Here is a 72,089-nt window from a genome sequence, read left to right as displayed (position 1 = left end):
GCGTCAGTATGCATGTGTGTTTGGGCATATGTAGTGTGTGTGTAGCTGTGTGTTGGGATGTCAGTGTAAGTATGTGTAAAGCAACACCTCACGGCACAACGCCTCTCCCCTGTTTGACCTAGATAGTTTGTGTGTATCTATTGATATGTAGCTATGTGTGCCATTTTTAAATGTATGTAATTCTGTCCTTTAGTTGGTCTTGTCTATTAATGTTCTGTATTATGTCATGTTTCATGTTTTGTGTGGACGCCAGGAAGAGTAGCTGCTGCTTTCGCAACAGCTAATGGGGATCCTAATAAAGTACTAAATGCCAAACTCGACAGAACATCTTCGTTTTGGCGACAACACCGCCACTTAAATGCCTAGCAGAGGTGAAAGACACACCTTCCAGCACTGATTGCTGATTTGCCTAGCAACAAGACCACAAATTAACAAGAGTGCTACACAAATATGTCTGAAACGAATCTACGTGTACAACTAAGAGTCACAAGTACTGAGCAATCAGACAGTTCAAACAGCAGTGATTAAGTAGGCTACTAGGTAAAAGACAGCACTAAAATTAAATTACCCTAGCAAGAAAATACCAACAGCTACTTGCTGAATAAAGAAAGAGACTTGCTACTCTTGTAGGAGCTGATGTTCTTCCAAACTATAGATGACACATTACAACTACTGTAATTCCTGTAAACCCATTCATATCTGACCTAAGTGGAAACCCCGACTGACTGGAAACACTGAAACCGGCCCTCTCAGTCTGTGTCCTGGCCTCAGTGGTCTGGGGGAGATAGAGAACCAGGCATGTGACATATAGGACCTGGCGGGGCCAGAGAACTGGCAGGCAAGCTGAAAGAGAGGGAAGAGAGAGAGAGAGAGGGACGAGAGAGAGAGAGGGGGGGGGGTGAGAGAAGAGAGAGAGGGGATCCAAGGGAGCCAGACAGACGAGAGGAAAAGATGACTAGCTCTCTGGGAAAGCCATCTGAGCAGTGAAAGGAGAGATAGAGAAACAAAACAGAGGAGAAAGAATGGGATATCATTCATTTAAATAGCATTGAGGGTTATTACCTAAAGATGTCGTTAAACTGTATATATTAACTTGTGCCATGACGTTACCATCAATTGAGTCTATTAACCATTTTAATATTGCTGCTTTGTGAAATGGATGTTGTCGTTTTTTGGATTCCTTTTGGAACCACTTAATTTGATAAATTAGATTAGAGTTGAATTAAAGTTGAATTAAAGGTTTTACGGTGGAAAAACAGTTCAGTTCAGATTTCAATAAGGTTTTAGAAAAGGAGAGCCACCTACTGGCCAGTCAGTCAACTGAACTACTTTGGGTTACTTTATGTGAAGACAATCAGATTCTGGACATTACATTTACATTTTAGTCATTTAGCAGATGCTCTAATCCAGAGCGATTTACAGTTAGTGAATGCATCTTAAGATAGCTAGGTGGGACAACCACATATCACAGCCATAGTAAGTCAAATATTCCTCAATAAAGTAGCTATCAGCAAAGTCAGAGCTAGTAAGGGGGGGTGGGGGGGGAGTCAAGTGCGAGTGTTAGTTTTTATTACTTTTGGCAAAAAAACATAGCCTACCTCATGTTTTCACTTTATAAAGTAACTTTTAGAAAAAACAGATGATGATACCTAACTTGACCATTCTGGGTGTAGTGTCTTTTTAGCTTCCAATACATATCACCATTTAAGCATTGAGACAATGTTATGGAAAATGCACAAGAATGCAGAATAAACTCACATTTATATTTACATTCCAAACAGATGACACACAATGTCTCCATTGTGCTTGCTGCCTCACAGTGAGTATGTTCTATTATCTCCACTGAATTCCACTGTGGAGACAAAAACAGAACTCTTGGGCTCAATTCAATCAAACCCACATTGCAGTGTTTACATAGTAACGAGTAAACATGTTTTTTCTCCCTTGTTAAATCAAATTTCTAAATTGGTTTGTTTGCAGAAATAGCAGGTACACAACACTTCCCTAGCAGGTAGCTGCTTCAGGTTTCTGAATACGATGAGTGTATGTGTGTGTGGGCACTGCAGTACATAAACAAGTTGCCTAGCCTGAATTCACCCCTACTGTAATCAAGAAGTCATAAATCCAGAGGTCAGTCAGAGCAACACTACACCCATACCCTTATAAACCGACAAGATGATCTGATCACCTACAGCGGCTTACAAAAGTATTTGAAGATGCAAAATATGTTTTATTGTTAAACAAACAAGAAATAAGACAAAAAAACCAGATCTTTGCATCTCCTTCAGGGTTATCTTTGGTCTCTTTGTTGCCTCTCTGATTAATGCCCTCCTTGCCTGGTCCATGAGTTTTGGTGGGCGGCCCTCTCTTGGTTTGCTGTGGTGACATATTCTTTCCATTTTTTAATAATGGACTTAATGATGCTCCGTGGGATGTTCAAAGTTTCAGATATTTTTTTATTACCCAACCCTAATCTGTACTTCTCCACAACTTTATCCCTGACCTGTTTGGAGAGCTCCTTGGTTTTCATATTGCCGCTTGCTTGGTGGTGCCCCTTGCTTAGTGGTGTTGCAGACTCTGGGGCCTTTCAGAACAGGTGTTTATATACTGAGATCATGTGACAAATCATGTGACACTTAGATTGCACACAGGTGGACTTTATTTAACTAATTATGTGACTTCTGAAGGTAATTGGTTACACCAGATCTTATTTAGGGGCTTCATAACAAAGGGGGTGAATACATATGCACGTGCCACTTTTCCGTTTTAAAAAAAAATACAATATTTTGAAACAAGTAATTTCTTTCATTTCACTTCACCAATTTTGACTATTTTGTGTATGTCCATTACATGAAATCCAAATTAAAATCAATTTAAATTACAGGTTGTAATGCAACAAAATAGGAAAAACGCCAAGGGGTGAATACTTTTGCAGGGCACTGTAAGCTCAAAGTAGCAGCCAGACAGACAGAGGTTGATAAAGAACTGCTGAGAGGCAGGGAACACAGCCATCTCTTCTGCCTCGAACCCACCCACTCCTCTAATGAAACCGATAAGGATAAGCAGAAGAAAGCTTCTGCATTGTTTCAGATGGAGGAAACATGAAACCAGGGCAGAAGTCAATGGAAGTAGATTATTTTAGAGGACAGATAGGTCATTCATTGCATGAGGGGAACTGTTTTGGCATTCGTCCAAGTAGGGTTCATGACAGTAATACAGCAGTATCAACACCAGCTCAGCTTTTCTACTTATACACTATATATACAATAGTATGTGGACCGCCATTGAACTCTGGAGCAGTGGAAACGCGTTCACTGGAGTGATGAATCACGCTTCACCATCTGGCAGGACGAAGGACGAATCTGGGTTTGCCAGGAGAACGCTACCTGACCCAATGCATGGTGCCAACTGTAAAGTTTGGTGGAGGAGGAATAATGCTCTGGGGCTGTTTTTTATGCTTTGGGCTAGGCCCCTTAGTTCCAGTGAAGGGAAACCTTGACGCTAAAGTGTACAATGACATTGTAGAGGATTCTGTGCTTCCAACTTTGTGGGAACAGTTTGGGGAAGGCCCTTTCCTGTTTCAGCATGGCAATGCCCCGTGCACAAAGCGAGGTCCATACAGAAATGGTTTGTCGAGATCGGTATGGAAAAACTTGAATGGCCTGTACAGAGCCCTGACCTCAACCCCATCGAATACCTTCGGGATGAATTAGAACGCCGACTACGAGCCAGGCCTAATCGCCCAACATCAGTGCCCGGTCTCACTAATGCTCTTATGGCTGAATGGAAGCAAGTTCCCTCAGCAATGTTGCAACATCTATTGGAAATCCTTCCCAGAAGAGTGGAGGCTGTTATAGCAGCAAAGGGGGAACCAACTCCATATTAATACCCGTGATTTTGGAATGAGATGTTCGACCAGCAGGTATCCATTTACTTTTGGTCATGTAATGTACCAGACATTCCTTAGAATACAAAACAACGGCATGCAGAGCCAAGTTGATAAACATTTTCTGACAAATACTGTGTGGCAGTAAAGGATATATTTGGACGCATTAAATAATTTTGATTCCACTTATTGTATTCTAAATCTGAAACAGCTATTACAACAAAGTCCATTCACAAAGTCATACATAGAAAAGCCAAATGGGTTCCTTCCTATGTAACACAATAAAACAATGATACATTTCAGCAGCCAAGGGGTTTTAAATAATGTGTTCATTTGTTTTTGTCGAAGAACCATTTTCCATGTCATTAATCTCAAAGAGCTGTCGGAGATACACAATGCATCACCCCAAGGCTCATACTCATGTGCGCTCTCTGCTGGACGATGGAGGTATAGCAAAACCGTAATGTTATTCACAATGGAATGAGGTCAGTTTCTGAGCTCTGTCCGTGAGTGCGATTTTCAATTAGCTGGCCCCAGAGCAGCATTCATGTCTCCCAAGTTGTTGTGTTATTCTTTGCCTTAGAGTGTGTGTCTTAAGGGTTAGTGCTGGTTTTCTTTTAGCTCGGTATTAGAGCGCTTCCTCTGGGGGCCACAGAGGGTCCACGCCAAAAACAACAGGATGAAAATCAACACTGGGTGGAAGGGTTGAGCAAGGAAGGAGGGCGGTCAGGGACAGTGGGGGTTAGAACTTAGGAGATTTTTCTCTCTAAGTGAGAAAAGTACCCAGCAATGTTTTATATGCAGTTTGAAACAGTGGTCCTGTTGTGTAGGAAACCAGGGAGCAGTCCAGACACCTGGCACACACAGACAGAGACATTGCTCAGCTTGCCTCTGCCTTGTTGGGGGCAGGACTGTGATACTTAGGGTGGACAGTCATAGGAGCATGGGGACTGGCACTGAGGAAAGATGGAACCAGGCCTGAAGGGTTTGTGTGTGTTAGCTTGCATACATGCTTGCCTGCGTGTGTGTGAACCTGGGTCAAAAGGATCCTGTGGGAAAGCAGTGTGTTTCCTGGAGGACCTCTCTCTCGGTGCAGAATGTGACTCCATTAGGGCCAGGTCTTCAGCAGCTCAGCGGCGATGTGAAATATTGGTTTCCTGTCCACATTCCCTACCTCCCCAGCTGTGTTATCGTTGGCCCTAAGAGAGGTACCAGGCTGGGAGGCTGCAGCCTAGCGGGGCCTCCCCAACCTCCCCACGGCCCCTCAGGACTGCCTGCCTGTGGTATTGCTTAACCCACAGACTCTTGGCAGCCAGTTAGGTCCATTTTATTTTATCTGACCTCTTTCGACTTGTTTCACACCCTCTCTGTCTGTTTAATTGTTGTTTCCTCTGAGGGTGAGGCTGGGCTGTCTGAGTCTAAGCTGGATCCATGTGAAGTCCAGCCAGAGCAGAACAGCTTGCATCACTGGCAGACTAGAGATGTCTCCTCCATTTACAAAGGCTATGAGAGGACAAGAACTATGGTCAGTTTTACCTTCCACCACACATCACACCGTCATTTGTAATAGTCAAAAAACTTTATTCAGAAAGGTCTCATCACTGTCTACAAGACAACACACTGAAGATGTGGAAAACAGTGAACTATGTTGAAATGTTCCCGATTGTTTCTGTACTGTATTTCAGCTCAGCTTTGTAATGGCTGGTATTGATGCCTTTGACTTTGAACGTAAAAGCATTAATAATTCATGTAAATGCATTTCTGTGCATATTGGGTGACTGTTTTCTTTTCCATACTAAAGATCAGACAGACGGTCTGAAACAGGTTCACTTTGTACACAGACATTAGTCATCGCTGCAATTTTGTAAATTTGACCACTTTGGTTCATTTTAGAACCCCAACTGTATTTTTATATCTATTTTGTGATTGGCTGTGTAACAGGACATGAGCTCATGAGCTCAGGGCTCATATGCTTGGACACTGGTCCCTGTCGGTAGTAAAAACCATCTAACAGGCATACACCCACGCCCACCCACACACACACAGATACACACACAACCCCTCCGAATGACACACTGTTTTCACAAAGGTTATTGGCCATGTTGATCATGAGAAAGCCACACTATAAAAAGCTCTCTGGCTTCATGTCAAGACCAACACCAAGCAGAATTGTTTCCCCCTCCTCTCCCTACAATGTTTCAAGAAGTTACAACGTCCAGGCTCGACAGGGGGAAATGTCCATCTGTCCTTCTCAGGTTGTTTATTTTCCCCCTCTGCCTCTGTCTGTGTGTGCAATGACTCAGGCCTTCAAAGGGCGCTTTGATAATTTTTTCCCTGATGCTGTCTGCAGGCCGGCTGGTTGGCTGGCTGGCGATGGAGGCTGCCCGAACACCCCAGTCCAAGTCAGACTACATTCCAGTGTGGGTCTAATAACACCATTACGTCTCACAGATTTGCTGATTGCTTTGAGGGTATAAATCACATCGCTGCAGCCGGGGCTCTATGGCAAACATGCCCTGTGACAGCTTAACCATCAGACTGATGGCCCAGAGCGATAGCAGTGTGAAAAATTAAACACAGAGGATGTGTGTGTGTGTGTGTGTGTGTGTGTGTGTGTGTGTGTGTGTGTGTGTGTGTGTGTGTGTGTGTGTGTGTGTGTGTGTGTGTGTGTGTGTGTGTGTGTGTGTGTGCGTGCGTGCGTGCGTGCGTGCGTGCTGGTGTGCATATGTGGGCATGAAAAGCATTATACGAATGTACTAGGCAATTTCCCTCCCGGTGGAGATGCTATCGAGGTCTCAGCCCTACAGTTCATACTAACGTAAACCTGTCAACAAGAACAAGCAGCAGTATCATGTTTGCTGTGGTCACAGTGCCCCCACGGTGACCTGTGTAGCTGATGACTTTGGGGACACTAGTAAAGGAAACTTAAATCGTACTGTTGCAAACAAATCACTGTAAATCACATTTAAAGCGGTTGTGATAACAAAGGCATTCAATGTTTGGTTAAATTACATGTGTGTCATGTTAAATAAACACTAGGATTTGATGTACATCTAGTCTAATAGCTTGGTCCATGAGCTTGTGTTTATTTAGTGGTGATTCCATTTGAACTGATAGTTTCTCCAAAAAGATCTCCCCAAAAATATAGCTATTATACTTAATCACTATGCAGCATCAACCTGGACTCAGGGGTAAACGTAACATAGTGAACGGGACACTTCAATTAGTATGATATGTTACATTTTGTATGGTATGTATTAATTTTTGGATGTACATCATCCATTTCGTATGATATGTTATGCATTACAATTTGTAAGATATGTTACGAAACGCAATTCATACAATAGGTTAGGAATTTGCAAAACGTATGATAAGTTACGAATTCCAATTTGTTGTTGCTTACGTTAGCTAGGAGGTGGCTAACGCTAATGTAAGCTAGGTGGCTTACGTTAGCTAGGCTAGGGGTTAGCGGTTAGGGTTTTTATTTTATTAAAAAATGTTATTTAACCTTTATTTAACCAGGTAGGCTAGTTGAGAACAAGTTCTCATTTGCAACTGCGACCTGGTCAAGATAAAGCGTAGCAATTCGACGCATACAACAACACAGAGTTACACATGGAATAAACAAAACATACGGTCAATAATACAGTAGAAAAAAAGAAAACAAAAAGTCTATATACAGTGAGTGCAAATGAGGTAAGATAAGGGAGTTAAGGCAATAAATAGGCCATGGTGGCGAAGTAATTACAATATAGCAATTAAACACTGGAATGGTAGATGTGCAGAAGATTAATGTGCAAGTAGAGATACTGGGGTGCAAAGGAGCAAGATAAATAAATAAATACAGTATGGGGATGAGGTAGATAGATGGGCTGTTTACAGATGGGCTATGTACAGGTGCAGTGATCTGTGAGCTGCTCTGACAGCTGGTGCTTAAAGCTAGTGAGGGAGATATGAGTCTCCAGCTTCAGTGATTTTTGCAGTTCGTTCCAGTCATTGGCAGCAGAGAACTGGAAGGAAAGGCGACCAAAGGAGGAATTGGCTTTGGGGGTGACCAGTGAGATATACCTGCTGGAGCGTGTGCTAAGAGTGGGTACTACTATGGTAACCAGTGAGCTGAGATAAGGCGGGGCTTTACCTAGCAGAGACTTGTAGATAACCTGTAGCCAGTGGGTTTGGCGACGAGTATGAAGCGAGGACCAGCCAACGAGAGTGTACAGGTCGCAGTGGTGGGTAGTGTATGGGGCTTTGGTGACAAAACGGATGGCACTGTGATAGACTGCATCCAATTTGTTGAGTAGAGTGTTGGAGGCTATTTTGTAAATGACATAGCCGAAGTCGAGGATCGGTAGGATGGTCAGTTTTACGAGGGTATGTTTGGCAGCATGAGTGAAGGATGCTTTGTTGCGATATAGGAAGCCGATTATAGATTTAATTTTGGATTGGAGATGCTTAATGTGAGTCTGGAAGGAGAGTTTACAGTCTAACCAGACACCTAGGTATTTGTAGTTGTCCACGTATTCTAAGTCTGAGCCGTCCAGAGTAGTGATGCTGGATGGGCGGGCAGGTGCGGCAGTGATCGATTGAATAGCATGCATTTAGTTTTACTTGCATTTAAGAGCAGTTGGAGGCCATGGAAGGAGAGTTGAATGGCATTGAAGCTCGTCTGGAGGTTAGTTAACACAGTGTCCAAAGAGGGGCCAGAAGTATACAGAATGGTGTCGTCTGCGTTGAGGTGGATCAGAGAATCACCAGCAGCAAGAGTGACATCATTGATGTATACAGAGAAGAGAGTCGGCCCGAGAATTGAACCCTGTGGCACCCCCATAGAGACTGCCAGAGGTCCGGACAACAGGCCCTCCGATTTGACACACTGAACTCTATCAGAGAAGTAGTTGGTAAACCAGGCGAGGCAATCATTTGAGAAACCAAGGCTGTCGAGTCTGCCAATAAGAATGTGGTGATTGACAGAGTCGAAAGCTTTGGCCAGGTCGATGAATACGGCTGCACAGTAATGTCTCTATGGGTTAGGGTTAGCTTAAATGGTTAAGGTTACGGTCAGGGTTAGGGGAAGGGTTAGCTAACATGCTAAGTAGTTGCAAAGTAGCTAAAAATGGTAAGTATTTGCAAAGTTGCTAAAGTTGTCCACGATGAGATTCAAACGTGCAACCTTTGGGTTACTAGACTTTATATTATTTTCCTATCCATCCACCCCAACCAACCAACTACCCTACTTTCATTTTTGTTTTAAGCAACCTTCTGTCTTATGTAATCATACCAAACGTAACATATCATACTCATTTGAGTTTAATTTTAATGTCTATGACACCAGGCGGGCGACATATTAAGAATATACAAATCCAAATACTAATAAAATCTAATCTAGTCTCCAGGATATTATTTGGAATCTGATAGGAGTATAAATATTCCCTAGACAGTCAGGTATTCAGAGAGTAGACAGTACACACATGCTGTATCCCCATCTCAGGTGCCTCGACTCACAGTATACATACTCTGAACGGGGGGGGGGGCTATCTTTAACAGTGGATTATGAACAGACAAAGCCATGCATTGTAGAGCCATGGTGGTCCTCTAAGGAATCTCTGGAGAATCCCCTCCCGTCAGAAGACTGTTGGTTTTGGCCTGAAGCCACCTATAGTCTAGCAGCATGGGAAAAAAAGATGGTTGTCAGATTGGCTAGGTTATGTACTGTACATAATGCTGGACTGATGTCGTTAGAGTGGGTAGTAGTAGATAATATGAAGGCAGGGCGTAACTGAAGGTTTATTCTAGGACAGAAAAACAATTATTCACTATTAGCAAAGGGAAGCTCCTTATACAGTACATATACAGTTCAGTATATGTATAAAGTGTTTCTATATAGTATATATGTAAAGTGTTTCTAAATCCCTTTTTCGTCCTGCCTGATAGTTTCATCTGTATGACTAAACCTATCTAGCTCTGCAACCTTTCACTGGGAATTGTGTAATATTACTGACTCTTTCCTGGGTGAGTATGACTTGAGGCATCTTTTTCATTGATTCCTGTGGTTGTCCTTGGAGTTCCCATGGTTTGCTGTTGTGCAAGCGGCAATTTATTTCATGCGGTCATCAGATGAAATGATAGATGCACGATAGTTACACAACCATGTGCTTATTCATTCGTGCGCATGCTCAAGCAAGGCTACAGAAGGTCTCAGTTCATTAGGTAAGTAATGGGTATGGCATGGGCACTCTGAAGGTATAACAAAGTGAAAAACGAATCAATTCCAAAGAAACTATTCACATCTGCATGCCACATCTGTATGCCCATATGTTTCTTCAGATTGGGAAATTACACTGAGTATACAAAACATTAAGAACACCTGCTCTTTCTATGACATAGACTGACCAGGTGAATCCAGGTGAAAGCTATAATCCCTTTGATCCCACTTGTTAAATTCACTTCAATCAATGTAGATTAGTTATATAAAGGTTTAAAAGTGGAGGAGACAGGTTAAAGAAAGGTTTTTAAACCTTGAAACAACCGAGACATGGATTGTGTATGTGTGTCATTCAGAGGGAGAATGGACAAGACAAAATATTTAAGTGCCTTTGAAAGTAGTTGCCAGGTACACCGGTTTGTGTCAAGAACTGCAACACTGCTGGGTTTTCCTAATGTTTGTTATACTCAGTTTATATGCCTACCAGTAAAAATAGTTGCCTAGGATTACAATTTAAAAAAATGCTATTCGAACCCAAAAGAAATCCTATCAGATTTTGGAACCTATCCTATTTAATCCTATAGGAGTCCAGTAGGACTGGTTCCAAAATCGGATAGGATTTTCTTTTGGATTATAATAGGATTTTTTATTATTGGAATCCTGTAGGATTTTTTGACTAGGTTCGAATGTTATTATTATTTCATTTTTTTGGAGAGCTGAGTTATTTTATTGTTTTTCTGACAGGACAGATGTAAGTACAGATAGGAAGACAGATACAGAAAGTGATTAAGGGCACAGACGCCACACCAGACTCCAACACAGTGTTTTTGATAAGATTATTGTATATAAAATCATTTAGGATAGAATCTTATGGGAATCCAAAAGAACTGGTTCCAAAATCTGATATGATTTTTCTATTGGATTCTAATTGGATCCTTGTATTGGAATGATATAGGATTCTATAGGATTTCAATGTTTTTTTTCTCCTATAGGATTCCTATCAATTTTGTCAATGGGAATTGTATAGATATTTACATCAAATTCTAAAGGATTTATCCTCAAAACTTGGCTATACACTATAGTTAAATTGGCTGCTTAACATATGGAGCACCCGCCCTCCAAACCTCTTAGACAATAACCTATGAAGGTGGACAGTGAACATGTGGACTATAATAACATCATAGGCAACCAATATTGAACTGTCACTTGAGATGGTAAAACTATCTCATAAGGGACACAGTGTGAGTAAACATTTGCATTTGGTGCATGTGTCACACATTGAAATGATTGTGCCAACTGCAACACCAATAGCTGTGAAACGTACTGAGATTGTCTGCAAGGTTATTTACATTTGTGTCAAAAAGGATTCTATTGGCAAAATCACTAATCCTATAGGATTTTTTGACTAGGGTTCTATAGAGCTCGCCAGCTTGTAGTCCTAAAAAACAGAAATTATTTACCTCTGGTTCGTTCAGCCATTCCTATGGGGAAAATTAATGGGGAAAGAATACGATTTTGGAATAAACGCCGAAAATAAGGTTAACACAGGCTTATGAGATCTTATACATTTTTTCTATAAGATAATATCAGTCAGTTAACATGACCTTTATGAATTATGATGCCTTTTTTTGTTATCACATAATTACTTCAGAATTCACAAAAAGTGACGTTAGCTGATGAAGATTATCTCATAGAACACAACATGGGTGCTCTTCTATTTTCGACGTTTATCCAAAAACCCTATAACGAACCATGGCGGAGTTAGTGCCTACAAAAAGACGCCATTACTATTGCTCTCTATTGCCTAGATGGGAAAAAACGGGGAAAGCGCTATATTTAGCGCCTTATGTTCAGCGTGTTGATGTGAGCGGTGCTTTTTCCCGTGTTCGATTTGAAGGATACGTGGCGCGCGCCCGCCCGCCACGAACAGAGGCAGGTTGCGTCAATCGGCTCCTGCTTGCCGGATAACCGCTGTGACAACACTGTGCTCCCCATCCCATTATTCGAGTGTGGACAGGTAATCTCAATGTTGTTGTTCATTTAAATCAATTTCAGTAACACTGAACGTTTTCCATAATGCCTTTTTGCGAATTGATGTTGTAGGCTACCCAATAGATTGCTTTTGTTGATCTATTATCTATTTGTTGTTGTAGGTTATTGAGACAGGTTTGTTGAAGATTGCGGGGCTAAACCTATAGGCTATACATCGTAATATTATGTAATCGATTTAAGGCGTATCTTTCCGTATCTTGCGCTTACTTTCCATTTGACTGAAACCGTTGCTTTCTTTGACTGGGCCTTGTTTTGGTCTCTATCTCAGACAGTAGGCTACATTAGAAGCGATTTATCAATTAATCAAAGGGACACTCCAAATGTTTAATTTAGTAATTGAGTCGTTATGGTAGGAGAATGCATTGGTATTTATCACCACGCTGATAAATGCAGAGAAATTAGCTGAATAAGGCATATTAAGGCAAGTGATCTCCAATCGCGCAAGATTGATGGATGGAGGGAGATGCGCACTCATGAATACGGGGACTGTTTGCTTTGCTGTTCAGTGAGGGGAGGTCCATACCCACACAACAACAATTATATCAATTTGATAAATCAAAATCAAATCAGTTTATCGGTCAGCTAAATGCTTATTTTACTAGCTCCTAACAATGCAGTAAAACAATTAAAATGGGGGGTACAAGAAATCAAGAACAGTGGGACGAAAATGATTAACAAATAGCACTGTAGCAGGAATCAAATGCAATCTTTAAGTATGTGTAATATGCGGGATATTAATCAGGGTCTCCCATGGGGAGCAAGTTCCAATATGACCAAGAGGAAATTCTCAGATCAGGCAGACACTGGTTTTGAAGTTTGCCTCATCACTTGACCAGACTCATGTCCTCTACATAGAGCCCCACAGTGGAGGTATCATAATACCCATAAAACCTAGTGGTCAAACCGGGAAATGGTTCCAATCGTTTTTCCACCATTCATTTTTCCCATAGGGGATTTTAGAAACACTTAAAATAAGGCTATGTTTCGTTTAGGCTTATCCTGGCATGATGTTTTAATAACCATGTAAATATTTCTCGGAAAAGGTGATGTCTAATATTAAGGTACATTTTACATTTTAGCAGACGCTCTTATCCAGAGCGACTTACAGTAGTGAATGATTACATTTCATTTCATAATTTAATTTTTCTGTGCTGGCCCCCCGTGGGAATTGAACCCACAACCCTGGTGTTGCAAACACCATGCTCTACCAACTGAGCTACAGGGAAGGCTAGTATTGAGGTATTGCTCACCTGAGGTAGAGTACCTCATGATAATCTGTAGACCACACTATCTACCAAGAGAGTTCTCATCTATATTTTTGTAGCCGTCTATTTACTACTACAAACCGATGCTAGCACTAAGACCACACTCAATGAACTGTATAAGTCCATGAGCAAACAAGAAAATGCTCATCCAGAAGTGCCGCTCCTAGTGGCCGCGGACTTTAATGCAGGCAAACTTAAATCTGTTGTACCTCATTTCTACCATCATGTCACATGTGCAACCAGAGGAAAAACAATTCTAGACCACCTTTACTCCACACACAGAGACGTGTACAAAGCTCTCCCTCACCCTCCATTTGGAAAATCTGATCATAATTATATCCTCCTGATCCTGCTTACAAGCAAAAACTAAAGCAGAAAGTACCAGTGACTTGCTCAATACGGAAGTGGTCAGATGATGTGGATGCTACGCGACTGTTTTGCTAGCACAGACTGGAATATGTTCCAGGATTCATCCAATGGCATTGAGGAGTATACCACCTCAGTCACCGGCTTCATCAATACGTACATATCCTAACCAGAAGCCATGGACTACAGGCAACATCCGCACCGAGATAAAGGCTATAGCTGCTGCTTTCAAGGAGCGGGACACTAATCTGGACACTTAAAAGAAATCCCATTATACCCTGAGACAAACCATCAAACAGGCAAAGCGTCAATACAGGACTAAGATTGAATCCTACTACACTGATGCTCGTCGGATGTGGCATGGCTTGCAAACTATTACGGACTACAAAGGGAAACCCAGCCGCGAGCTGCCCAGTGACATGAGCCTACCAGACGAGCTAAATGCTTTTTATGCTCGCTTCGAGGCAAGCAACGTTGAAGCATGCATGAGAGCTGTTCTGGACAACTGTGTGATCACGCTCTCCATAGCAGATGTGAGCAAGACCTTTAAACTGGTCAACATTCACAAGGCCGTGGGGCCAGATCGATTACCAGGACGTGTACTCAGAGCATGCGCGGACCAACTGGCAAGTGTCTTCACTGACATTTTCCACCTCTTGAGTCTTCACTGACATTTTCAACCTCTCGAGTCTCTAATATCTACATGTTTCAAGCAGACCACCATAGTCCCTGTGCCCAAGAAAGTGACGGTAACCTGCCTAAATGACTACGTCGGTAGCTATGAAGTGCTTGAAAGGCTGGTCATGGCTCACATCAACACCATCATTCCGGAAACCCAATTCGCATACCCCTCCAGCAGATCCACAGATGATGCAATCTCAATTGCACTCCACACTACCCTTTCCCATCTGGACAAAAGGAACACCTATGTGAGAATGCTGTTCATTGACTACTGCTCAGCATTCAACACCATAGTGCCCACAAAGCTCATCACTAAGCTAAGGACCCTGGGACTAAACACCTCCCTCTGCAACTGGATCCTGGACTTCCTGAAGGGCCGTCCCAGGTGGTAAGGGTAGGCTACAATACATCTGCCACGCTGATCCTCAACATGGGGCCACTCAGGGGTATGTGCATAGTCCCCTCCTGTACTCCCTGTTCACCCATGACTGCATGGTGAAGCACGACTCCAAGACCATCATTAAGTTTGCTGACGACACAACGGTGGTAGGTCTCAACACCGACAACGACGAGACAGCCGATAGGGAGGAGATCAGAGACCTGGCAGTGTGGTGTCAGGACAACAACCTCTCCCTCAATGTGAGCAAGACAATGGAGATGATCGTGGACTACAGGAAAAGGAAGGCTGAACACGCCCTCATTCACATCGATGGGGCTGTAGTGGAGTGGGTCGAGCGTTTCAAGTACCTTGGTGTCCACATCACCAACAAACTATCACCGTCCAAACACACCAATAAAGTCATGATGAACGCACGACAATGCCTTTTCCCCCTCAGGAGACTGATAAGATTTGGCATGGGTCCCCAGATCCTCAAAAAGTTCTACAGCTGCACCATCGAGAGTATCCTGACCGGTTGCATTACCGCCTGGTATGACAACTGCTCGGCATCCGACGTAAGGCGCTACAGAGTGTAATGCGTACAGCCCAGTACATCACTGGGGCCAAGCTTCCTGCCATCCAGGACCTATATACTAGACGGTGTCAGAGGAAGGCCCAAAAAATTGTCAGACGCCAGTCACCCAAGTCATAAACTGTACTCTCTGCTATCGCACGGCAAGCCCAAGTCTAGGCCCAAAAGGCTCCTTAACTGCTTCTACCCCCAAGCCATAAGACTACTGAACAATTAATCAAATGGCCACCCGGACTATTTTCATTGACCCCACCCCCATCTATTGTTTTTACACTGCTGCTACTCGCTGTTTATTTTCTATGCATTGTCACTTTACCCCTAGCTACATGTACAAATTACCTCGACTGACTTGTACCCCTGCACATTGACTTGGTACCACTGGGCAGAGCTAAATGTACTTGGTGGTGCAGTAACCAAAAAAGGTTGGGATCCACTGGCCTACTGCACAAACCTCAATGTTTATTCAGCCTTTATGTTTGAAGCCTGAATAATTTTGCACGCCCAATTTTTCAGTTTTTTATTTGTTAAAAAAGTTTGAAATATCCAATAAATTTCGTTCCACTTCATGATTGTGTCCCACTTGTTGTTGATTCTTCACAAAAAAATTACAGTTTTATATCTTTATGTTTGAAGCCTGAAATGTGGCAAAAGGTCGAAAAGTTCAAGGGGGCCGAATACTTTCGCAAGGCACTGTATATATATATACATTTCTACTACTATAGACTGTTATATATACCAGACATTTATTTATACACTGGATTCTTGACATAGTTCAATCTAATATACTGTATCTACTGCTGTACATATCATTCTTAGCTGATCTTGTATAAATTCTCCCGTTGTACATATGTAGCGAACATGAGTCAGTCATGGTCAAGTGATGAGGTAGCCCACCATGACCTACGAGGGAATTTCCTCTTGGTCTAACGGTCTAAGACAGAGATCAAATCAAATGTTATTTGTCATATGCTCCGAATACAACAGGTGTAGACCTTACTGTGAAATGCTTACTTACAAGCCCTTAAGCAACAATGAAGTTTTAAGAAAATAGAGTTAAGAAAATATCTCCTAAATAAACTAAACTAAAAATAAGTAACACAATAAAATAACAATAATGAGGCTATATACAGGGGGTACTTCTGCCCAGAGTACCCTTGAAGTATCCCCCCATGTGCATTTTACCATTAAGCCCAGTGGTGCAACTTTCACTGGGGACGAGGGGCATGTCCCCCCCCCCCACATTCTGAAATTGCATTTCTGTCCCCCCCAGTTTTATCATTGGAATGTGATACAAGACAAGGCAACAGTGTGCTTTAGGACCATCCGGACGCCTTCGAGCAGTCGGGTAGGCTGTTTTGAGTGTTTATCCGACTGGATAAAAAATGTGGTCCCCCCCACTTCAGAAAACAAAGTTGCACCCCTATGGTTTCATGAGTCTTCTCAAGTACCCCTGGTTGCAAAATAGTGCAGTAGGCTATAAGCCCAATACATTAACACTGCAAATTGGCTACGCTTGAATTGCCCTGTCAATGTTGTTCTTAGACCCTTTTGAAATAATATTTTTTTACTGGACTGATGGCCTTCATCTGGTCAGTCTGAGGGGAAGGAGGGAGCAGCGGTGAGGCTGCCTCTCACCCGACTCACTGTCCCTCCTCTCCCCTCCCTACATTGAAAAAAGGGGACACAGTCTTCCAGCTGATGGCGAAACTATGACCAGAGAAGTGAAATATTCCTCAATATTAAAAAAGGTTAGCAAGTAATAACAACGCAAGCTCATTTAAAACTGTTGAACAAAGTGTTGACAGTGCTGAATAGCAACTTAAACATGAACTTACTCATAAAAACAGCAGCTCTTTGCTGTATTCGTTGAGTTTCTCTCTAGTCATGTTTTTAATCGTTTTGAAATCTCGCATTATCAACTTTGCTGTGTGTTCGAGGCGTCTTTTTATAGTCTATGGTGCAAGGAAACTATGCAGACACAGTAATCTGAGTTATCTGATTGGCCAACGGTAAGCCTATAGGTGCACTTGATTTGATCTCTGGGCCTGCCAGGTGGGCAGAGTTTTACCTTCAAATCAAATCAAATTTTATTGGTCACATACACATGGTTAGCAGATGTTATTGCGAGTGTAGCGAAATGCTTGTGCTTCTAGTTCCACCAGTGCAGTAATATCTAACAAGTAATCTAACAATTCCACAACTACCTAATACACAAATCTAAGTGAAGGAATGGAATAAGAATATATAAATATAAATATATGTATGAGCAATGACAGAGCGGTGTAGGCAAGATGCAATAGATGGTATAAAATACAGTATATGTATATATATATATGAGATGAGTAATGCAAGATATGTAAACATTATATAAAGTGGCATTATTAAAGTGACTAGTGATCCATTTATTAAAGTGGCCAATGATTTCAAGTCTGAATGTAGGCAGCAGCCTCCCTGTGTTAGTGAATGCTGTTTAACAGTCTGATGGCCTTGAGATAGAATCTGTTTTTCAGTCTCTCGGTCCCAGCTTTGATGCACCTGTACCGACCTCGCCTTCTGGATGGTAACGGGGTGAACAGGCAGTGGCTTGGGTGGTTGTTGTCCTTGATGATCATTTTGGCCTTCCTGTGACATCGGGTGCTGTAGGTGTCCTGGAGGGCAAGTAATTTGCCCCCGGTGATGTGTTGTGCAGACCGCACCACCCTCTGGAGAGCCCTGCGGTTGTGGGCGGTGCAGTTGTCGTACAGGATGCTCTCAATTGTGTATCTGTAAAAGTTTGTGAGGGTTTTAGGTGACAAGCCACATTTTTTTCAGCCTCCTCACACACACACATCCAATGCTGCTGTCCCATGCTATAGAGCAGTGATCACCAACCGGTCGATCAGCCAATCCTAGTCCATCACTAAACATTTCTGTAAAAAAACAACAACGATAAAGCCTTGCATTCCAATTTTTTTAATTCATTTCACTCTGTTGATGGTAGGTGTACACTGTCTGTGTGGGTGGACCATTTCAGTTTGTCCGTGATGTGTACGCTGAGGAACTTAAAACTTTCCACCTTGTCCACTGCTGTCCCGTCGATGTGGATAGGGGGGTGCTTCCTCTGCTGTTTCCTGAAGTCCACGATCATCTCCTTTGTTTTGTTGACGATGAGTGAGACGATGAAATGGTTCAAAATGAGAACACTTTGCCTTCCTAGCTGTAGGGCTTGTATCAAGTGCAACTCTTCCTTGCTTTCGCCCCTTGTGAATGGGAGTGGGACCGGCGAGGATATCATGTTACCAAAAGGTGTCCGCTACTCCAAAAATCCCACTCCACTCACGCACGTAGATCAACGGAGTTAATCTTGTAAATAGTAACCTTTAGCTTGGGTGTGTTTTTTTTGCGAGTTAGTGTGCATCACCTTGTAGACAGCTAGTGATGGCTGTTCAACAGTCTAATGGCCTAGTAATAGAAGCAGTTTTTCTGTCGCCGGTAGGACGATAGCCGAGTGAACAGTCCATGGCTTGGGTGGCTGAGATCCTTAATGATCTTCTTGGCCACCCTTTGACTCTGGGTTCTGTAGATGTCCTGGAGGGCAGGCAGCAGTGATGCGTTGTGAAGTGTGACTAAAGTCCATTACTAGGCAACCAGACCTTCAATCAAATAATGTTATGGTCTCTAATGGTCTTCGATAGTGAAAGTCCCAAACAAACACTGTATAGTGATTTGCAATGGTAATGGTATTGGGTTCTATTAGGATCGGCACAACATTTTAGTCCCTTGCCCATTTCTCCATTAACATTTTGGGTTTGTAGGAAAAGGTCTTCATATGAGAATTGTACCATAGGGATAACCCTCTCAGAGAGCTGCCACTTGTTGGACTATTCAAGACGAGTTGGGTTGAAGCATTAGAGACAACCTGAATTTCTTTCATAGAGGTCTGGCTTGAATTGTGAGGATGACCACACAATGAATTTTCATAATGAGCCAAATCTATTGGTTTTCTACCCAAAGTTGCAAAGGAAATTATGTGATCTATTTAATAAACACAAGAGACCAGCAAAATGATAAAAGAGTGTGGCGGTATAGCAGGAACAGTGGCATCTAGTGGTCAAAACCTGGTACTTCCACAATACTTTATGTTAAATAATGCAAGCGACTTCAATGGCTAATTTCTCTGAATAGGGGAAAAAAACGATCTCCAGATTCACAGGGAATACATTACATAGTATGGAGAAGCAATACTTACAAGCCACAGCGTCATACTACTTGTCAAACATAGAGATCGGATACTGTATACTGGTTGTTGGGGTGGGATGGCATGGGGTGTGGGGGACCCGTGGGTGGCTTTTGAATTTCTTTTGGGAATTCCTTCATGTCTTACTCATGGGTAGAAAGAAGTTTGGTCAAAATCGGATGTTGGGTACTATATTTATTGAATATTATCTGAATTCTATAAATTAAAATGGCCATTTTGGGTGCAATCAATTAGCTTAATTTCTCAGAGATCAAATTATATTTCAACAAAATACATTTTCAGGAATGCTAATTGTAACTGTTACTTACTACAAATCTGAAATAAGTGTCGAATTCCCCTTTCCTGTACTTTTTTAAGTGAAACGAACCTTAAGCAAACTTTCTTGTTTACTTTTTGTTAATAAAATACTTTTTCAATTATAGTTTTTAATCCCGGTCCTGAGTTAATGTGTAGCGGCTAATTATATAGCTAATAGGCTAAGGGGAATGAAGCTTCAGTAATGAATGTGATAATGGCTAGGGTCATTTAAAAAAAAGTTTTCCAGTAAATGTGCTTCAATTTTCTTAAAATGTATTGGATGGGGGGAGACCACACTAAAACTCAGACCCTGACTATGGCCCTGGTCATACAGGGTAATGAAACCTTTGTGTAATTTTGTAATTTTGATGAATTATCCCTTTAAGCCTCACACACAGACTTCATGTTGGCTCTAACTATGATTATGTCTATGAAGTGTGAATCAAGGACACATACCGTCTTGTTCACTCTCTTTAGCTTGTCATATTTAATTTGGAGGTTCCCAGCCGCTGTCTTCTCCATAAATATGAATAATAGCAGCATCAATGTTTCAGCAGTCACAGACACTTCTGAGGATCGAGCTCTCAAACATTATCTACTCCTTTCACCCTCCCCTCTCCTCTTCTCTCTGTAGGATGGAAGGACTGCTGGACCAATGGCTATGGAAGGAGGAGTACTGGCTGCCTCCGGGGGTCACCTGGAAGGACATAGAGATCGAGGGGGACCGCTACCCTCTACCCCGGGACCTCTTCTACACCCTGCCGCTGGCTCTGGGCTTCATCGTCCTGCGCTACGTCTTTGAGAGGTGAGGGGGCGCGGGGGTCCTCCCCCCTTTTTTAAAGGAACTCAGTCCGGCTTTCAACTTATTGTTAAAATATTTAATAGAAGAATGCACAATGTGTCATTTCTAAATTGGATAGTGCATCATCAGTTTTCCTCTTGTCATGTTAGTCATTTCATACCTTAGAGCTATTTATAACTTGTCAGAAATGTGTTCATTCAAATATCACATGAATACACATTAGAAATGTCTACATTTATAGAATTGCAAGAAAATGAGCATCAACTGCAAAAGTTTGGGAACCCCTGTCTTATTGGATAGTACATCCCCGTTTTGTCCCGTTAACTTTGTGTTTAGTGACTAGGACTCTGTCTGCTGTCGGCTTTTGCCCTTTGGAAGTATTCCAAGTAGACTACATGCCTGATGAGTAGTCAGTTTTTGCTGGGGCTGTAAAATGTCTCTCTGTTAGGTTCACATTGACTCAGGCTGTGGCAGAAGGCTGATGGTGTGTCTGTCTGTCAGGCTGATGGACAGCAGATAGACATGGGTTGGGTTACAGCAGACGCTGAGGATGATATGCACTCAAGGGTTTCCCAGAAGCCGCTGGATATCAAAAATACCATTCTTCCTCATCTGAACTTTTATTTATTCAGGGGAGCCAAATTATTCAGGGGATCCAAAATGGTGCCCTGAAAACAAACAGTTCCCAAATCAACATATTCATTCAATAAAACAGCAAAACAAAGAAACTACAAGATACAAGAGATACACTACATTTCAACAACACAAATACATTATTACAATCAACCAAAACACTTGCAAACTTCAGTGAATTCATTCATCATCAGCGTTCTAAACTGGTCTATTGCCACCGGGGATTCAAGATGTAATGAGAATGGTAAATTATTCCAAACTCAAGGCTGGTTTACCTACTGTAGGTTGGTAGAGACACGAGGGACCTCAAGAGTTAACCAACCCTTTGAGCGGGTTTGGTGCCTACATTAATTATACTTTAACAGAGAAGTGAGATATTTTGGAAGCTTGTACAGTAGAGCTTTGTAAACAAAAAGGAAGAAATTAAGGAATTTAGAGCGGTCTAGCCGACCTTCTGATAAAGGATGTGGTGATGAGTATTAAACCTCTCACCTCTGATAAAGCGAATCCACAGTACTTAAGACAGAATTCTGTAGTAAACTGTAGTATACTGTAGAATACCATACTACACACTGTAGTAATCCTCAATCATGTGTTGTACTTAGTATATAATGTTGCAGTATACTATAGAATACTATAATAAATACTACAGTATTATCCACCGAAAAAACACTATTGTAAATACTACAGATGTCACGTCCTGACCAGTATAAGGGTTATTTGTTACTGTAGTTTGGTCAGGACGTGGCAGAGTGTATTTGTTTTATGTGGTTCGGGGTGGTGGTTTATTTAGTAGGGCGTTTGATTTATTATTTCCAGGTTTTGGTTTATGTTCTATGTTTTGTACTTCTATGTTCCTTCTGGGTTGGTGTATTTCTATGTGTAGGTTAATGGGAGGTTGGACTCTCAATTGGAGGCAGGTGCTTTCTCGTTGCCTCTGATTGAGAGTCCTATATATGGGTAATTGTTTGGTGTAGTGTTGTGGGAGATTGTTTCTTGTTTTGCCTGTGTGAGTGTGATAAGACTGTTTTATTGATCGGTCGTTCTTCATTTTTGTTATTTTGGTGTTTTCTTTGTTTAAAATAAAATACAAGATGAGCATCCACATTCCTGCTGAGTTTTGGTCCTCCGTTCCCGACGACAACCTTTACAACAGAAATGTTCACACAAACACTACAGTCTGAAAAAACACATTTTTTCAACTATAGTAAATAATACAGTATTTTATTTGCATATACCCTGCCTAACCCCCAACACACACACACACACACACACACACACACACACACACACACACACACACACACACACACACACACACACACACACACACACACACACACACACACACACACACACACACTTCTATGTCAAAGATAATAAAACAGAAACACTTTAGCAAATACTACAGTAAATGCTTCAGTATACTACAGTCTGCAAAAACACTACAGTAAATACTATAATATATCGCACTACAGTCATCAAAAACAATACAGTAAATACTACAGTAAACTACAGTCCGCAAAAACACTACAGTAATTACTATAGTATACACTACATTTTTTTTTACTACATTATTATACTATAGTATACTGTAAATAGTACAGTATACTACAGTAAATACTACAGGACCTACTACAGGAGAAAATACAGGTCCTGTAGAGAAATAGGATACTGGTTTCAATGGCATATGGAATGGCATATGGAAGTCTTTATAAAATAATTGCCTGCATGTTTGCCTGCATGTTTGGTTGGATTTTGGCTAGGTTTTGAAGCAAGGTAAGACATGCCTCATAATATGTAGTAAAAGGTTCAGGTTTCAAACAATTAAGTAAATAGTTCCAAAATGCATACTGCATCCAGCTCATTGCAAAGTGGTGGGTGATGCACTGAAGCCTACCTTGTTGCCTGCACTTGAATGGCGAATGGGAAGCGCGTTTCAATTACCAGTTGAGAAATAAAAATCGTAGTTCTTTTTAATCGTGGCCATTGTTTTTCTTTTTTCTTTTTACACGCGATCGCCTTTATAATTGTTGCACAATGATTGGGCTTATTAAACCACATGTTTTACTCCAGCAGCAACAAACAGCGTTTGAGCTGTATCAGCAGCTCTCGTGCTATATCAACAGTTATTTCAGTCAATGAATAGGCTAAAATGTATTATTTAACAATGGGATTCTTTTTCTCTCCCGGACAATTGGCCGGCACCAATTTTATTTATCAGCTTTAAATTTTTTCTATCTGCAAAAAGCTGGCTATTACCGGCTAACGGAAACCTTGAACCCAAGGTCATACATGAAGTGTTGCACATTGAAGTTCTAAAATGTCACTTTGTAATAAAGCCCGGATACAATTTAGGTAGTTTATTATCTCTAATGCAGGCAATGAGACAATGGTCACTGAGCTCGTTAGCAAAGATTCCATTGGTTGTATACTTATGAGGGGGCGTTTGTCAGAATGATACCCACCCCCCCAAAATGTCTGTGTGTTTTAAATTGGGGCGGGTTTAGTTATCAGTTAATTTAAATGTAGCGCAGTACAAATATCTTTCAGTTTATCTGATACTGGCATCAACCAATCCAGGTTAAGATCAGCCAACATTAATAATTCAGATTTAGCATAGTTAGACTGCAAGTCAGACAATTTGCTAAGAGCAATTGGGAGCAAAACAGGAAAACACTGCACACAGGGATCTGTTCCCAGGTGTGTAATAACAACATCATTATAACAACGATTCAACGATTTAGAAAACAGTTTCTAAAACCTGATGACGATCATAGGGTCGAAACATAGTTATAAGTAAATGTACTTGGGAGCGTTTATCCAGCTTTTTTAAATGGGAAATTAAAAACAGGGCCAGGAGTTTCTCCTGACCCAGAAAAGCTCTATAATCCTGACACAGATCTGTTGCAGTCAAATTTGCTAATAAACCCATGGGAGCATTCTAACAATGCGCAGGTGTTTTTCTTCTTGTCCTCATGGCATTTATTGTACATTGCACCTGTGGACATTAGCTGTAGATGTTTGTACTGTACACTACATTAGAGCTGGAAGCCTTGCGGAGGCAGAGGCCAGACATGTAAAGTGGAGGGCTCAGGCATGGAGACAGGAAGAACAGAAGTCTGATGGAGCGATTGATAGGGCACTCATTTTTTGCATGTTTTTCACTGCATCTCCTCACGGTTTATTGGTGTACTGTATTGTACCTGGGCAGGGCTGAGCTGCAGGCGTACGTGTTTCACGAGGTGAGGTGAGATACGCAGGGCCAGGGCAGGGAGGGGTTTGTTTACATGCGAGTAGTAGTCAGTGGGGACTTCATTAGCAGCAGGTGTTTCCTTTGGGGTTCCTGTAACCGGAAAGCCCTGGAGTCTCCGAGCTAAATTACTCTGAACTTCCATCACTTCTGATCTCCCTGCCTGCCCACTTACCTATGATTATCTCTCAGGTAGAGGTACGCACACACACAGAGACACGCGCGCGCGCACACACACACACACACACACACACACACACACACACACACACACACACACACACACACACACACACACACACACACACACACACACACACACACACACACACACACACACACAAACATAGATCAAGTGTCCCTGGAGGTGTAGTATCAATTAAGCACACAGGTTGTCTGGCCCAATGTGACACTAAGTGTATGGGAATGGGACAGGCTCCAGTGGTTGTCAGTTCATTTGTTATGTTATGTTGAAGACTGACATGGAGTGACATGAGGAGCTCTCGTGTTCTTGCTCTTTGTTGTTGAGGAGATAATGGTTATGCCTTAATTGATATTCTATTCCAGGAATTTTTCCTAACCACCTGACTGTTTTTCACCCCACCTGACGTACCCAATGAAAACTCCGGGGCCTGTTATAGGCTATAATATAACTAGGGCCTGGAGTTTATTGTAGAATGTAAAACACCCAGTCTGAAGCTATTCACCAATAGTGCCCAGTGCACTTCCTTTGACCAAAATACTGCAGCTTTGGTCAAAAGCAGTGTGACATATGGAAAATAGGGGGTAACTGACATTTGCCTTTGCATTGAACTACTGCAGAACTCCATTTTCTGTCTGTCTTCCCTACAGGTTCATAGCCATGCCACTAAGCAGACAGCTGGGGGTGAGAGACAGGGTGCGGGTTCGAGCCCAGCCTGTCCCAAAGCTGGAGACATTTTACAAACAGAACAAACAGCAACCCTCACAGGTCAGTTATAAATCTCCTTCATCCATCTGTCACTCTGGGATATGGAATACCTTTATAGAATTGTAGAAACATGTATGATTGATTCTGAAATTCATAAGGAGTATGTTTTAGCAAAGATCTTATACAAGCATCTACACATAGCTTTACAGATATTGCAGCTAGTACTCATGAGATAAGATGCGAGATGAGATGAGATACAATTTCTCCCCTGGAGAATCTCTATTGCTTCATGAGTATAGCCCTCAAGTACAATTATAAACTGGGTGGTTCGAGCCCTGAATGCTGATTGGCTGAAAGCCGTGGTATATCAGACTGTATACCATGTGTATGACAAAACATGTATTTTTACTGCTCTAATTACATTGCTAACCAGTTTAGAAAATAGAAACTCTATTGCTTCATGAGTATAGCCCTCAAGTAGAATTAGAGCATTGGTGCATAAAGGTTGAGTTGTAATTATATGGTTCACTGGGTGAATGGGGATCAGGTTGAAGTTAAAGTAGTTTTTGCTATAATAGGGAACCGTTATATGGAACTCGTTTAGGGGTATCAGGTTAGGGTTGGGTTTAGGGTCTACTATTGTGGGTTGTAGTACACCAGGAAATGATAAAATAGTTGTTTATTAGCCAGGTATATTTGGTGGAATAGGATAAATAATAGAGTACTTCCTTGGGTAAAACCCTTAAATGCTTTGGCAGGCATTGTTCTAATGGCCTATCCCTTCCTTGTCAATCAGTTAGGTACAGGTGCAGGTCATATTTTATGGCTTGGCTCTGTTCACATGGAAATGTTCCACCCTTTTTACTCATTAGGAGTAACAAGGCAGAATTTGCAAGTGTTGACATGTTGGACTGTACATCTGCTGAGGCATGTGTCTCCTCGTTTACATGTACAAATCTCTGATAGTAGAAATACCATAGTATATGGATATACACAAATCCTATTCTCTCTGTGCATTTAGACATTGTCTTTGGTCTATTGTTGAACCAGGTTATGTTGTTGGTGCAGTATTACCTGGCTGTCAGTCTCTGTGTTAGAACTTCTTCCTGCCTCATTTGTAAACCTCACATTTTCATGAAGCGCAGACGCGCCCTGGATTGTCCGTGAAGGTTAATGCTCTCAACATATACAATCACCAGGACTGCACTAGCCACACCCATATTGTGTAACCATCTCATCGGTATGTCACGATGATAAAATCAAATCACATCAGTTCCGAACAAGGTTTAGGTGAGCAGTTTGTCTGTCTCTGTGTTCTGCTGTTACTCAGGAGTGACATACTCCTACTAATACTAGGAGCCCTCTAGAGTAATTAGGTATCTCCCCACACAAGAGCCATTCTACAGTACAGTAGAAGCATGAGCCTAAGGTAGTGTAAAGTGCCACCCACATGAACAAATGCTATATTATAAATACTGTAATATTCACTAGGGTTTTTGCTGACTTTACAGTAGTATTCACTGTAGTATTTTTGCAGACTAAAGTGTGTTTACTGTTGTATATGGTAGTATTTACTGTTAACTATAGGGTTTTTGCAGACATTACTGTAGTATTTACTAGACTGTTTTTTTATCTGTATTATCTTCGACATAGAAATGGAGGCGTTCTCTTTCAGGAAACCTACTGGAGAAATACTAAAGACCACATTTTGCATAACCTGTAGGACTGGGATCTGAACCAATAGTTCAGCGCTTCTGTGCTTTTCTATGACCTGTAGGGAACACAGTATGGTCTATACTTGGCATGTAGATTTCTCACTTATGGGTGGCACAAAATGTGGTATGGGGAATGGGCAGGGTATATGCAAATGAAATACTGTAGTATTTACTATAGTAAAAAAAAGAGTAGTGTTTTTGCAGACTAGTGTTTTTGCGTACATTACTGACAGTGCGGTGTTTTTTTTTAATACTGTAGTATTTACTGTTGTATTCTACAGTATACTACAACATTCTATAGTAAGCACTACACATGATTGAGGGATACTAGCGAAAGAGGAAAGGCGATACCTAGTCAGTTGCACAACTGAATGCATTCAACCGAAATGCGTCTTCCTCATTTAACCCCAATCAGAGAGGTGCGGGGTGCTACCTTAATCAACATCCACGCCATTGGCGCCCAGGGATCAGTTGTTGTTAGGGGTTAACTGCCTTGCTCAACTGCAAAACGGCAGATTTTTACATCTTGCCATCTCAGGGATTTGAACCAGGGACTTTTCGGTTACTGGCCCAATGTTCTTAACTGCTAAGCTACCTGCTGCCCCCACAGTGTGTAGTATAGTATTCTACAGTATACTACAGTTTACTATAGAACTTCATAGTAAGTACTGTAGTATTCTATATTAAACTGTAGTATTTTTTTTATGTGAGCAGGGAGGAGCGGAGGGTAGAGGGTATAGCTTGCACTGAGCAGGGATCGGCGGAAGGCAAATGGAGGGATTTAACATATTTGTCATTTTAACAATCGTCCTTTTTTTACATACAAAAAAATATTGCAATTCTGCTCTAATGAAGCTGTGATAAAACACCTATTGAGATCATTTAATGTGCTGAAGAAGGTAATGGATTATCTCCCTGACAAATCTGTATATGAAAGATATGCTGAGGGTCTTCTTAGGAAAGGAGCAGCAGAGCTTCTCTCTCTGAGGTGATTTGGTCCTGTCTGTGTTCAGAGTGAGGTCCTGGGCCTGGGGAAGCATTGTGGTCTCAGTCAGCGCCAGATAGAAACGTGGTTCCGCCAACGCCGCAACCAAGACAGGCCGAGCAACACCAAGAAGTTTTGTGAAGCCTCGTGAGTCAGCTCTCATGTATTCAGTTCTATGTATTCATGTAATCTATTTCATTTCAATGTATAGTTTATAGAAAGCATATTAGCTTATCTTATGACAAATATTTTGTTTTGTTTTTGCAGTTGGAGGTTCGTTTTCTACCTCATTGCATTTGTAGCAGCGCTTGCCTCCCTGATTGATGTGAGTATATTAAGCACATTCACTTTGGCTACCTTTACCCTAAACAGTGCTACTGCTTCTTGTACTACTACTAAGAGGCCCTCACTGTGACTATTTGTTCTGTCCCTCTATCCCTCAGACCCCCTGGTTCTGGGACCACAGAGAGTGCTGGCAGGGCTACCCCAAACAAGTGAGTAGAACAGTTCACTTTAACTTTCAGTTGACCAGTGGTTTCCAAACATGTTTGTCCTGTCACTCATCAAAAGCCTGTGGAATTGTCCTGTCACCCACTAAATAAATACATCCAATGTTTCTAGTGACAACCCAATCTACTGTATAGCCACAATAAGCCGCATCCCACACCATTGAGTCTCGAGTCCCAAAACACGATTTAGGAATCTGGAAAACACTGCTTTGGACAATCTCAGGAAACGTTCTCTTTCTGCTGTGCTGCACCGCTATTGACAGCTATGTCTGGAGGAATTGAACAACGCCCCTCCAGATAACAGTTATGACATTCCTACAGGGGATTTAACCTCTCGTCCTCCTTCCCTAGAAGGGGATGACCTGAAACAGAAAACACTACAAGTACAAATGACACAGCATCTCTTTCTACACTTAAACCTATTATGGCACTGTAACTCCCTAATGCTGTTGACCTTCCCCTGTTATGTGCCTTGCAGGGAGGGAGGGTGGGATTTCTAGGGGTTAAATGGCTCAGTAAACTTCCCTCTATTGTCTATGGAGCGTTGGAGAGTACTGTTTGGTGGTGGGTGTTTGGGTCACTTCACGACCATTTTGGTTTATCACCTCTTTCTATATATGTACACATCCGCTCTGATTTGAATGTTAAACTTTGACTGTGGAAGCGTGGGGGAACACTTGCTAAAGGAAGGGGGCTTCAAAGCTTCCACTTTAAAGCTTTGGTTGGGAATATGAGGGGGTTTAAACAAAGCAGCAATCAGCAATCTACATTTTTGTCATTTAGCAGACATTCTTATCCAGAGTGACTTACAGGAACAATTAGGGTTAAGTGCCTTGCTCAAAGGCACATAGACAGATCTTTTGCCTAGTCGGTTCTGGGATTCAAACCAGCGACCTTTGGTTACTGGCCCGCCCCAGGGGTGCGTTGCTTCAAAGCTTGTGCTTCACGGTGTGTGGAATCCTGAGTTTCTCTATTTCAGTCGAGGGTTACCCCCCAAACATAGAGCCCCCTGTTGTAAATGCTCAGCTGTGTGAACTCTCAGGCCTGGCAGTGGGCTGGGTGTCTAACTGCTGCTGCGGGGTAAAGGCCTCCTTGGTAAACTCCCCTGACTGACTGATCTCTCCCAGTGCACAGGTGGGGGATGGAGTCACAGTCAGTCCACACATTAACTCCTTCCTACCTGGGCTGTGTCTCACTCGTCTCAAAAGGCCTCCTTCCTCTCCCTGGTTTATTTTTTTTTTGTCATCTACCAGTGGAGGCTGCTGAGGGGAGGAAGGCTCATAATAATGCCTGGAACGGAGCAAATGGAATGGCATCAAACACCTGGAAACCATGGAAACCATGTGTTGGATGTTTTTGCTACCATTCCAGTCATTCCATTCCAGCCATTACCACTTAGCCAATTAAGATGCCACCAACCTCCTGTGTCATCTATGCTTTTGTGTGAGAACCAGACAGGTGAAAGCAAATCCCCCCATGTAGACTTCCGTTCCCAAAAAGCCTACAACTTTACTTTTATGTCAGATCGGTGCAGATAAAGGTGAGGAGGCAATTAAAGGAAGCCACTTTAGACTATTGGGATGCACCCCCCGGAGTCATGCTCAGTCACCTTCAACCCCCCTGGTGTTTGTTTTGTTTCTGTCTGTCCCTGCAGCCTGTCGCTGAGGCTCACTACTGGTATTACATCACAGAGCTGGGTTTCTATTGGTCCCTGCTGCTCTGTGTCACTGTGGATGTGAAGCGGAAGGTATGTGTCAGTCCTGTCTCCGCACGCACGCACGCACGCACGCACACACACACACAAACGCACACACACGTCTCCATTCACAGTGACTCAGTCCAATCCACAGAACAGCATCAGCTTTCACTGAAAAAAATCACTACTTTCTCTTCCAGATTACAGTTAGTGTTCACAGCAGATTCCCAGCTTGTTTTACTGAAACGTTCATGTCATTTTTATAGTCATGTTTCCCTAAAGGAACTGCCCACAGAGGTGGTTGATGCTTTCAAGGATAACTATGTATCTGGACGATGTCCAATGAGGTTTAGTAATTAGAAACAAGTCCAGCCCCTCAGGACCCAGATTACCTGCCCCCTCCTCTCCTCATCCTCTCCTGCTATTCCCTCCCCTCATGGAGACCAACCCCCCCCCCTGGCCTGCTTTGGTCGGACTCAGCTCTCTGTCCATGATCTGAAAAACAGTCAACCTCTCCACTCTGAAACTCATCAGGAACACCCTGTAAAGATAAACTGCTATTTCAGACAACCAGCAGACGCAAGCAGGAGAGGTTCACAGATGTTGTCACATATATCTGATTTGTACGGTTTTTAAGCAACCTTTTCTGTATTCTCTGCCATTGATAAATCACTCCATACAGGAGAAAGATGACTGATTTACGGCACCAGAAGCGCAGAACTGCTGAAGCCCAGGTTATAGTATATCCTCTATAGCTGTGTGGTTTGTGTGTGTTTTCAGGATTTCAAGGAACAGATCATCCACCACATCGCTACCATTTTGCTCATCGGTTTCTCGTACTGTGCCAATTATGTGCGCGTTGGCACACTGGTGATACTAGTCCATGATTCTTCAGACTTCCTCCTGGAGGTAGGAGCTCAGTCTCAGTTTACAAGTCACACACAAATCATACAGACACAGGGAACTAAAGGGGGAATGATATCGCTTATCATAAATGCATGTGGTCAAGCTAATTTGGCACTACCATTTTCCCACAGACTGTTTTGATGGGTTGTGTGGTTATTTAAGCAAGGTTCTTTGTTTACATGTAGGACACTGTAAGCTTGATTTGAATACAGGGATTGTTTATTAACATAACTTAATCTTATTTTGACTGCGAATCACATTATTTTGTTCATACAGATGTAGGATCTTAATTTGAGCCAGTTTGCTACAGCAGGAAAATGATCCTGCAGCAACAGGAAATGTGGATTATGATGTGGATTATAATTAAGTGTTGATACATTTTTCCATAGGGCTAATCAAGTCTGAAATTTCAAAGTAGAAATTACAAACTTTAGAAGCCTTTTTAAAACTCAAATACACTACAAGTTTTCATTTCCAAATGAAGACCCTGCATCTGTAGGCTCATAGCGATCAAAGACATATGATTATATTTAGCAATTTTATGTGGTAAAAGGAAAACATGTCTTGGGGGTGAACTTCTCTTAACTCTCCCAAGAGACTTTCAGCTCTGAAATAGAACTCCTACTTTCACATGTATTCCTAAAGAAATGTTTAAATGACCTCAGTAAAGCAGTGTAGTATTGCCCTGATGTTATCTCACAATGATCATTGTCTCCATCATCTTGGGCCTGATGAAATATGTATGGCTTGTCATGTCAGGATCCAGGCGTGACATAATGCTTCCTTTAGAAGCAGTCAATGGGAGACATTGGGTCAGAAGGGGACATTGGTTGTCAGTGTGTGCTAGAGAGAACCCCTCCATCAGAGAGTATGGACTGGGAGGTCATACAATATGTTGGAGAACATTACTGTGTGCTATCATTTGTGCAGCCACTGTGCGATATTGGTCAACCCAGCTGGTAACACATAATGACTGTATCAGTACTAGTGCCTCATGAGGGTGGTGAATAAGGCCAACTCTGATAGGAGTATTATTATATTTCACTTACAGTCTGCCAAGATGTTCAACTACGCTGGCTGGAGGAAGACATGTGACACACTGTTTGTCATCTTCGCCCTGGTCTTCCTACTAACACGACTAGTGGTCTTCCCTGGCAGGTGAGACTGGATGCTTTCTCACACAGTCATTTGACAATTTATTAGGAGTGTATTACAAAGGTCAGTCATAATGAAAGAAGTAATAAGATTACTCAGGGTCTATCCTTTTCTGACAGTTTACACTTGTAACTCAAATGTAGGCCTACATGCAAATATTCCAATACATCTGATGTACGCACATCTCAAGTCAGAACATAGCACATAGTGTGCACTATAAATCAGTTAAGGGAATGTGTTCAGAAGTATCACTTAGGGAATGTTAAAAACGCAAGGCTTGAGGTTGGATTCATTTCCAGTTTTCTATGCCCCTTCTTGCCCCTTCAGAATAGTCCACTCCACCCTGGTTGTGTCCTTGGATTTCTTCCAGCCTTTCTTTGGCTACTACTTCTTCAATGCCCTGCTGTTGGTGCTGCAAGCTCTGCACATCTTCTGGGCCTGGCTGATCCTTCGCATGGTCTACAAGTTTGTCTTTATGGGCAAGGTCAGTAGACTAAAGTCATTATCTGCCTTACTTACTAATAGTGATTTCATCGGATGCCATGATACAGTAGAATAATAGATCACATGCTCACTCGTATTATTTGTCAGAAGTAGTTGGGTGATGAATCATCTTAGGAAAGCCCACAATGAAATAAATGGACAGTGCACCAGAAATATTCTTCAATGATTCATTTATTCTTTGTACAGACGTGCTTTCGTCCAACTGCGGCCAAAACACGTCCGTACAAAGAATACATTCGTCATTGAAGATGATTATGGTGCACTGTCCATTTCTTTCATTGTACACCTTGGAAGTATCACAGGGGACTGCCTTTAAGGCATGGTGTTTGTAAGATTTATTGGCATTATCAATACATTCTGTGCTATACCATCTGGTTATGTTCCATTTGTTGATTTGTTTTGCAGCCTTAAACGGTCACTTACATGTATCTTTATGCTGTAGGTGGAGAAAGACGAGCGCAGCGATGAAGAAAGCGAGCCAGAGGAGGAAGAGGAGAAAGAGGAGGAAGAGGAGACTAGCTGGGAGCAAAGAAAGGGTGCACTCAATTCCAAATTGGCTTCGCTTGCCAACAATTGTGTCCTGAACAACCTAACCAACCAGAGAAATATGAACAGCAGACTGCCCAAAGCCAGATAGTACCCCTCTCTTTTCGCACTAGGTTAAACTTAGAACGATTTCCTCTCCTTCCACAGTATATGCTGGTAAGATATAATTCATTTATATGGCTTACATATTACCAATGTGGTCCATTTATGATTTCATTAATGGTTTCAGATAATACTTCACTTCACTACGTTTGGAGTACATAACTGTTCACTGCACTGTCAAAATAATGTTCTGGTCAAACATGAAGAACACGGGTTTTACTTTAAGATGAAGTATGTTTTTCTAGATTTTATATTTAGAATTGATTTGTTTTTGTTTGGATTGTGTGTAAATAGTTAAAGACATTAACTCAAATCAAAGTTTCTTGGTTGCGTACACCAATTAGCAGATGTTATGGCAGGTGCAGCGAAATGCTTGTGTTTCTAGCTTCAACAGTGCAGTAATATCTAGCAATAAAAAAAACAATACACATAATCCAGAAAAAAAAGAAACATTTTATTTTATTTTTTTAATGAAAAATGATCTGAATGAGCAATGTCAAAGACTGTTATATATATATATATATACAAACAGTACCAGTCAAAAGTTTGGATGCACCTATTCAAGGGTTTTTTGTTGTTTTGACTATTTTTTACATTTTAGAATAATAGTCAAGACATCAAAACTATGAAATAATACATATGGAATCATGTAGTAACCAAAAAATATATTTTACATTTTAGATTCTTCAAACTAGCCACCCTTTGCCTTGATGACAGCTTTGAACACTCTTGGCATTCTCTCAACCAGCTTCATGAGGAATGCTTTTCCAACAATCTTGAAGGAGTTCCCACATATGTTGAGCACTTGTTGGCTGCTTTTCCTTCACTCTGCGGTCTAACTCAACCCAAGCCATTTCAATTGGGTTGAGGTTGGGTGATTGAGAGGGCAGGTCATCTGATGCAGCACTTCATCACTCTCCTTCTTGGTCAAATAGCCTGAAGGTGTATTTTAGGTTGAAAAACAAATGATAGTCACACTAAGCACAAACCAGATGGGATGGTGTATCGCTGCAGAATGCTGTGGTAGCCGTGCTGGTTAAGTGTGCCTTGAATTCTAAATAAATCACTGACAGTGTCACCAGCAAAGCACTCCCACACCATTACACCTCCTCATCACTTCACGGTGGGAACCACACATGCAGAGATCATCCGTCCACCTACTCTGCATCTCACAAAAACAAGGCGGTTGGAACCAAAAATCTCAAATTTGGACTCATCAGACCGAAGGACAGATTTCCACTGGTCTAACGTCCAATGCTTGTGTTTCTTGGCCCAAGCAAGTCTCTTCTTATTATTGGTGTCCTTTAGTAGTGGTTTCTTTGCTGCAATTCGACCATGAAGGCCTAATTCACATAGTCTCCTCTGAAAAGTTGATGTTGAGATTTGTCTGTTACTTGAACTCTGTGAAGCATTTATTTGGGCTGCAATCTGAGGTGCAGTTAACTCTAATGAACTTATCCTCTGCAGCAGAGGTAACTCTGGGTGAGAGCCAGTTATGAGAGCCAGTTTCATCATAGCGCTTGATGGTTTTTGCAACTGCACATTTTCCAGATTAACTGACCTTCATGTCTTAAAGTAACGATGGACTGTCATTTGTCTTTGCTTATTTGAGCTGTTCTTGCCATAATATGGACTTGGTCTTTACCAAATATGGCTATCTTCTGTATACCACTCCTATCTTGTCACAACACAACTGATTGGCTCAACCGCATTAAGAAGGAAAGAAATTCCACAAATTAAATTTTAACAAGGCACACCTGTTAATTGAAAGGCATTCCAGGTGACTACCTCATGAAGCTGGTTGAGAGAATGCCAAGAGTGTGCAAAGCTGTTATCAAGGCAAAGGGTGGCTACTTTGAAGAAATATAAAATATAAAATATACATTAATTTGTTTAATACTGTTTTTGGTTACTACATTATTCCATATGTGTTATTTCATAGTTTTGCTGTCTTCACTATTATTCTACAATGTAGAAAATAGTAAAAATAAAGAAAAACCCTTGAATGAGTAGGTATATGAATAGAAAGGTGTGTACAGCAGTAGTTATATTGATGAGCCATGTGTAGAATACAGTATATAGATACAGTGTATAAAGTGGGTGAAACAGTGTGTAAACATTATTAAAGTGACCAGCGTTCAATGACTCTGTACATAGGGCAGCAGTTTCTTAAGGTGCAGTGTAGAGTACCGAGTGGTAGCTGGCTACAACAGTGACTAAGTTCAGGACAGTGTCCTGGGCGGAGGCCGGCTAGTGGTGACTGTTTAACAGTCTGATGGCCTGGAGATAGAAGCTGTTTCTCAGTCTCTCGGTCACAGCTTTGATGCACCTGCACTGTCTTCACCTTATAGATCGTAGCTGGATGAACAGTCAGTGGCTCGGGTGACTGAGGTCCTTGATGATCTTTTAGGCCTTCTTGTGACACCAGGTGCTGTATATGTCCTGGAGGGCGGGCAGTGTGCTCCCGGTGATGCATTGGGCTAACCATTGTTGGTAATCAGTGTCGTCATCAAACTTTGTGGCAAAGGAGTCATGGGTGAACAGGGAGTACAGGAGGGGGCTGAGTATGCACCCATGTGGGGCCCCCGTGTTGAGGATCAGCTTGATGGAGGTGTTGTTGCCTACCCTCACCACCTGGGGTCGGCCCGTCAGGAATTTCAGGACCCAGTTGCAAAGGGAGGGTTTCAGACCCAGGGCCCTGAGCTTAGTGTTGATCTTGTAGGGCACTATATTGTTGAAGGCTGAGATGTAGTCGATTAACAGCATTCTTACATAGGTATTTCTCTTGTCCAAGTGGGATAGGGCAGTGTGCAGTGCAATGACGATTAACTCTGGTACAGTCAAAGGGTGCATTCGTAAATTGCATCCAGTGTGCGTACGTAAATTCAGAGCATTGCCAGATTGTCAGTTCGTAAATTCAGAGCATTTTGCTCTCGGAGCGCACACTGGATGCTCTGGTCGAGGAGTTTGGTTGATCCGAGTGTTCTGACCTCAACGGCAGTCAAGCATCCAAGCTAACTGGCTAACGTTGGCTAGCTTGCTAGCTACTTCCAGACACAAATGAGAGAACACTTCACTCTGACCATTTTACTCGCCCTAGCAGAGCTGGTTAGGCTGTTTTCATGTTATCCAGAGCATTAGTGACTGTAACAAGTGTGTCAATTCTTCCCTGGATAATTTCTCCCTGGATTTTCTTTTTAATGAAAAATGGCGGAATATGGATTTTTTACAAAACCCAGATGAATCTATGGAATTGTTATTCGTTATATCAACCACTGTGGCACTAATAACACATGTAAGATAATAGATTTTGGATAAAATAATTGATTTATTGAACAATTAGCTTTTTATTGAAATTAAGGATATCATAGGCAACAGTATGACAGCCTCTAGATTGAAATGTGCAGATAATATAGCTTTGTAGCTGATCATTTTTAATCAGACAATTTTGTCTGTGGAAGCTAATACAAACTTCCCAAAAGTGCTCCAAATTGTAGAGGGTTGAATTGGTCATATTACTCTTGTTAGAATGGTGATAGCTCCCTCTAGCGAAGAAAAGGAGAACATGCCTATTTGTTAGGAAAGGGTCCCAAGTGGAAGTTGCCATAGGATTGCAGGTGACAAACACAAAACGGACCTTAGATCAGTATCTTGGGCTAACTACTCCTGCTCCCTTATAAAACATTTTACAAGTAAAGCCTTGGGAAAAAAATATTATGTGTTTTTCTATAATCAATGTGACAATAGAGAAGATCTTGCAGCATGTTTCTCCACAAGGTGTTTTACTCTGTGCTACTGAACTTTGTTATTTTGTGCCTTGGCTGCTATTTTTTTACTTTTTCTGTCACAAGCACTTGTTATGTAGCTCTATGTATTAGTATAGCTTTACAAACTATTGGGAAAAATCTTCACTTGCTGCTCTTGTTCAAAGGGTTTTTATTGAGAATCTGGACAGCCATCCAGTGCCTAGGTACAGATGTTGGAGCTTAATTTGAGCCAGTTTGCTACAGCAGGAAAATAATCCTGCAGCAACAGGAAATGTAAATTATTATGTGGATTATAATTATATAATTATAATATTAATGGACATTTTTGAAAGGGTTGATACATTTTTCTTAAGTGAAAATCAAGTCTGAAATTTCAAAGTGGAAATTACAAACTTCAGAAGCCTTTTTAAACCTCAAATACACTACAAGTTTTAAATGTTGCACGTCATTGCGCTTTCACTCTCTCTCAAATCAAATTCTTGATACACATAGGAAACTGTTGAGCGTGAAAAACCCAGCAGCGTTGCAGTTCTTAACACACTCAAACCGGTGCGCTTGGCACCTACTACCATACCCTGTTCAAAGGCACTTAAATATTTTGTTTTGCCCATTCACCCTCTGAATGGCACACATACACAATCCATGTCTCAATTGTCTCAAGGCTTAAACATCCTTCTTTAACCTGTCTCCTCCCCTTCATCTACACTGATTTAAGAGGAATTAACAGTTGACATCAATAAGGGATCATAGCTTTTACCTGGATTCACCTGGTCTGTCTATGCCATGGAAAGAGCAGGTGTTCCTAATATTTTGTACACTCAGTGTATAGCCTTGTGAGTGTGCATAGAGTCAGTGCAAGATAGGGTCAGTGCAGATAGTCCGGGTAACCCTTAATTAACTATTTAGCAGTCTTATGGCTATTTAACAGTCTTATGGCAAGAAGCTGTCTCGGAAACTGTTGGTCGGAGAGCCGATGCTCCGATACCGTTTGACGGACGGTAGCAGGGTGAACAGACTATAGCTAGAGTCTACATCAATTTTTCAGGCCTCCGCTGTGTCCACTGAGCCGTTGGGCTTGCCCTGCAACCTCATTGGATAACGCTGAGCAGGCCTCTTGCTAGCTGTCACTCAAATGGGGCGCAGCACAGCTTCAAGAAAACAGTAGTTTTCACACTAGGGATTTCATGGCTAATTGAGGTAAGACAATAATTCTGCTCATCCATTATGCATGTATGAACTACACATTGACACATCCAGCCCAAAGCAGGAGGTTTAAACAATTATTTTTTAGTCGTCAAAATAGCAGAGCATGTCTTTAAGATCTTACATCTTTAGGAGAGCCATGTAATGTAACCATGTTGATGGGTACACTCAAAATGTGACAATGTTTTTAGATTCTGTCTAAATCTATATGTATGGAATGTCTGGATTAATACAAATTTACTATTCATATAACTGACATGCACTTTTGCAAAAAATGTCTAGTTTGAAATGTGACAAATTGTTCTTGCACTGAAAGCATGATACTACTGTGCAAGATGGGGGCTTGAAATTACCTGTAATTTTATTTTGCCCAGAGATGTGTCAATCACAATCATCTCTATCTGTCTCACACTGAAATACACTAACTAGCCTGGTGCCAGATCTGTATGTGCTTGATGTGTATCAGGCAAATGACAATGAGGATCAGATGAGTTAACTAAAGCACATATGGACCACGGTAGGAACACACTTCTTTGTTGCCAGGGTCCGTGTGCTTCACTCTCTGTACTATTGTCTCTAGTATGGCACGTTCACACTGAGTGTCTGTGGATTTTTATCTGTGGTCTGTTTCTAGAGCACCAAAAGGGCTGATACACTCAATGACTCACTTTAATCATGATTATTGGATGTTTCTTTTATTAAAAGTTCAACTATTGCAACAAGAGAAATGCCAGGGTCATCATGTCAGTAACATATGACTGGTCGTTTTGTTCTGCGTATCATGAATGCACACACCCCATAAGTTTGTTCACTCAGTGGCCAGTTCCACACAATCAATAAATGACTTTTATTGAACTATTGATACATTTGTTTGTACCTTTTTATTCGAAAGAAAAATCAATAGCTGATAAGTGTTTAACCATTTCAATATAGAAATATATCTTATATTGGTGAGAGGGAGTTGGTGAGAAGGATGTGAACTGCAAACTAGTTTACTGGCAACTCACCAGTGTCATGTGACCGAGCGCATGGTGACACAGCCACGGAGAGGCCCAGGACAGGGTATGGCATTGTCTATTCCCATGCAGATGTCGATGTAAGGATCCATCAGTACCATGTTGGGGAATGCTTTGTTCATCTTTTGCTCGCTTAGCAGGTAGATCTGGCCATTGGCTGTGGTGCATCCACCAAAGAATTTTCTGTCCAGACATTCTTCTTCTAGATCTGTCCATTCGTCTGTCTCCACATCCAGCCTTAGTGCCTGGCCTATCAGGAGATAGAGGGCCCCGTTGAGCTCTGTTGCGAGAAGGTCATACCTACGGGACATACAAATCTATTTTATAAGGAACCTGTTCCAGACAAAAGTTTGTTGGTGCAACCTAGTGCAATAACCTTCAACCTAGTAGAACTAGTACAAATTCTGAGTTCACTTACCTGGGCAGAGGGGAGTAGGTGACCAGGTCCCATTGGTCCTCCTTCACCAGGTATCTCTGAATGCTGCTGTACACCTCCCCATTCTCATCCAGTCCACAAGCCACATAAATACACAAACCCAGAGTGACGGTGGCAGCCCTCTCCACAGCCCGCACCATGGGGCTGACCTCCTCCCAGCCCTCTGCTCCCAGCAACAGCTTCTTCACATGAGCTTGACCTTATTTCTATTACAGCATATTGGATGACTGTCATTCAGATTCCATTCCCCTTGTTCAATGTAACGTCGATAGGTTTAGGCTACAACATGATGCTACAATTTGCGCTATACCCATCATGAGGTTTCTACAACCTAGCCCATGAATGAAAGGTTACAATGTATGTGCACACAGGTCGAGAGAAACACTTGAGATGACAGAGATTGAGACATTCAATACCGCCTTGTACACTCTTGCCTGCATCTAGCTTATCTAGGGTGTAATCATTAGTCCAACAGTTGCAAACAAGAGTTTCTATTGGACAAATTCAGGTATTACTTTTATTCTCGTTTCATTTGCTTCCGTTTAAGAATCGTTTTTCAACAGAATTGGAAGAATGAATACACCCTTGATCAAGCATGAACACAGTTCACTTTCATAGCAGCCATGTTGTATTCCTTCTCGCCTCTATGCACTCTCCTCTCACCATCTCCCTTTGTTTGTGGACTTCAATGAACAACACAGCCGCTGTATGTGACCAGGCGAAAAAACCTTTCCAAGCCGAACCAGATCATAACCGCTACACACAGCCTACATCGTTGTCCCCATATTATCTAAAGTAACGTCCTAGTCAACATAGCTAATAGAACTAATGCGTTAGTAAACCCACTACAATCATGCAGAACGTTACAGTGTATAGTCCCGGTGGCAATAAATTAATAAAACCAAAAGCTTACCTTGACTTGGAAGAGTTACAATGTTGTGTTGGATAGTCATAGCCAGCTAGCTAACATAGCATCCCTCTGTTTGAGCCGGGTGTTCGAGTAAGTAAACTAGCCAGCTGCATTTGCGAGTTAAGTAAGTGAAACTGAAAGTGAAAAAATAAGTGATGAAACATCGTGCTTCTCCATCATTTTTTAAGAAATTAATTTGTCTTTCTCTCTCTCTGAGTCAACTACTACCACATTTTATGCACTGCAGTGCTATCCAGCTGTAGCTTATGCTTTCAGTACTAGATTCATTCTCTGATCCTTTGATTGGGTGGACAACATGTCAGTTCATGCTGCAAGAGCTGATAGGTTGGAGGACGTCCTCCGGAAGTTGTCATAATTACTGTGTCCTCTGACTACACCATGGTGCTACCCTACAGAGTGCTGTTGAGGCTACTGTTGACCTTCATTGCAAAACAGTGTGTTTTGCAATGAACACTTAAACAACACAATGTAACTCCAAGTCAATCACACTTCTGTGAAATCAAACTGTCCACTTAGGAAGCAACACTGATTGACAATACATTTCACATGCTGTTGTGCAAATGGAATAGACAACAGGTGGAAATTATAGGCAATAAGCAAGACACCCCCAATAAAGGAGTAGTTCTGCAGGTGGAGACCACAGACCACTTCTCAGTTCCTATGCTTCCTGGCTGATGTTTTGGTCACTTTTGAATGCTGGCGGTGCTTTCACTCTAGTGGTAGCATGAGATGGAGTCTACAACCCACACAAGTGGCTCAGGTAGTGCAGCTCATCCAGGATGGCACATCAATGCGAGCTGTGGCAAGAAGGTTTGCTGTGTCTGTCAGCGTAGTGTCCAGAGCATGGAGGCGCTACCATGAGACAGGCCAGTACATCAGGAGACGTGGAGGAGGCCGTAGGAGGGCAACAACCCAGCAGCAGGACCGCTACCTCCGCCTTTGTGCAAGGAGGAGCAGGAGGAGCACTGCCAGAGCCCTGCAAAATGACCTCCAGCAGGCCACAAATGTGCATGTGTCTGCTCAAACGGTCAGAAACAGACTCCATGAGGGTGGTATGAGGGCCCGACGTCCACAGGTGGGGGTTGTGCTTACAGCCCAACACCGTGCAGGTCGTTTGGCATTTGCCAGAGAACACCAAGATTGGCAAATTCGCCACTGGCGCCCTGTGCTCTTCACAGATGAATGCGGGTTCACACTGAGCACGTGACAGACGTGACAGTGTCTGGAGACGCCGTGGAGAAAGTTCTGCTGCCTGCAACATCCTCCAGCATGACCGGTTTGGTGGTGGGTCAGTCATGGTGTGGGGTGGCATTTCTTTGGGGGGCCGCACAGCCCTCCATGTGCTCGCCAGAGGTAGCCTGACTGCCATTAGGTACCGAGATGAGATCCTCAGACCCCTTGTGAGACCATATGCTGGTGCGGTTGGCCCTGGGTTCCTCCTAATGCAAGACAATGCTAGACCTCATGTGGCTGGAGTGTGTCAGCAGTTCCTGCAAGAGGAAGGCATTGATGCTATGGACTGGCCCGCCTGTTCCGCAGACCTGAATCCAATTGAGCACATCTGGGACATCATGTCTCGCTCCATCCACCAACGCCACGTTGCACCACAGACTGTCCAGGAGTTGGCGGATGCTTTAGTCCAGGTCTGGGAGGAGATCCCTCAGGAGAGCATCCGCCACCTCCTCAGGAGCATGCCCAGGCGTTGTAGGGAGGTCTTACAGGCACGTGGAGGCCACACACACTACTGAGCCTCATTTTGACTTGTTTTAAGGACATTACATCAAAGTTGGATCAGCCTGTAGTGTGGTTTTCCACTTTAATTTTGAGTGTGACTCCAAATCCAGACCTCCATGGGTTGATAAATTGGATTTCCATTGATTATTTTTGTGTGATTTTGTTGTCAGCACATTCAACTATGTAAAGAAAAAAGTATTTAATAAGATTATTTCTTTCATTCAGATCTAGGATGTGTTGTTTAAGTGTTCCCTTTATTTTTTTGAGCAGTGTATTTAGTGTAGTTTTGTCTAAAAATTATAACTTTTTCAATGTTTCACAATTTATATTTTTATGAAATTCACTGAGGAGGATGGTCCTCCCCTTCCTCCTCTGAGGAGCCTCCACTGATACATACTCCTGATAACATGTTTATAGCAGTGGCGACCCATCATTCAGGGCAGAGCCCCACCTGTTTTGAGCCCCACCCGTTTAGTTATAAAATATATATATATATATATATATATATATATGCGTGTGTTTTATTTATTTTTTACCTGTTTTGCATGTTATTTTGGCATTAAAACCTGTCACATATCAGTTTGCAAACAGTGTAAAAAAAAATCTGAATCTTTGAGTTAATAAAGCCACATACAAACATGGTCTCTTTTTTTGATTTCTTGAGTAAGACAGCTCCAAAATACAGGTGTTTTAGCCTAGCTCAGTGCTTTCTGTGGTGGTGGGTCAGCCAGCGGAAAATACGGTGCGTAGGAGTTTTTTAATGTTATCTAGTTGCGCTGTGATTGGCTCAGTGTTCTGTCACTCATGAGGACACTACGTTACCGCAAAATCTACAGGGAGAGCTCGAAAATTCAAGACCCTTGGGTGCTGCCATAGAGTTACATTAGAAGTGCCCATCCAAGAAGGCTTAAGGTCAGTGGCCACAGATACAATTACGTCAAATCAGGTTGTATCTACCATAGCTTTGGCATCATACTTTCAAAATATAAGCTAGCAAGCTAGACAAGCAGTCATCGTCATGAATCAAGTCGACAATCTACTGGCAAATCCTTTTCATATGAAGAGAAATTATAGATAAAACGTATCGGTGCTCATCGGCCGTTGGACATAAACATCACACATCAAGTTGGAAATCACAAATTCAACAATGAGGGGTTTGGAAAGTCATCTAACTTGGAATTCCAAGTCGGGAACTCAGGCCTTTTCCTAGAGCTCCGACCTGAAGATCACTGACGTCATGATTCACACTTGTTTTTTTCAGAGTTCCCAGTTGTCTTGAAGGCACCATAAATGTCAGACTTTAATGACTGGAGAAGTTGGAAGGAACTCCGCAGACTTTACTCCACTTTAGAGCACAGAAGAATCAATAATTTATAGATGTGCAGCTTGTGCCAAATACTTTGCAGACTATTCAGATTGGAATGGTAATGCATGAAACCATACATTTTAACTTAACTACAACTTCCGTTTAGAACCTCAGCAGCTTTTACGTCACATTGAACAGCGTTTGGAGTAAACAGTTTCTGTTGCAACAAACGAAACGCTTTGCAACGGAATACACCCCAGGTCAAAGGTTAACTGTTACTAAACTTCCGGAAGAGCAAAAATGGCGGTGAGTTTGTCAGAGAAGAAAAAGGAAGCGAGACACCCCACTTGCTGTTTTTTTCGGGACTCCCTAAAAACACGCCACTTCGACATAACTACGACCGGAAGTGACTTCTTGTAGCAGGTTAGGAGAACATTTTCACCAACCCTAACCCTTTTCCTAACCTTAATCTTTCTCCTAACCTATTATGTGAATTATCCTAACCTGCTACGAAAAAGTAACTTCCAGTTGTAGCTGTATCGAAGTGGTGTGTTTTTAGGGAATTTCATTTTTTTCTGCTTCAATGAAAGTCAATGAACTAAGTAGACCAGACCCAACTACTATTGCATTGGTTTCTATGGGAGACCCACCCCGTTAAAGCTACAATATGTAACTTTTTGGGCTACCCAACCAAATTCACGTTTGGCTATGGAAAAAATACTTCACAGCGGTTTAGATGGTACAGTGATTCTCTACACAATGACTGCTTGTTTTGTCACATAAACTGAAATTAGGCGAACTATTTGAGTTTTAGCAACCAAGAAATGGCGGAGCAATCTTTGCATGGTGCATCTTTAGACTGCAACTGATAATTTTTTCAATGGTAAACGGCCTGAGTGAACTATCTTCATTTATCCACCATCTTTGAGTTTGGATTTTGTTCATTTTGTTTGAATGAAAGAGAGAATTTAGCTAATTTCCATTCATTTCTGAAAGAATTTAACTTTGAAATGTTTTCATACTCTGTAGTTATACAGACTACAGACAGACAATCACCTAGCTTCTAACTAGCACTGCAAGTGCTGGCTATCATGTCTAGCTAGCTAGTTAACATTGCTAACATGCTAACATGTTCCTAGCTCTGCAAGGTGTTACGTGCGGCTTGAGCCTTCAACGCCCTGAGGAGATTCTCATTTGGTTTTGCTAACTCCTTTGTCATCTGGCTTCTCCCCTATTTTTGGAAATGGTCAAAGGTAATCGAGAAGAGGAGGGGAGGAGAGTAAACATGGAAGCAAATGTGATTGTATGAAATGAGACTGTCCTTCTCCACTCGCAGGTCATCAGGCAAATGACGTTTACATGGGTGGAATGCCAAATTAAATGTGTAAAGAGTAAAAATACATTTAGTTAGTTGTGCTAGACATTTTAAAGATATTAACATGTGCATTATTTTTTCTAGATGTAAACAACAGCTGATTCAAAGGGGGTGGGGGGGGATCTCAAAACTCTTCTGTTCGCCTACCAACTCCACTCGACCACTTATCGGTTTCCGGGTCACAGAGGAGAGGAGCTAGTACGGAGGAGTCGAGGAGAGGACAGTCTTTTGCCCAAATGAGAATCTCCCCTACATCTTTACATTTTGTGACTGGCTTTAATATACTTTCATTACTCACCAAAGTAAAGACGTTGAGTGCTGATGAAATTTGCTCTCCTATGCGCAAGCTGCAGGCTATCTCTGGTCCATGCGCATGGGCGACAGCTAGTCTGATGCTAACTGAAGTGCTCAAAGTCATTTATTTCATTTATTTTACAAATCACAGCCAGGGTTTGAACAGTGTTTGAGTTTTATTGAGGTCCGGAAAGGGTGGGGGTGATTTTCTGTACAATTAGACACTTTAAATGCTATTTGGAGAACAGCAAAAACAATTTAAAAAATGACCACAACCATTATCACATTGGCTGCTGTAGGTTCATCCACCACAGTCAATCTACAAACACATAGCATATTAGCTATACAATTGATTCACACTGACACGTTGTTGAACGGAACAAAACCTGACATTTTTAGAACTGTATTTTGATGCCATTTTAATATAGGCCTATAGGGAAGATAGTCCATGTGATATGGAGATGTTCATATTGGAGTTTTTGTAAGTTCCTAACTTGTTTGATAAGATTAGTACAGATTTTCTCAAGAGATCCAACATGGGGCCCGACCTCAAGTTTGGGAACCACTGTACTAAGCTCTCTCTCTGCTTGCTTCCTTTCTATCTCTGTCTCCTCTGCTTCCTTCTGCATGCAGTGCAGCCTGCCTCAGCCTCGCCACTGAGCGCCACATCACTGTCTGTCTCAGTAGCCTACTCTCTGTAAAGCAAAGTTATTATAAGAACTTAGTAGCATATATTTTCCTCCTGCAGAGGTAGGCTCCGTTTAACATTAGCTTCTTACTTCATCCCTCTAGCTGGCTAAGTAATACTAGCCAGAGCCCTTTAACGTTACTACAATAGAAGTCTTGCCGGCAGCTAGCCATCTGACTGACTGACATACTGTACAGTGCCTTCAGAAAGTATTCACACCCCTTGACTTTTTCCACATTTGATTGAATTGTCATTTTTTTGTCAATGATCTACACAAAAATGTAATGTCAAAGTGGAAGAAAAAATTCTAACATTTGTAAAACATTCATGAAAAATAAAACACTAATATATCTTGATTAGGTAAGTATTCAACCCCGAGTCAATACATGTTAGAATCACCTTTGGCAGCGATTACAGCAGTGAGTCTTTCTGAGTAAGTCTCTAAGAGCTTTCCAAACCTGGATTGTGCAACATTTGCCCATTATTCTTTTCAAAAGTTCTGTCAAATTAGTTGTTGATCATTGTTAGACAAACAGTTTCAGATCTTGCCATAGATTTTCAAGCAGATTTAAGTCAAAACTGTAACTAGGCCACTGAGGAACATTCACTGTTTTCATGGTAAGAAACTCCACTGTAGATGTGGCCTTGTGTATTAAGTTATTGTCCTGCCTAAAGGTGAATTCATCTCCCAGTGTCTGATGGAAAGCAGACTAAACCAGGTTTTCCTTTACGATTTTGCTTGTGCTTAGCTCCATTCTGTTTATTTTTTATCCTGAAATACTCCCCAGTCCTTAATGATTACAACATATACCCATAACATGATGCAGCCACCACTATGCTTGAAAATATGGAGAGTGGTAATTGTCGTTTTGGATTTGCCCCAATCATAACATAGGACAAAAGTGAATTGCTTTGCCACATTCTTTGCAGTATTAGTATAACTTTAGTGCCTTATTGCTAACAGGATGCATGTTTGAGAATATTTTTATTCTGTACACCATCCAAAGTGTAATTAATAACTTACTTCACCATGCTCAAAGGGATATTCATTGTATGCTTTTTTTTACCCAACTACCAATAGGTGTCCTTCTTTGCGAGACATTAGAAAACCTCCCTGGTCTTTGTGGTTGAGTGTTTGAAATTCACTGTTCAGTGAGGGACCTTACAGATAATTGTATGTGTGGGGTACAGAGAAGAGGTAGTCATTCAAAAATCATGTTAATCACTATTATTGCACACAGAGAGAGTTCATGCAACTTATTATGTGACTTATTAGGACAATTTTTACTCCTGAACTTATTTAGGCTTGCCATAACAAAAGGGTTGAATACTTATTGACTCGAGACATTTCAGTTTTTCATCTTTTATTAATTTGGAAAAATTTCAAAAAACATCATTCCACTTCGAAATTACGGGGTATTCAATCAATCAATCAAATGTATTTATAAAGCCCTTTTTAAAATCAACAGATGTCACAAAGTGCTACATATAAACCCAGCCTAAAATCCCAAACAGCAAGCAATGCAGATGTAGAAGCACGGTGGCTGGAAACACTCCCTAGAAAGGCAGGAACCTAGGAAGAAAGCTAGAGAGGAACCAGACTCTGAGGGGTGGCCAGTCCTGTTCTGGCTGTGCCGGTTGGAGATTATAAGAGTACATGGCCGTTGCAGGCCAGATTATTCTTCAAGATGTTCAAACATTAATAGTTGACCAGCAGGGTCAAATAATAATCAGTGGTTGTAGAGGGTGCAACAGGTCAGTACCTCAGGTCTAACCGATGTGATATGGCTAACTAGCTAGCCATATCACATCGGTTAGACCAGCCTCATCTTGGGAGTTGACAGGCTTGAAGTCATAAACAGCGCAATGCATTGCGAAGGGCTGTTTGAATGAATGCTTACGAGCCTGCTGCTGCTGCCTACCATCGCTCAGTCAGACTGCTCTATCAAATCATAGACTTAATTATAACATAATAACACACAGAAATACGAGCCTTAGGTCATTAATATGGTAGAATCCGGAAAAACTATCATCTCGAAAACAAAACGTTGTTCCTGTTACATTGCACAACCTTCAATGTTATGTCATAATTACGTAAAATTCTGGCAAATTAGTTCGCAACGAGCCAGGCGGCCCAAACTGTTGCATATACCCTGACTGCGTGCAATGAACGCAAAATTACAGAATTTCACCTGGTTAATATTGCCTGCTAACCTGGATTTCTTTAACTAAATATGCAGGTTTAAAAATATATACTTCTGTGTATTGATTTTAAGAAAGGCATTGATGTTTATGGTTAGGTACAGTCGTGCAACGATTGTGCTTTTTTCGCAAATGCGCTTTTGTTAAATCATCCCCCGTTTGGCGAAGTCGGCTGTCTTTGTTAGGAAGAAATAGTCTTCACAGTTCGCAACGAGCCAGGCGGCCCAAACTGCTGCATATACCCTGACTCTGTTTGCAAGAGAAGTGAAAATAAATTAATGTTAGCAGGCAATATTAACTAAATATGCAGGTTTAAAAATATATACTTGTGTATTGATTTTAAGAAAGGCATTGATGTTTATGGTTGGAGCAACATGTACCTAAGCAATTATATGCAACGCAGGACAGGCTAGATAAACTAGTAATATAATTAACCATGTGTAGTTAACTAGTGATTATGATTGATTGATAGTTTTTTATAAGATAAGTTTAATGCTAGCTAGCAACTTACCTTGGCTTCTTACTGCATTCGCGTAACAGGCAGGCTCCTCATGGAGTGCAATGTAAAGCAGGTGGTTAGAGCATTGGACTAGTTAACCATAAGGTTGCAAGATTGAATCCCTGAGCTGACAAGGTAAAAATCTGTCGTTCTGCCCCTGAACAAGGCAGTTAACCCACCGTTCCTAGGCCGTCATTGAAAATAAGAATGTGTTCTTAACTGACTTGCCTAGTTAAATAAAGGTCAAAAAAATATATATAAAAAATATATATAATAAAATAAAAACAAAATCGGCCAAATCGGCATCCAAGATTTCCGATTGTTATGAAAACTTGAAATCGGCCCTAATTAATCGGCCATTCCGATTAATCGGTTGACCTCTAATTTTAGCGTTTGAGTCACTTTTCAAAAGTTGCTAAAAGTTCCAAATACATTTTTTAAAGTAGCTAAATTTGTTGCTAGGTGCTGTTTGAAAAAAAAGTTGCCAGGGTAGTCTGAAAAGTTGCTAAATCTAGCAAGAAAATTGCTAAATTGGCATCACTGAGAGGGCGGAGGGCCGTTTGAGAGACTGGTGAATGTGCTGATGAAGTTCAAAATCTGGAAGGCAAATTCGGGGGACGCAGGAGAACTTTCACTGTTCATGGATCTGCCATTCGTTCCCAAAGAGTCAGGCACGATTTAAAAATATATATAACCCTTATTTAACTAGGCAAGTCAGTTAAGAACAAATTCTTATTTACAATGACGGCATACCGGGGAACAGTGGGTTAACTGTTTTGTTCAGGGGCAGAACGACAGATTCTTACCTTGTCAGCTCGGGAAGAAATATTTAGATGTTGACCCGTAATTGACTTTCTTTTGTGTACAAAATATATATTTGTCTTATTTATTTTTTCAAATTAGAAAAGATTACCGAGGTCTGGACTTCGATGCCATATGCAGCCTAGTTACGGCCATGATGACAGCTTGCGCATATAGATACAAGTTTGTCATCACTCCTGCAACACGTTTACGATGGTGAGTAACGAAAGTATACTGAAGCCAGTGACTAAATATTAAAATCCTCTATTGAGGGAAAAATGGAAAGACGCAGGGCGTTGAAGTTAAGGCTCAGTACGTAGCGCCCTGGACGAGAGCTAGCATTTTTCCAATCCCCACATGACACATTGATTCATTATTTATTTCCTCGGCAGGATAAAGAAAGTATATTTGACGTGTCAAAATATATTTACAAACCAGTGTGAGTGAAATTTCAGCGAAGACGAGAAGGTAGCCTAATTGTCTAGCTAACAGCTAAGCAGCTATTTTGAACTAGGACTGGTCATTCATGTTGACAGTCAATGCACCTCAATTGCAAACACATTTTATTCACTAACAATTTTCACAGCCAGTGGTGTCCTGAAAGGTTTCTATCATCTGTTGTACCTGGTGTTGGATGGAACAATTGAATGCATGTGTGGTAAGGGATACAAACTCCTCTGACAATAGTCCTTGTCAGGGTGCTGAGGGATGTTATTTTTACTAATGAAACACATCCCTCAGCACCCTGATGAGGACTACTAACAAAATACCAGTGTATGGGAAATGCATGCTGTTGAACTTACATTTTCCTCCAAGAGAGTGGCTGACATATACTTTTCTTCTCCCTCCCCAGTCTCAGATGACCAATTCAAGCTGACAGAGACAACTGGGCTTAGCAGTGTGCAGAGGACCTCTGTGGTGCTCATCTGCCCACAGGATGGCTTGGAAACCATTCCTAAAGCCCCTTCTTACAGCAGCAGGAGGGCTAGCTGGTAGCAGCACCTCTGCCACCTCTCCTACAACAAACGATCAGGGGCTGCATCTCCCCTTCATCTACACTGTACTGAAATGACAGGATGGGTGAAAGCTGTATGACAGATGACTACTGGAAATGGTTGTTGCTATTATTTGAATGCCGGTGACATGAGTGGTGCTTGGCTGCTAATTATCAAATAAAATGATCTTATCCATATCTCATCATAACCCCCTGTCCACTTTATCAGCTAACTGTTGTCTAGAGAGTATGCGCCAAAACCAAATTGGGCAAGTTTGCCATTAATCGCAACAGGTTTTGTAACTAAAACATCCATAAGAGTTGAAAATGTGATGGAAACCCATTTAACTTGTTTTTTTTTTTCGGTACATGATAACTTAACTGCAACAACAACAAAAAAAGTGCAGTCATCACGCATTTTTTAAAATCTGCAACGAGTATGTTTGATGGGAATACACCTCTGGTGGGAAAATTCACACATCGTTCTTATGCGGATTTTGTTTTTACGCGTCAATTGGATGGAAACCTAGCTACTGTTCCCAAATGTACATTTACAGTCTCTATGGTGACACACATTTCAAATCAGGTGACTTCTTTTTGTTCTTATGCTCTTATCGACCTTCCCAGGACCAATGCACATTTTGGGAGATTCAGGGAGATTCTGGTTGCCCCCTCACGTGTTGTGAACCCTCTGGCCAGTGGTTTGTTGCCGGGGTGACCAGGTGGGGACATGGCTGTGATTGGACTGATTTCCCAGGAGTCTACATGCGGGTCACTGCCATCAGGGAATGGATATCTAACTATCTGCCATTCTGAGGCTATGGAAAAGAGGAATTGAGACATCATATAGTACTTGAGGACACAATGGGTTTCTACTTTGCAGCCACCACTGGTATTTTTTGTGCGCTAGTGGTCAAGGATGATGTATGCACTCCACCATCAACATAAAACTACCTGGAGATATCAGGAGATCCAGGTGACTAGTAAAATGGAGGTCTGTGGACATTGTACTAAAATATGCATATAAACATGTAGAAGTTGTGTATTTTATCGTATTTGAGAAAATATTTATACGGTGTAAGCATTTTGATTTCTGTGGGTTCAAATATTAAATTTGACATTTACATTACTGTAATTTTTCATATGTGGCCAACCAGCTTTTTAATGTAAATTCTGTGGCCCAACCATCTGAAAGTTGGAATAAGCTACATTTTTATAGCAGATGCTAAGGAACTGAGCCTTGCATGAAAGCATCTTTATGTAGTGTAGCTAAATCTACACTTCTGGAAGCTGTTCAGGTGCTACAAGAAATATGACCCAACGACACTGTTTCCCCCAGCATGGGAGAATGTATATGAAATATGCAAGGAATAAGTAAACATAAAAAATAATAATTAAAAAAAAACAGGGCACAAATGCTTGACCGGAATTTATTTATGTCTCACAAGTGAAAAAGGCCATTCCAGTCAGTCACAAACACACTTCTAAGCAGCGGCACCCATCTTTAAGCACTCACAGGCCATTTATTTTTACTTCCTTACACAATTCAAAGGGATGAATGAAGGAGAGCTGTTCCCAGTAATCTGACAAACAACTCCAGCCAGGTTCAAAACAGGTTCAATACAAAGTGCACCACAGCAGACCCTGTTAAACAGATCCACTAGGGCAGATAGTGACAACTGGAACGCAAGTCTGACAATACTGTTTTGTTCTCGACACGTATTATGATATAGGATTGTTTAGCTGGTCTGAGTGCCTGGTTCAGTTATGAAAACAAACAAAAAATGTTCCTCAGTTCTTCCACAGGGAAGAAACCAGGTTTAGCAAGATGGTAAAAGAAGCCTTGCCTAATCCCATCAGGGAACTGGTGTTTCACCCACACTCACAGCCAGTAGCCTACTGAAGAATAGGTACCTGGCACTGAACTTTTAGGGGACGGTTACAGAGAGTTGTACATTATAATTGCAGAGAATATTTCCTTAACATTATTAATTCATGACACTTAATAATAATAAAAAACAATTGAAGATATGCATTTGTTAAAATATCCTTTTAGTGAAAGGAAAATGTCCACTATCATTATTGCTGCCATTCACAGGGTCTCCAAACCTGTCCGTTAGGTGTTCTCACAAAAGTTTGTGTGTCATCATGCCACATATGCTCTTTCAGCCTCAGCCACTAACACCTTCCCTGCCATACATTTTGGCTTTGCAAAGGTGTCGCTGGCAGAATAGGACGATGTTCATATACGAGCTCTTTCCCTCTGTAGTCTGGAGTTGTAGGCACGGGACACAGTATTCCATGCATCCATATATCGATCCATGCACATAGCGATGCATTTCTGCAATAAACAGACAAATATATCAGTGAGCATTACCCAGTCCCACAGCATAATATTAGCATTTTCAAATTCGCACATTATCTGAGGTTTGAAATTACACTTCATATTAGAGGTCAACCGATTAATCGGCATGGCCGATTAATTAGGGCCGATTTCAAGTTTTCAAAACAATCGGTAATCGACATTTTTGGACGCCGATTGTGGCCGATTACAGTGCATTCCACAAGGAAACTGCATGGCAGGCTGATCACCTGTTACACGAGTGCAGAAAGGAGCCAAGGTAAGTTGCTAGCTAGCATTAAACTTAACTTATAAAAAACAATCAATCTTAACATAATCACTAGTTAACTACACATGGTTGATGATATTACTAGGTTAACTAGCTTGTCCTGTGTTGCATATAATCAATGCGGTGCCTGTTAATTTATCATCGAATCACAGCCTACGTCGCCAAACGGGGGATGATTTAACAAAAGCGCATTCGCGAAAATAGCACAATCGTTGCACGAATGTACCTAACCATAAACATCAATGCCTTTCTTAAAATCAATACACAGAAGAATATTTTTTAAACCTGCATATTTAGTTCAAATAAATTAATGTTAGCAGGCAATATTAACTAGGGAAATTGTGTCACTTCTCTTGTGTTCATTGCACACAGAGTCAGGGTATATGCAACAGTTTGGGCCACCTGGCTTGTCGTGTACTAATCTGCCAGAATTGTATATAATTATGACATAACATTGAAGGTTCTACAATGTAGACTTAGGGTTGCCACCCGTTCAATAAAATACAGGACGGTTCCGTATTTCACTGAAAGAATAAACGTTTTGTTTTTGAAATGATAGTTTCCGGATTTGACCATATTAATGACCTAAGGCTCGTATTTCTGTGTTTATTATATTATAATTAAGTCTATGATTTGATATTTGATTGAGCGGTGGTAGGCAGCAGCAGGCTCGTAAGCATTCATTCAAACTTTACTGCGTTTGCCAGCAGCTCTTAGCAATGTTTGATTCACAGCGCTGTTTATGACTTCAAGCCTATCAACTCCTGAGATTAGGCTGGTAATAGTAAAGTGCCTATTAGAATATCCAATAGTCAAAGGTATATGAAATACAAATGGTATAGAGAGAAATAGTCGACATGTCATAATTCCTATAATAACTACAACCTAAAACTTCTTAACTGGGAATATTGAACCACCAGCTTTCATATGTTCTGAGCAAGGAACTTAAACGTTAGCTTTTTTACATGGCACATATTGCACTTTTACTTACTTCTCACACTGTGTTTTTGCATTATTTAAACCAAATTGAGCATGTGTCATTATTTATTTGAGACTAACTAGATTTTATTTATGTATTATATTAAGTTAAAATAAAAGTGTTCATTGTTCATTCAGTATTGTTGTAATTGTCATTATTACAAATAAATAAATATATATATCGGCCGATTAATCGGTAGCGGCTTTTTTTGGGGTCCTCCAATCGGTATCGGCGTTGAAAAATCATAATCGGTTGACCTCTACTTCATATACATATACCATCCCATCAATAATCTGCAAATAAAATACACTGGCATACCTGTTCAGAGTTGTCCAACGTGCCTCCAGGTTTGCTTATGCATTTCTTGAAACATTTGTCTGTCACTCTCTAGAGCAAAGAAAAAGGAAAAAAGTTTAACCCACCTTCCTTTCAGTGAGCTAGAAAGTAATTCTCAGCTCATAGTTCAGGCTGAACGACCTCTAACAGGGAGTTTAAGAAGATAGCAAGTTGAAGGCCGGCAATTACAAGCATTAACAGTTAGCTGGATATGCCCAGTTTTGATATGGCCTATTAAACCAACTAGCTAGCTAACTAATTGTTGCTTTTGCATTAGTAAGCTATATACCTGGATACAAACAATGTCAATCTTTCTACTACTTAGCTAGCTTGCTCAAAACAATTAATTAAACGTTACCTGCAAGAGCTCTTGCGCATTAGCCACCGCAATCTGTACCTTTACTTGCTCCATGATTGTGCCGGTATCCATTTTACCGGACCCAGCACCTGATGAAAAATCGGAACCAAATCCGTCCATATCTAATTGCTATAATATTATCTTTAAGAAATTACACTGTAGCTAGTAATTACACGTGTTAGATAATGTAACCGCTTCGGATAGAATTGCCCTTGAAACAATAGTTCGACCACGTGACTTCCTGTAATTGTGATTCCAACATGGGGAATGTAGTTTTCAGTGCCCTGGCCAGTTTAGTCCATACAAAAGTGTAGTCTACACGAAGCGTGATCATTTTATCTCGATTCACTTATTTAAAAACATAACAAATATAATATGTCTGAACTGTGTTTTGGCCCATCTACGAGTTTGAGACACATGGGTGTGTTATATTCCAACACAGATTTTAGTGACACAATGTTTGTTCATTATGCAAGAGGGAAGAAAAAAAAATGGTTTGGGGGATTATGGAAATTGACTTTCAATGATAAAAGTAGAATGAACACACGTTGTACTCCAAATTTAGCAGTCGTTCAATCTTCATGCATTTCTCATCCCTGGATTGAGGTAAGGTTTCCGAGCCATATTTTGCGCTGGCTCCGTAGTGTCAAGCGAAGCGTGTCTGACTCCAATGCCACTGTAAGCAAAGCCTAGGCAGTTCTAAGCAAGCGTTGGGTCAAAATCTATTCTGGCTAGGGCCAGTTAGGTCATTATTTACTGTATTTTTTTTCTTGCTCAGGTGTAGCCTGTTCACTAGGCAGCAGATTGTAACCGGCATTTTGAGTAAAGCACCAACAGCAGTCAACCGGCCACAGGCTCTGTACAGCAGCCACCTGGCCGTCCCCCGGGTGTCTTCCTTCCGCTCAGATCCTAACAGGAACTCAATGAGTAGCCCTGTGGGGAGCCCCCTCCTGCCTCGCAAAAGTGGTCCCCAGTAGCCACACTCTCTCCCCACTGGCTGCTCCAGTGTTCAGCAGCAGCCCCTTGACCAGTGGCAACGGGACCTTTGTCAGGAGCAAGTGCTCTGGGGACTATTCCCAGGATAGTGTGGGATTAATGGGGAGCTCATGGGTCCACCGCCGGAAGACTGCTGCCCATTCCTTCTTTCCTGAGAGAGGTGGGCCCTTCTTGCCTGGCCTGCTTAAGAGGCCACTGGGCATGGTGGAGGTGCTGCGCCAGCCACTTGGCCCTGATGGTACTTAAGGCTTCTACAACTGCATTGGCAGGTGGAAGCTGGTACTGCAGCAATGATAAAGCCTGGCCAAAATTATCACTATTGCTCAAAGCAGTGACTGGAATCTTATGTAACAAACCATATATTGTGCAAAATGACTTTTTATTGTCTCCATGTTTATCTAAATGAATGGGGGGAAAAAGAAGTCACATTGGTCACTCCTGCTATGAAAATGTTTTATATTGAAATTAATAAAGATTACTATGTACTTTCAACAGTGATAAATGTTGTTCTTCTTTCCCTTGATATGCCCAGTATGAACTTTTCTAAAAACCTTCCCAGAATATACAATGAAATCTCAGTACATTAATTTTCTGGGGTAAAAGAAAATAGGGTTGCATTCCTGTCTGTAGGTGTCTTGAGCAGTTATCTGAACATCCCTCGCATAAATTCTAACGTATGCATCTCCATAGGGATAACGTTGTAAAAATAACATTGCCACCGTAGCCTTTGTGTCAGGCACCATTCCCCTCTAGTGAAGACGCAGGCACGGGGAATGTTTTACAAAGATTTAAGTATTGTTTTTTCAGTCACATTATCCCTGAAGTAGGAAAAGTAGCTAGTGACACTGCCAAGCTATTAACTTTAGACTTTTTCCAAATAAATGAAGTAAATATTGTATAAATAAATAATTTATTAATGTAGCAGAAAGGTCTGTTGCTTAAAAAAAAAAACTTCCTCATTGAATCGAAATACCTCTTCTCAGAAAATATTTTCTTAAATGAACAGAGCAACACACGTTTGACAGTTCAGAGGCAAAACTGATCCCGTGCTAAAGCACAGGTACAATGATCACAAGAGGAACAGTTTAAGCTGCACAATCATGCAGTTGTACTGAAAGACACAGCAGACATAACACAATACTTTTAGCCACCTGATGATTTAAGCCAACACAATATATAATATTGCTTATATAATGACTAAGCAAAACAGTACAGTATTATTATGAGAGCACAAGGCATGATTTCCCCTGCTTTTGACCATACTGGAATGTCACATCTATGTAGCATCTTATGTAATGCAAGAGTGAGTGTACTGTAAAAGTGACGCAAACTTCAATGTTGCATAGACTTTGCTTCTCTGAAGCAAATATTGACGCCAACAAGAGGCTAATGTATGTCTTAGATTAACCATTAAATGTCATGCTTACATGGGATACGTGTGGAGTAAGTACACTCCCCGAAAATAACCTCAAGCACTTTAAATTTAATTGTCACTTTAAAAAAAAACTTTGTTAGTGAAGAATGACTGAAAGGTGTATACTATATAGTCAAATGCATGGGATGCAGTAGAACCTAGTCTTACATGTGCGACAGATGTACTTTCTGAACTCTGACCTTCTCAACACTTTTTGACCTTTGAAAACTTTGAGCTGAACATAAACAGAGGTCATTTTTTCACCATTTCCAAATATTACAGTACAAAAATACAGCAGTTAAAACAGAAACTGATGTCAAATAGACACCTGGTTATTGTCTGGTTAAGATGTGGAATCAAGGCAGATTAGTTTCCCTTTATTTGGTTAAACCAAAGGCTTCATAACGTGTCAAGCAGTTCCCCCGTGTGACATCATGTTAACTTACAAGTCATCTGCTTAGTATAAAGAACTACTTAGAGCACAAATGTTTCCTTTGAGATAAAAAATAAAAAAAACAATAACACAACATGCAGATGTTTTGAAATGACTCATGCCTCTACTTCAAGTACCACCCTCTTCACTAACCTAACTCTTCGCAGGGGCCTTGTACTATACAGTTGTTCCAAACACGATCTCATCCAGCTCCTGGTCATCCTCACTGAGAGAGAAGTCTTTGTGGTTAGAGATGCGGTTGGGACTGCAGCTTGACTCCCCGTCTGTGAGGGATGTTTTGACAGTGGGTTCACCCATCCCCACCACTGGCCCAAGTCTCTCTGCCTCAGCCATATGGAACAGCATACTGTCTAGTAAAGGCCTGCTCTTACAGATGTTATCCAGGAGCTGGCAGCGATGTTGCAACTGGCCTATCATAGCATCCTTCTCCTTGACCATGTTCTGAAACCTCTGGATGGTGTCCTCTGACTTGCACAGCTTCTCGTGGAGGTAGTAAATCTCTCTAGAGAAAAGTTAGATAAAAAGAGAAATCGATGATAAACTATCAGCACATCTTTCTGCAGTCTCGGCCACACAATGCACATATGAAACAACAATAGTTGGTAAATGAAAGGGGAGCTTTGGCAATGCCTGAAGAGACAACACCTCCATCACTTACTTATTCTTGGCCTCGGTAATCTCCTGGGTAGCAGCCCTCAGTTGCGCGTCCTTCCTGATGAGACTCTCTGCTTGCTCCCTCACGGTGTTCTCTGCTGCCTCGAGCCGCTGCTCCAGTTCTGCTACCCGCCTGTGCACCGCGGCCAGGTGTGCGTTCGCCTCCCGAATTTGTACCGGTGACGGCGAGGACATGTCACATGAGGAATATGACACGACCTAAAAGTAAATTTACACTAACTCACCGTAGAAGACTGATCGTGACGATTGACTCATTGCTCGTGAACAAGCATTTCACCGGAGGGCTGGTGTTTACTCTTCCTGCCATGGCTGCACTTTCTTCAGCGTTTGGTATAGGTCCTCTTAGTTCGGTAAACAACTGTGCAATTGCACCAAAAAACATTGTTCCGCGTCCAGAAAAAAACTGCTTGATGACGCTATACTAGAAACCAAAACAGCAAGCTAACTAGTTAACCAGCTACAGTACCGATACGTCATCCTACGATATATCTAATATCTGAAACCCATGAGAAACGTAACGATACATATAATTCCATGTAAAAAATTACGAACAACATGACTCGTGCAATCTAATAGTTCGTTGTCTGCACTGTTTTGATAGAAAAGGCTGGATAATTTGAATGAACTTCGCAACAGTTTTGTAACCTGTGGCTTAAACTTCGCCCCGGAAAGAGTCACTAGTTATTTTTTCTTCTTCTTTTAAGTTTTATGGCAGACTACACATCTTGGTGTATTGCCGCCATCTACTGTACGGGGAATTCAAACAAAAAATACAACAACAAAAAATCCCTACCAGGTACCTTAAGGACAGAGCATTCATTGACAAGATTCCTTGTAATGCCACTGCAGAAAAATCCTTGAGCCCCCCCAAAAAACGCTAACACCACACTCACAATGATGCCTATTTTCTCATATTTCCTCTCTGTTTGCACTGTGCAGTTGAAAACCAAAGTAATAAATGCTACAAAGCCCACCTTATCATGCAACATGTCAGGATCCCTCTTGACAATGAATATAATTTTCTGCCTCTACTCCTACGACCATTACTTCTTCAACTTCACACCTTTCTTCCAATGTTCTCAACGCCTCTGGATTATTCTTGCCACCTCTGTTTCCTTCACCCTAACAGGACAGTTCCGAAACGGGTGCATGTTCGCAACCACAATTGCAGCAGTTAAGCTCGGCTGGCATATTTTTACATTTGACATTTTTGTCATTTAGCATTCGCTCTTATCCAAAGCGACTTATCATTCATCTTAAGATAGATAGGTGGGACAACCACATATCACAGGCATAGAAAGTACATTTTTCCTCAACGTAGCTATCAGTATGGTCAGAGCTAGAAGGGGTATTGTCAAGTGCAAGTGCTGTTATATTTTATTTATATTTATTTTTGGGGGGTGGGAGGGGGGGTTGGAGGTGATGAGGAGGATTATTTAAGATACTGTTTGAAGAGGTAGGGTTTCAGATGTTTTCGGAAGATGGGCAGGGACTCTGCTGTCCTAGCTTCAGGGGGAAGCTGGTTCCACATTTGGGGTGCCAAGACAGAGGAGAGCTTGTACTGGGCTGAGCGCGAGCTGCCCTCCCATAGGGGTGGGAAGGCCAAGAGACCTGAGGTAGCAGAACGGAGTGCTCGGGTTGGGGTGTAGGGTTTGAGCATAGCCTGAAGGTAGGGAGGGACAGTTCCTCTTGCTGTTCCCTAGGTAAGCATCATGGCCTTGTAGTGGATACGAGCTTCAACTGGAAGCCAGTGGAGTGTGCGGAAAAGTGGGGTGACATTAGAGAACTTGGGAAGGTTGAAAACCAGGTGGGCTACTGCGTTCTGGATAAGTTGCCGGGGTTTTGTGGAACAAGCGAGGAGCTCAGCCAACAGCGAGTTGCAGTAGTCCAGACGGGAGAGGACAAGTGCCTGGAGGAGCATATAATACTCCTCCCATCTACATACACCTGACATGACCAAATCATTTGCACTGTATGGGTTTGGGCATACACGTGAGAAGGAAGAGAATGGATGGAATGGGCTTCCGCACTCCATCTACCATGCGGGTCAGTTGTGCACCAACCACTTGATACAATTTTATACAAATATCCTTTGCACATTTACTTCTAGCGCAACCCCAGAGATAACACCTTTGATAGGCGCCCTGCTTTGAAGATCCACACAGGACACATTCCAACTCACCATCTTCTTGAGGCACAGAGCACGCCCCTTCTGTTCCAACACACACCCTTTTGTTATTCTCATCGACGCCACCTCATCCAACACATCCAGGATTTTAAGAGACTTCAAACGGATCTCCCAGATAACATCAATCGAAAACCCTTATTCCAACCAAAAAATAATCAGAATTAGGTTTGGATTTACTAGTTTCCACTACCACTTTAATAATCTTATTTCCTTTCCAATTCTTCTCACTCTCACCTCCACTCGACACATCATCTGATTCAAACAGAACATCCGCTTCCGCCATTTCAGCATCTTCAAACGACCAGCGCCACGTCTTCTTCACCATATTCTACCTGTTGCATGTTACACACCTCCCCCTCCGTCCTTCTTTCTTCGATGAGGTTTAACGCCAGTTGGCATCCAATAAATGTTGCAATACCGCCACCTACTAGACTGGAGTATAACTCCCTTGTACTTTGCTTAGAAAAAACGTATAAAAAAAAATTTCTTAAATCAACAAAAAAGCATACAACAAATACCCAACCATCTAACACCACACTCACACAAATTATTAATAAATACCATGCTCCACTATTTAAATTGATTTAGTCCTACTTCAGGCCAACAGCCTGAAAGGATGGGCCACCACCACTTAACACATCCTGTAACTCTTCTGATGTCAAGTCTCACACACCCAAATACCTCTCTGCAGTCGCCACCACAACCTCCATTTTTTGCGACTTACGTTCCATCTCTGCAGTACAGTTGATAACCATTACTATAAATGCCAAAAATCCAATCTTACTGAAACATATATCACTTGTTGGTTCATCCCTCTGTACTGGTACAGATCTACTACCCACAACACTCCTCTCAGGATCCCTCCCCCTTGACCCATCTTCCTCTACTTTCTTCACTGCCTCAGCATATGACAACTTCTGCACTACTCTAACCCTGGAAACCTCAACCTGCCTCTCTCGCACAGGACATGTCTGATCCCCAGATCCATGGGCACCCCTATAATTAACACTTACCACTATTTTCCCCAATGCTACACATTTATTTGTCTCATGCCCTTCTGTACACTTCTCACACCTACGAACTTCCCTCCTACACACTGCTGCCACATTGCCATAAGCTTGACACCTGTAACAATGTAATGTAGTCGGCACAAAAGCTTGTACAGGATAACTTATATATCCTAACATCACTTTGTCGGGCAAAGACAACATCAAAACTCAAAAGAACAGACAATGACTCTTCTGTTTCTCCACTCACACCACCCTGTATGCGTCGCACACAACAACGAGCCTCACAAACACCGGGAATCTTCCCCTTCAGTTGGTCAGCTTTAACATTTACCACTACCCCGGTAATCACTCCTTTCAATGGCATCCTTCCCTTAAGAGCAAAACAATTCACATCTCTTGCCCCCATTCATTTAACAACGAGCGCCTGCTCCTTCTGACCAGCAGAAACACAAACAATTATCACAAGACCACTTCAAATCAAATCAAATTTTATTGGTCACATACACATGGTTAGCAGATGTTAATGCGAGTGTAGCGAATTGCTTGTGCTTCTAGTTCCGACAGTGCAGTAATATCTAACAGGTAATCTAACAATTTCACAACAACTATCTTACACACACAAGTGTAAAGGAATGAATAAGAATATGTACATATAAATATATGGATGAGCGACGGCCGTGTGGCATAGGTAAGATGCAGTAGATGGTATAGAGTACAGTATATACATATGAGATGAGTAATGTAGGGTATGTAAACATTATATAAAGTGTCTATGTTTAAAATGACTAGTGATACATTTATTACGTCCAATTTTTTATTATTAAAGTGGATAGAGATTGGAGTCAGTATGTTGGCAGCAGCCACTCAATGTTAGTGATGGCTGTTTAACAGTCTGATGGCCTTGAGATAGAAGCTGTTTAACAGTCTCTCGGTCCCAGCTTTGATGCACCTGTACTGACCTCGCCTTATGGATGATAGCGGGGTGAACAGGCAGTGGCTCGGGTGGTTGTTGTCCTTTATGATCTTTTTGGCATTCCTGTGACATCGGGTGGTGTAGGTATCCTGGAGGGCAGGTAGTTTGCCCCTGGTGATGCGTTGTGCAGACCTCACTACCCACTGGAGAGCCTTACAGTTGTGGGCGGAGCAGTTGCCGTACCAGGCGGTGATACAGCCCGACAGGATGCTCTCAATTGTGCATCTGTAAAAGTTTGTGAGTGTTTTCAGTGACAAGCCACATTTCTACAGCCTCCTGAGGTTAAAGAGGCGCTGTTGTGCCTTCTTCACCACGCTGTCGGTGTGGGTGGGACATTTCAGTTTGTCCGTGATGTGTACGCCGAGGAACTTTCCACCTTCTCCACTACTGTCCCGTCGATGTGGATAGGGGGGTGCTCCCTCTGCTGTTTCCTGAAGTCCACAATCATCTCCTTTGTTTTGTTGACATTGAGTGTGAGGTTATTTTCCTGACACCACACTCAGAGGGCCCTCACCTCCTCCCTGTAGGCCGTCTCGTTGTTGTTGGTAATCAAGCCTACAACTGTTGTGTCATCTGCAAACTTGATGATTGAGTTGGATGCGTGCATGGCCACGCATTCATGGGTGAATAGGGAGTACAGGAGAGGGTTGAGAACGAACCCTTGTGGGACCCCAGTGTTGAGGATCAGCGGGGTGAAGGTGTTGTTTCCTACCTTCACCACCTGGGGGCGGCCCGTCAGAAAGTCCAGGACCCAGTTGCACAGGGCGGGGTAAAGACCCAGGGTTTCGAGCTTAATGACGAGTTTGGAGGGTGCTATGGTGCTAAATGCTGATCTGTAATCGGTGAACAGCATTCTTACATAGGTATTCCTCTTGTCCAGATGGGATAGGGCAGTGTGATTGCGATTGCGTTGTCTGTGGACCTATTGGGGCGGTAAGCAAATTGGAGTGGGTCTAGGGTGTCAGGTAGGGTGGAGGTGATATGATCCTTGACTAGTCTCTCAAAGCACTTCATGATGACAGAAAGTGAGTGCTACGGGGCAATAGTAGTTTAGCTCAGTTACCTTAGCTTTCTTGGGAACAGGAACAATGGTGGCCCTCTTGAAGCATGTGGGAACAGCAGACCGGGATAGGGATTGATTGAATATGTCCGTAAACACACCAGCCAGCTGGTCTGCGCATGCTCTGAGGACGCGGCTAGGGATAACGTCTGGGCCGGCAGCCTCGCGAGGGTTAACACGTTTAAATGTTTTACTCACGTTGGCTGAAGGACAGCCAGCAGGTTTTGGTAGCGGGCCGTGTCAGTGGCACTGTATTGTCATAAAAGCGAGCAAAGAAGTTGTTAAGTTTGTCTGGGAGCAAGATGTCGGTGTCCACAACGGGGCTTTTTGTAATCCGTGATTGACTGTAGACCCTGCCACATACGTCTCGTGTTTGAGCTGTTGAATTGCGACTCTACTTTGTCTCTATACTGACGCTTAGCTTGTTTTATTGCCTTGTGGAGGGAATAGCTACACTGTTGGTATTCAGTCATGTTTCCGGTCGCCTTGCCATGATTAAAAGCTGTGGTTCGCACTTTCAGTTTAGCGCGGATCCTGCCATTAATCCATGGTTTCTGGTTGGGGAAGGTTTTAAACGTCACCGTGGGTTCAACATCACCGATGCACTTGCTAATAAACTTGCTCACCGAATAAGTGTATACCTCAATGTTGTTGTTTGAGGCTATCCGGAACATATCCCAGTCCATGTGATCGAAGAAATCTCGAAGCGTGGAATCAGATTGGTCAGACCAGCGTTGAACAGAGCTGAGCACGGGCATTTCCTGTTTTAGGTTCTGTCTATAGGCTGGGAGCAACAAAATTGAGTCGTGGACAGATTTGCCGAAAGGAGGGCGAGGGAGGGCTTTGTATGCGTCACGGAAGTTAGAGTAGCAATGATCCAGAATGCTGCCAGCTCGGGTCACGCATTCGATATGCTGATAAAATTTAGGGAGCCTTGTTTTCAGATTAGCTTTGTTAAAATCCCCAGCTACAATAAATGCAGCCTCAGGATATGTGGTTTCCAGTTTACAGAGTCTAATGAAGTTCTTTCACCGATTCCACACCACCCAACTCTGTTTTCACCTACCCTGAAACCTCAAATGGATCAGCCAAAAGGCAAAGGTCCAGTTTTTCTAAAAACTTCACTACTGTCACAGTCATCTTTATCCTGATCCTCAGTGCACGCCTCAGGCTCCATAACTTCACCATACCTACAGGGGCGAAAATCTGATATCAACTTTGGAGGGGACAATTACCTGAAATTTTCTCAAGAGCAATTCCTGAGGGGGACACCAAAAGTAGTGCTGTAACACATAGCCTACATTGTAATATGGTAAATGTATATTGAGGAACCAAAGAAATAAGGTGTTTGCCGTACTCCTAACTACCGGTACCCAAAACTACACAACTAATCACAACAGCAATACCATTGCCTTTAACAAATCTTAGTTCAGTCACCAGTTTAAGTTGAGAGTGGGGGTATCCATGGCATTTTCCAATTATGTTCCTATTTTACAAGTCAAAAAAATTGAGAACCTTTCATAATGTTGCCAAACAAAGACTCAACAAACTTACCTGAGACTCCCTGTCTCTGCCAGTCTGTCCCTGCATAGCTGTCCCCAACTCTGCTGTCTGTGTGCCATCTGTTGCCTGCTCTGCCTAATGACATCATTGTGAAACATTTCCATTTGAATTTAATTTCTTTCTTATGAACATTTTATCAACTAGTCTGAGATATTAGGCTACTAGGGTTCTTACTTTGCGTTTTGGTGTACTGAAAAATACTCTGATGTCCGTCTTTTATTTTTCTGCCATTTTTCTACCTGGCTGGCTGGCTGGCTACACACACACACAGTGTGTAGGTTATTTACAGTAGGAGATGGGCTTCTATCATCTTCTATCATTCTATTTGGGCTTCGATCTAAAAGGTAGCTAGCAAATGTGAAACGGATTAAAATGACAAGAGTTGACAGCTGTATGAGTTCACCATTTACACAACATATGCTGCAACCTTTTGTAATTTTAATAGTTTGTTTCATATTGGCTGGCTTCCAACAATAGCTGAATTTGCAAAGCTAGCGAGCACCAATTCAGTTTCAGTGGTGTTTGCTATAATCTTTGCTACCCGGGTTAAATAAAGGTGAAATAAAATAAATAAATAAATGTTCCCTTGCGACAATTTAGCTTTTGCAACGAGACCATTAAATATATTTAAGACAATGGTAGAAGAGAGTGTAGTTCTGTTCAGTTTGGACTTCAGTTTATCGCTAACCTTATCACAGGGACTTTGAAGCACTAACTTACATCATCTGCATGCTGATCTTGGAATAAATTGACGATAGCAAAGATTCCATCTTTGACGACGCCACATAAATGGAATAGGTACTAGCTAGCTTAATAGTTCATATTTGCGCGCTAGCTCTGCATATTCAGCTAGTGTGTGTGCGCGATTGACTGGATTAACCTTACGTCAGTTACGTTCATTGAGTGCCTTTCAGACAGTAGACACGACCCCTCTGTTACCTTGCCAACTAAGGAATTGGAAGTGGATCAAACCATTGTGAGGCAAAGGGTGGGGGGTCGCAATCTTTTGAAACTTAAAAAACGCGCTATTAAGTGTCTATAATCAGCACAATTGCTTTCATTGCGTATTATTAATATTATTTAAATTACATAGTTATGTTTCAGTGATATATTGGGGGGGACAAATCATATTTTTCCCAGGATGGGGGGGTCGTACCCCCCCGTCCCGCCCGGGATTTCCGCCCCTGCATACCTATCACCTCTGATACTTTGCCCTCATTCACTTCCATTTCTCCTCCTGTCTTCATCTCACTCTGCTTACACTTTCTACCATTCTTATTTAACAAACCAACTCCCTTTTTTCAGCCATTTTTAACCGACTCGAGCTCACCCTCTTCCTCTTATACCTCCTCTGCCTCTCCTTTTCCCTCCATTCCTCCTTATGATAATACTGCACTTCTCCTGACATACATCTTGTTTTTGCCTTGTCAAGGGACGCCATTTAACCGTCAATCACAATCTCCGTACAATCAGCACGAACCCCTCAGGATGTAGCGCTCAACACTGCATCCCACTTGTAAAGCAGGTGCTTCGTCTTGATTTTTTTTAAAAAATTTTTTAAAGTTTGCACAAATCTTTATTTAACTTGTTGTAAATAACAGTAACATGCAGAACATAAACATAACATAACAGCCAGAGGGAATCCAAAGAAATTAGAGAAAAATAAAAAAAACTATTATATCAAATCAAATACAGACATATATCGAATACATTTTTTTGACATATTGTTTTGTATGCGTTTTAAAGATTCTAAGTACTGTTCCAAATCAGATAAAAAAATTAAGAAAAGGGGCTTTTTCTTCATAAATTTTGATTTGTGGATGAAAGATTTTCCTAATAAAGTGCTTCGTCTTGATGTTCTTCTTTATCAATAGCTTCCGCGACACTTCTCCATTTCAAACAAGCGCGCTCTTTCTCACATCTGACGTAATCACGTTATCCTCCGTCCTTCCTGCTGCCACAGCCGTCACTAGTGTTGACAGCATTACAGACCATTTAGAAAGTGGTTGTCAATGTGAGATGGTGTTTTATTTATTATGTAGCTACAAACACATGTAAAAGTCATTGTATATTAAACGTATAAAAATCCAAATTTGTCAAAGTACTATTTATAGAATGTTTGTTTGATAATAATAAAGTTTTACAATATCAATTCTTGTGTCTTCATCTTTTTTTCATCTCGCGATGTTTCCCCACTCTTTGTCCTTCACGTGAAATCCAAAATGGGTTATTGGGATCTGCAAGAGGGTAAGGATTGTGTCGAGAAAACATGGATCACCACCAAATTGGGCACAGCTCTAGGTAAGTCGTACACAAAGGAAAACATTATGGAAGTTAGCTTGTTAACTGTTGGTAAAGAGCGGTAACGCTAACTAGCCATAACATAGTTAGCTGCCAATGCCATGCTAGCTCTGCTAACATACTAGCAAGTAACGTTAATGTCTTGTTTTTAACTAATGTAACGTCAGTTAAAGTTGTTAGGTTAGCCAGTTGTTTAGCCAGCAGCTGCTGTAAGACAGTACAGTTAACTAGGACATTAAACATTGGAATTTGAACGAGGTTTACCAGTTAGCTAGCAAGCTAATCATAACTAACATTATTGTAGCTAAATACTTGACAAGTAAGTAGCTAGCTAGTCAACTCTGTACTCAGTAGTCTAACATCCTCTTTTTTTACGCACAGGGTTGGTGGGTTCAGCCTATCACATTGTGGCATTCCAGCCTGATTCTGCAATCCAAGCTGTTCAGAGAGCCACAAATGGCACTGTAACCATGGGTATGTGTCTCTAGTCTCATACACAGCTGTAATAATAATAACCTGGCTTACTGCCATGAAGATATCATGATTACACTTGAAATCTGAATACACAGCTACTCGTCCTAGATCAGTAGCCAATAGTGTTCAGACTATGATCTAAAAGGCAACACTGATCCTATATCAGCACTCCTACTCTGAGACACTGTGGATACGGCCCAGGTCCCGCCCCCATCCATGTAATCTTATACATTGTGATCGCAAAACTGATCCTGCTAGTAGAGGATTTGTAGATATGGGCCCAGGTCAAAATGCTCCAATTCACCTAATATTGCACCTGAGTCTCTATAGTTTCCTCGTGTGAGTGATGGTGGAAGTGTGCTGTTTGATCTTAGTGCTTCAGTGGTGATAAGAAACATGTTTCTGTGATCAGATGTTTGTTATAAGAACTTGTAAACAACATACAGTTAAGGTGGGTTCATGCTAGTCTGGGTACCGGTCTTTTTAGCTAACATTACACTCCTTGCCATTCCTGTCATTTGCCGAAGAGACTGACCTTTTGGCAATCTCAATGTTCAATATGCAGCCGGATTTACGGCACAGTTGCTGATTTGGTAGTTGGAAACCGCTTGCAATTTTTCCATTAAATGTTATGGAACATGGGTGGTGCGTACAATTATAACATTTTAAGAATAACAATAAACCATGCCGTTATGACCTGCTGCAGTCATTCTCTTGTGAGAAGGCAGTGTCAATGCAAGATCTTATTGTTCAAAGTGGCTAGAGAGGACTCAAATCAAAATCATCAAATTTTATTTGTTACATACAGATTTAGCAGATGCTATTGCGGGTGTAGCGAAATGCTTGTGTTTCTAGCTCCCAACAGTGCAGTAATATCTAACCCTTTCACAACAGTACACACATCTAAAGTAAAGGAATTATAAATATTTGGATAAGCAATGTCAGTGTCATAGACTAAAAGATACAGTAGGATAGAATACAGTATATAATTATGACATGAGTAATGCAAAATATTAGGAATGCAAGAGAGTAAGCATATTGGAATCGGCCGATATTAGCTAAAAATGGCCAATGTCTAGTTTAACGCTTATGTGCAAAACCGATGTCAAAGCTGACGTGCATACCTACAGTTGAAGTCGGAAGTTTACATACACTTAGGTTGGAGTCATTAAAACTTGTTTTCAAATTTTTGTGGATATATAGAAGCAACATCTCAAGACATCAGTCAGGAAGTTAAAGCTAGGTCGCAAATGGGTCTTCCAAATGGACAATGACCCCAAGCATACTTCCAAAGTTGTGGCAAAATGGCTTAAGGACAACAAAGTTAATGTATTGGAGTGGCCATCACAAAGCCCTGACCTCAATCTTTGCTGTTCCCTTGCACGATTCATACATCTCCGCTGGCGTCTCCAATGGCCTCTCTCTTCATTCCTCTCTCTATTCCTCTTATAGATTTTGAACCAGTAGCCTAGCCCAATTATTTATATATTTGAGGTGGTGGTGGTAAAAATGCAACAAACGGGAATCCTCTGTTCTTCCTGTGCCCAATGTTTTATGTTTACAATTAAATGTATTATGTCAGAATGCCCAATGTCAGGTTTCCAATCAAAACATTGGGCAAAATCAAATTTTATTGTATGTGACCAATAACATTTTATTTGATTTTGCCCAATGTTAGGTTTCCAATCAAATTTATCGATAAAGTTTGATAGAACATTTTCCTGTCTAATTTGCATAATATTGGCTGATAACTATAAGGGGTTATTGAAAAGAGGTGACAACCAGGCTAGGTTTATGCCAGTGTAAGTACCTTTTTTTTTGTCTTTCCTTCCTAAACAGCTGCCTTGGGGGCGATTTTTGGAATGACCACTTGTCTAGCTGCACAGGCCCGGGATGCTCCTGATGACCCTGTGAACTACTTCATCGGAGGCTGTGCATCAGGAGTCTTTCTTGGAGCTCGTAGTGAGTATGCTATATATTACACCGTATGTTGAAGATCTAGGTTGCATTCAGTAGGAACAAACGGGAGCAAATGTTTCAAAACAGGGAAAATGTGTATTCTCATTGGGAACGTTTGGGTGGAACATCCTCTGTTTCAAAGCATTTTCTTCCAACATTTCATTCCAAAAAGCGGTCATTTCCCTTCAGTGCTAGTTTTCCCTTCAGCGCTAGTTTTCCCTTCAGCGCTAGTTTTCCCTTCAGCGCTAGTTTTCCCTTCAGCGCTAGTTTTCCCTTCAGCGCTAGTTTTCCCTTCAGCGCTAGTTTTCCCTTCAGTGCTTGTTAACTTCCCTATGCATATCTAAGATGACTGGTTGTAAAAGCAAATGCCTCTACATAGTTACCATCATATTGCTGTCATATTTTAATCTCTAAGCTCTTTGTAGGGCAGGGAACTTCTTCTCATCGCTAGATGTTTGCTCGAGATACAGAGGGGCAACAAAGATAATATCCGGCCTTTCCATATCTTTTCCACAAATAACATGTATTTTGTGTCTCTTTGATCTACAGCTCACAGTGCAATGACAGGCACGACGGCATGTATTGGGCTGGGGACACTGGCCATGTTCACCAAGGTGGGCAAGATGGAGGGCTGGAGATTAGCGGGACCACCGAGGATGTAAACAGCCTGAGGGGGAGACTATATATCGACATGTATATTGTATATTGAATATTACTTGAATAAACTTGTGTAAAAGAGTAGTCTATTAGTCTGTATCTGCACCTCCTTGCTTTAGCCACAAGGTGGAGACATTGGTGCAAATTGGCTGGGATGTTAGCCAATCAACTCCAATTTGCAATGGCCTCTTAAATCAGTCATTTAGATCACAGTTAATCTGAGAATGACATCAGAAGGCATTAATCTCCCAAGCAAACACATTTTAGAAACACTTTAAAATAATAGCTGTGTTTCATGTAGGCTTACCCTTGCTTGATGTTTTGATAAACATGTAAATCTCTCTAGGACAAGGTGATTTGTATTTACCGGCCAAAAATTAAACGCTAATTAGCTGCTAATGTGACTATCATAAAGAACTACAAATGCCATGATGAGCTGGACAAGACTGTCAAATCGAGGCAAAGGTAAGAATCTCTAATGTTAGCAAAGTTTTGTAATGAATATATTGGCTACATTTCTTTAAATTGACAATTCTGTGAAATGTCTTGTGCAAGTTTTACATTTACAATACCTGTTCGCAAAGGTGTCAGCTAGAGATGACATGCAGGGATTTGTAGTATTGCGTGATGTCTACTTCGATGCTAATTATCATTTTCGAATCAGAGTAAATGGAGCCGAATATATTGATCAAAGTCACCATGTCCGAGAGCTTTACATGGTTATCAAAACATCACACCAGGGTAAGCCTACACGAAACACAGCCCTTATTTGAAGTGTTTTTAAAATTCCCTATGGGAAAAATTAATATTGGAAAAAACGATTGGCACTGTTTGACCACTAGGTTTTATGGGTATTGTGGGGCTCTTGTAAAACATTTATTGCTTTTGTACACTGCTAAATTGGTGAATAACTGGTTGAGCAAGTTCATTTTTAACTCATTCCTACACTGGTTGCCAACATCGATGCAAAATAATGTCTTAGGGAAATGTGATGCAATTGTGATTGCCTAAAATGTATGAGAAAAATATGTATATATTTTTTGCCACTCTTAACTCTGGATTGGGCAAGGCAACCACTCTGGACACCTCAAATATAGACCTCATCAGGGTTGTTATTTTGCATCTGGATATCTTGGCTCTAGT

General features: G+C 41.6%; 4 protein-coding genes across 4 annotated transcripts; 2 read left to right on the top strand and 2 right to left on the bottom strand.

Moving 5' to 3' along the window:
- The first annotated feature begins 11,937 nt into the window (after positions 1-11,937).
- LOC106613711 (ceramide synthase 2) lies at positions 11,938-34,161 on the top strand. The gene is made up of 11 exons (XM_014216248.2): positions 11,938-12,105; positions 20,592-20,762; positions 25,498-25,615; positions 28,284-28,402; positions 28,523-28,580; positions 28,699-28,749; positions 30,419-30,511; positions 31,241-31,369; positions 32,418-32,524; positions 32,849-33,005; positions 33,468-34,161. The coding sequence occupies exons 2-11, from the start codon at positions 20,593-20,595 to the stop codon at positions 33,660-33,662; spliced, it is 1,197 nt and encodes a 398-aa protein (XP_014071723.1). The 5' UTR covers positions 11,938-12,105; position 20,592; the 3' UTR covers positions 33,663-34,161.
- An 18,172-nt stretch (positions 34,162-52,333) lies between these two features.
- Positions 52,334-55,476, bottom strand: LOC106613710 (mitochondrial import inner membrane translocase subunit Tim13). The gene is made up of 3 exons (XM_014216247.2): positions 55,223-55,476; positions 54,847-54,915; positions 52,334-53,260 (listed from the first exon to the last, which is right to left on the bottom strand). Exons 1-3 carry the CDS (start codon positions 55,340-55,342, stop codon positions 53,162-53,164), a joined length of 288 nt encoding a protein of 95 aa, XP_014071722.1. The 5' UTR covers positions 55,343-55,476; the 3' UTR covers positions 52,334-53,161.
- Positions 55,477-57,111: 1,635 nt separating this feature from the next.
- LOC106613709 (vimentin-type intermediate filament-associated coiled-coil protein) lies at positions 57,112-59,431 on the bottom strand. Its single transcript, XM_014216246.2, has 2 exons — positions 58,745-59,431; positions 57,112-58,588 (listed from the first exon to the last, which is right to left on the bottom strand). Exons 1-2 carry the CDS (start codon positions 58,933-58,935, stop codon positions 58,243-58,245), a joined length of 537 nt encoding a protein of 178 aa, XP_014071721.1. The 5' UTR covers positions 58,936-59,431; the 3' UTR covers positions 57,112-58,242.
- Positions 59,432-67,703: 8,272 nt separating this feature from the next.
- Positions 67,704-71,030, top strand: LOC106613708 (NADH dehydrogenase [ubiquinone] 1 alpha subcomplex subunit 11). Its single transcript, XM_014216245.1, has 4 exons — positions 67,704-67,856; positions 68,238-68,330; positions 70,170-70,292; positions 70,839-71,030. The coding sequence occupies exons 1-4, from the start codon at positions 67,778-67,780 to the stop codon at positions 70,949-70,951; spliced, it is 408 nt and encodes a 135-aa protein (XP_014071720.1). The 5' UTR covers positions 67,704-67,777; the 3' UTR covers positions 70,952-71,030.
- The last annotated feature ends 1,059 nt before the right edge of the window (positions 71,031-72,089 follow it).

The sequence above is a fragment of the Salmo salar genome, chromosome ssa10 (assembly GCF_905237065.1).
Source record: "Salmo salar chromosome ssa10, Ssal_v3.1, whole genome shotgun sequence".
NCBI classification, from domain to species: Eukaryota; Metazoa; Chordata; class Actinopteri; order Salmoniformes; family Salmonidae; genus Salmo; species Salmo salar.
This window is presented reverse-complemented; position numbering and strand designations above follow the sequence as displayed.

Bases quoted from the DNA above. Each gene is read 5' to 3' on its own strand.
- LOC106613711 (XM_014216248.2), top strand. From the start codon at position 20,593: ATGGAAGGACTGCTGGACCAATGGCTATGGAAGGAGGAGTACTGGCTG. The intron at 28,403-28,522 runs GTGAGTCAGCTC...TTGTTTTTGCAG, and splicing joins AAGAAGTTTTGTGAAGCCTC to TTGGAGGTTCGTTTTCTACC. The intron at 31,370-32,417 runs GTAGGAGCTCAG...TTTCACTTACAG, and splicing joins CTTCAGACTTCCTCCTGGAG to TCTGCCAAGATGTTCAACTA.
- LOC106613708 (XM_014216245.1), top strand. From the start codon at position 67,778: ATGGGTTATTGGGATCTGCAAGAGGGTAAGGATTGTGTCGAGAAAACA. The intron at 67,857-68,237 runs GTAAGTCGTACA...TTTTACGCACAG, and splicing joins CAAATTGGGCACAGCTCTAG to GGTTGGTGGGTTCAGCCTAT. The intron at 68,331-70,169 runs GTATGTGTCTCT...CTTCCTAAACAG, and splicing joins AAATGGCACTGTAACCATGG to CTGCCTTGGGGGCGATTTTT.
- LOC106613709 (XM_014216246.2), bottom strand. From the start codon at position 58,935: ATGTCCTCGCCGTCACCGGTACAAATTCGGGAGGCGAACGCACACCTG. The intron at 58,589-58,744 runs GTAAGTGATGGA...ACTTTTCTCTAG, and splicing joins ATTACCGAGGCCAAGAATAA to AGAGATTTACTACCTCCACG.
- LOC106613710 (XM_014216247.2), bottom strand. From the start codon at position 55,342: ATGGACGGATTTGGTTCCGATTTTTCATCAGGTGCTGGGTCCGGTAAA. The intron at 54,916-55,222 runs GTAACGTTTAAT...TCTTTGCTCTAG, and splicing joins ATGCGCAAGAGCTCTTGCAG to AGAGTGACAGACAAATGTTT. The intron at 53,261-54,846 runs GTATGCCAGTGT...TGTTTATTGCAG, and splicing joins CGTTGGACAACTCTGAACAG to AAATGCATCGCTATGTGCAT.